The 72,089-nt window shown below is 35.6% G+C and overlaps 4 protein-coding genes and 1 long non-coding RNA gene across 5 annotated transcripts; 4 read left to right on the top strand and 1 right to left on the bottom strand.

Annotated features, from left to right (window-relative positions):
- The first annotated feature begins 41,908 nt into the window (after window positions 1-41,908).
- LOC139890611 (peroxidase 60-like) lies at window positions 41,909-44,585 on the top strand. The gene is made up of 4 exons (XM_071873499.1): window positions 41,909-42,127; window positions 43,363-43,542; window positions 43,646-43,808; window positions 44,137-44,585. Exons 1-4 carry the CDS (start codon window positions 41,909-41,911, stop codon window positions 44,583-44,585), a joined length of 1,011 nt encoding a protein of 336 aa, XP_071729600.1.
- Window positions 44,586-45,935: 1,350 nt separating this feature from the next.
- On the top strand, window positions 45,936-47,776 carry LOC139866543 (uncharacterized). The gene is made up of 4 exons (XR_011765490.1): window positions 45,936-45,971; window positions 46,046-46,124; window positions 46,499-46,580; window positions 47,720-47,776. It is a non-coding gene; the product is annotated as an uncharacterized lncRNA (long non-coding RNA).
- A 2,433-nt stretch (window positions 47,777-50,209) lies between these two features.
- LOC139890603 (uncharacterized) lies at window positions 50,210-54,916 on the bottom strand. Its single transcript, XM_071873491.1, has 4 exons — window positions 54,879-54,916; window positions 54,483-54,576; window positions 52,502-53,685; window positions 50,210-50,213 (listed from the first exon to the last, which is right to left on the bottom strand). The coding sequence occupies exons 1-4, from the start codon at window positions 54,914-54,916 to the stop codon at window positions 50,210-50,212; spliced, it is 1,320 nt and encodes a 439-aa protein (XP_071729592.1).
- A 676-nt stretch (window positions 54,917-55,592) lies between these two features.
- LOC139890594 (peroxidase 60-like) lies at window positions 55,593-58,284 on the top strand. The gene is made up of 4 exons (XM_071873484.1): window positions 55,593-55,811; window positions 57,058-57,237; window positions 57,341-57,503; window positions 57,836-58,284. The coding sequence occupies exons 1-4, from the start codon at window positions 55,593-55,595 to the stop codon at window positions 58,282-58,284; spliced, it is 1,011 nt and encodes a 336-aa protein (XP_071729585.1).
- A 10,716-nt stretch (window positions 58,285-69,000) lies between these two features.
- LOC139890584 (germin-like protein 9-3) lies at window positions 69,001-69,627 on the top strand. The gene has a single exon (XM_071873475.1). The coding sequence runs from the start codon at window positions 69,001-69,003 to the stop codon at window positions 69,625-69,627; it is 627 nt and encodes a 208-aa protein (XP_071729576.1).
- Window positions 69,628-72,089: the final 2,462 nt, after the last annotated feature.

Raw genomic sequence — 72,089 nt, 5'->3', positions numbered from 1 at the left:
ATTTTGAAAATTTTTACTAGAATTGGGTAGTCAGTATATAAGACTAGGGCTGTTCTTTATTATCAGAGAGCACTAGATTCTAATACAACTACTTCTTTACTAGTATTTTTAATAGTAACCAAGTGTATAAAGTAAAAATTTTAAAATCCGAAAGAATTTAACCCCTTCCCACACTTAAGATCTTGCAATGCCCTCATTTGCAAGAAATCAGTAACAATTTAAATTATTGAGGGTGATTTGTGTGAAAATGATTAAATTTTTACCAAAGTTTCCAAATATATTGGCGTTTGTTTGCTGAATGATAAATGGTGCACATCATTTGTTCATTCCGTCTTGTTGTTATTTCACATATATTTTGCATCTTGTCGTCAAAATTAGTTACTTTTGCTGAACTTAATGTCAGTCTTTGAAAATGCGTTGTTTTACCCTGTTGTGTACATAAGATAAACTGCAAACATATATACATATTTTTGAAGTTTGGTATATTACCCCACATTCAAAAATTATTAAAATCTAAGAATAAAAGTTAGAAAATTATAAAAACTATTACAATATTAACATAAGTATTAAACGTATCAATATTACAAATTACAAAATAAATAAAACTAAGTAGACTAGGGATGATACTGGTACCAATAGGGGTTCCAAGCATAACCATAGGTGCTATAGAATGCTTCGGCAGGGTTATACGTAGGATACGGTGGTTGCATCTCTATAGACCAGGGAGGGAATATGGGTTTTGGCGTAGGAATATAGTTTCTACCTATATGTTGGCAATGAGCTATGATTTGGTTTTGATGAACTTGCCAATCTTCAAATGCTCTCTGTCTAGCATTTTCGTACTCCTGTGAAGCTATAAACCTTTGCATTTCTTGCATTTCATTCCCCCCTCCTACATTACCTTGCTGTTGGTTTCTCTCAACCTGTGGATGTCTACCATGGTATTGTACTGCGGCGTTATTTCGCCTCTTCAAAACTTTTGCACCATGGTATACATTTAAACCTATTGTATCTCGGGGTTCTGGTTCTTCGACTAATAATCCCCCCCGACTAATATCCACACCGAGATATTCAGTAATCAAAGTAATAAAAATACCACCTCCTATTATGCTATGCGGTCTCATCCCCCTAACCATAGCTGATAAATAATAACCCACACAATAAGGTATACTTACAGCGCTTTGTGGGTCTCGAATACACATATGGTAAAACAAATCCTGTTCATTTACCTTTTCCTTGTTCTTACCTCTTTGTGTAACCGAATTAGCTAAAAACCTATGAATCACTCTTAATTCAGCTCTATCTATATCCAAATAAGAGTAATTTCCCCCTTTGAATCAGTGATGGCTTGTCATTTGACTCCATACACCATGTGTATCAAAATTTTCATCTATCTTTCTACCATTTAGTATCAACCCTCTACAATCGGCAGATGCTAACTCCTCAGGCGTATATATACGTAAAGCCTGAGCCATGTCTAGTAAAGACATGTGGCGCATCGAACCTCCTAACAAAAATCTAATAAAAGATCGATCGGTTAAACTAGCTACCCGATCATTTAATTCTATACTACACAACAATTCTTCACACCATACTTTATATACAGGTCTACGCATGGTGAATAAACGTACCCAGTCGTCAAAAGTAGAATTACCATACCTCTGTGCAAGTAATTCCCTAATTGGCCCGGCCAATTCTACAGCTTCTAATGGTCCCCATTCTATGACCCTCGGTACCTCAACAACTTTAGAATGAAGAGTATGCACACCCCTTTGGTATTTTGGATAATCTATCCAAAGTCTGTCAAATCTCAGGTTCGGGTGCAAATCTTCCAAGTGCATATCAGAAAATGTCATGACTGGATGAGGTATATCTTGCTTGTAGTAGTTATCCACCTCCTGTTGTTCCGCATTCTCAGCAGGAGCATTGCGAGCTTGGGATGAAGATTCACCCCTTTCAGTCTGCAAAACACATCAAACACAATTTTTGTGCATCCAAATATGCATTAGTTTCAGCAAAATCATCAATCAAAATAATGACATGATCAATTTATATCAAACTTAAGCTCATTTTCATATTTTCATCAAATCTACACTTTTTCAAATAAGCATATACGAAAATGTTCGCCAAGTTCATAAGCATTCAACTCAAATAACATGTCAAAATAATCATTACTAGCAATTAAACAAGTTTCAAATGGCATTATCTCTCAAAAATCAAGTTCATGAATTTTAGACTTGAAAAAGTCCACTTTAAGCGTTGCTTATGGAAACTTTGGGTCTCCGCGACTCGCGGCCCATTTTGCCTTCAAACTCCGCGAGTCGCGGAGTTTGTAAATACAGCTCACAAATGGGATACAAATTACACAAGTTTTAATTATTTATTTACAAATGGGATATACCTAAACCTTGCTACAACACTATAGGCATTGTACCTAATCGTAGAGTAGTGTAGTTTTTAGTAAGTCCGGTTCGTTCCACAGGGAGCTGGCTTATTTCACACTATATTTTAAACAATTATATTCGTACAAAATATATTATATTAATAATATATAAAAGGGGGTTTTACCGTTTAATGACCGGTTTGTCGATTTTATATTTTAAGCGAAGTGTAAAGTAAATGACGATATTTAACTAACAATATAAAATAAATAACAATAATTAAAATGACAATAAATAAAAGTACGAGGAAATATGAAATAAAATATATTATGCTTATTTAAACTTCCGTAACCATGATGGTTGACGTGTTGATTTTAGTTTTATGCCCATGGGTTAATTGTCCTTTATCCTGGATTATTTAATATGTCCGTCTGGTTTTTGTCCATAACAGTCCATCGGTCATAAATTTAAAGTGCGAGCGTCCTCGTCAATTTATTCTTATACCCGAAGTCAAATATTCCAACTAATTGGGGACTTAAACTGTAACAAGGTTTTAATACTTTGTTTAATAATTACACCAGGATATCGACTGCGTGTAACCCAAGGTTTTAATACTTTGTTATCAATTATGCCAAGTGTCCTTGTACATAATTTCACCCATGTTTTAATAATTCCATAGACTATTAATCCATTCCCGTGTCCGGTTAAATGAACGATCATTCGTACATATAAATACCCCGCCCATCGTGTCCGATCGAGTGTATATGGTTATTTATAGGTACATCCAATTATAAATCTTTATATTAAAATTAACAAACTATCATTAAGTTAAACAAATATAAAGCCCATTAATAGCCCATAGTCTAATTTCCACAAGTGTCGTTCTTTTGTCCAAACCCCAATTATGGTACAAAGCCCAATTACTCAATTTTAATATTTTTAGCCCAACATCATGATTACTTCATCTTAAATAAGCATAATAATAACTTAAGTACGAGACATTAATTTAAAAAGGAGAACATAGCTTACATTGATTATTTATCGCGTAGTGTTACACGGACAGAGCTCCGACTTTAAAACCCGTAAAATAACCTTTACATAACCCGAACTAATCTAATATAACACTAATCTATATTATATATATATATATATATATATATATATATATATATATATATATATATATATATATATATATATATATATATATTATATTATACTACGGAGTATTATTATTATTATGTTATTTTTACTCGCAGAATTCGTGACCTTTTATAGGCATTTTGGAATTTGGCAGCTCCGCGAGTCATGGAGTTTTTGGCCTTCAAACTCCGCGAGTCGTGGAGTTTGAAAATCCAGCTCACAAACTTTTGGCTCCTAGCTTGTCGACATAATAAATATATAAATATAAAATATAAATAATTAATATAATTATTTATATATTATATTATATTCTTGTGCATAACTGACTTGTAATTTTTGGTCCGTTGCGTCGGGCGTTGATAGTTGACTCATGTCCCGGTTCCGGATTTTCGAACGTCCTTGCGTACAATTTAATATCTTGTACTTTGCGTTCCGCAACTTGTACTTTTGTCATTTTTAGACGTTTCTTATCAATAAATTGAACCACTTGGATTGTATCTTGTACATTTAAGCTTTTTGGTCATTTGCGTCTTTAAATCGTCGTTTTCGCCTTTTGTCTTCGCACTTATTTAATATAAACGATTACAACTTAAAATAGGACAATTACAACTAAATAATTTACATGTTGGGAGGATATTGCTACTAAATATATGTTCATTTGGAGCACTATCAAATATCCCCACACTTGAACGTTGCTTGTCCTCAAGCAATACAGAACTTGAAATATAATACATCACACGAATCACTTCTTTATTCTTCACACTTTATACATTAGTGATTTTGAGATGGCGGTATGAACAATGGTAGTAACGATAGAACCATGGTTAAAGGTGGGTGTGTCATCCACAGTTGCCTCGGGTTTAGGTCAATGACACTTGCAATCAAATAGCCGATTTACTTTCGGTTTCCAAAGCAAAGTGCACTTTTGAAAGGCGGTTTACAGTCCCACATGACTATGAAAATTTAGATCTGTTAGGAAATTGGATCTTTATGAAAACATTTGATCTTTTGAAAATTCAAGCTAGATTTTACCCTAGACAATTTTTCCGGAATAACCCTTCACCGGTGTTTGCAAAATATTTTTGTGGGTTTTGTGGGTTTCAGATTTGAAAATTTTAGCTCAAAACTTATGGTTTTGTGTCACCCACTTGCTAACTGTAGTGACCCGAACTTTTCCATGTTTATATATATTAATTGAGATTGATATTTACATGATTAAATGTTTCCAACATGTTAAGCAATCAAACTTGTTAAGACTTGATTAATTGAAATATGTTTCATATAGACAATTGACCACCCAAGTTGACCGGTGATTCACGAACGTTAAAACTTGTAAAAACTATATGATGACATATATATGGATATATATATATATAGTTAACATGATACTATGATAAGTAAACATATCATTAAGTATATTAACAATGAACTACATATGTAAAAACAAGACTACTAACTTAATGATTTTTAAACGAGACATATATGTAACGATTATCGTTGTAAAGACATTTAATGTATATATATCATATTAAGAGATATTCATACATGATAATATCATGATAATATAATAATTTAAAATCTCATTTGATATTATAAACATTGGGTTAACAACATTTAACAAGATCGTTAACCTAAAGGTTTCAAAACAACACTTACATATAACGACTAACGATGACTTAACGACTCAGTTAAAATGTATATACATGTAGTGTTTTAATATGTATTTATACACTTTTGAAAGACTTCAATACACTTATCAAAATACTTCTACTTAACAAAAATGCTTACAATTACATCCTCGTTAAGTTTCATCAACAATTCTACTCGTATGCACCCGTATCCGTACTCGTACAATACACAACTTTTAGATGTATGTACTATTGGTATATACACTCCAATGATCAGCTCTTAGCAGCCCATGTGAGTCACCTAACACATGTGGGAACCATCATTTGGCAACTAGCATGAAATATCTCATAAAATTACAAAAATATGAGTAATCATTCATGACTTATTTACATGAAAACAAAATTACATATCCTTTATATCTAATCCATACACCAACGACTAAAAACACCTATAAATACTTTCATTCTTCAATTTTATTCATCTAATTGATCTCTCTCAAGTTCTATCTTCAAGTTCTAAGTGTTCTTCATATATTCTACAAGTTCTAGTTACATAAAATCAAGAATACTTTCAAGTTTGCTAGCTCACTTCCAATCTTGTAAGGTGATCATCCAACCTCAAGAAATCTTTGTTTCTTACAGTAGGTTATCATTCTAATACAAGGTAATAATCATATTCAAACTTTGGTTCAATTTCTATAACTATAACAATCTTATTTCAAGTGATGATCTTACTTGAACTTGTTTTCGTGTCATGATTCTGCTTCAAGAACTTCGAGCCATCCAAGGATCCGTTGAAGCTAGATCCATTTTTCTCTTTTCCAGTAGGTTTATCCAAGGAACTTAAGGTAGTAATGATGTTCATAACATCATTCGATTCATACATATAAAGCTATCTTATTCGAAGGTTTAAACTTGTAATCACTAGAACATAGTTTAGTTAATTCTAAACTTGTTCGCAAACAAAAGTTAATCCTTCTAACTTGACTTTTAAAATCAACTAAACACATGTTCTATATCTATATGATATGCTAACTTAATGATTTAAAACCTGGAAACACGAAAAACACCCTAAAACCGGATTTACGCCGTCGTAGTAACACCGCGGGCTGTTTTGGGTTAGTTAATTAAAAACTATGATAAACTTTGATTTAAAAGTTGTTATTCTGAGAAAATGATTTTTATTATGAACATTAAACTATATCCAAAAATTATGGTTAAACTCAAAGTGGAAGTATGTTTTCTAAAATGGTCATCTAGACGTCGTTCTTTCGACTGAAATGACTACCTTTACAAAAACGACTTGTAACTTATTTTCCCGACTATAAACCTATAATTTTTATGTTTAGATTCATAAAATAGAGTTCAATATGAAACCATAGCAATTTGATTCACTCAAAACGGATTTAAAATGAAGAAGTTATGGGTAAAATAAGATTGGATAATTTTTCTCATTTTAGCTACGTGAAAATTGGTAACAAATCTATTCCAACCATAAATTAATCAACTTGTATTGTATATTATGTAATCTTGAGATACCATAGACACGTATACAATGTTTCGACCTATCATGTCGACACATCTATATATATTTCGGAACAACCATAGACACTCTATATGTGAATGTTGGAGTGGCCAAGTCTTACTTCCCGACGAAGTAAAAATCTGTGAAAGTGAGTTATAGTCCCACTTTTAAAATCTAATATTTTTGGGATGAGAATACATGCAGGTTTTATAAATTATTTACAAAATAGACACAAGTACGTGAAACTACATTCTATGGTTGAACAATCGAAATCGAATATGCCCCTTTTTATTAAGTCTGGTAATCTAAGAATTAGGGAACAGACACCCTAATTGACGCGAATCCTAAAGATAGATCTATTGGGCTTAACAAACCCCATCCAAAGTACCGGATGCTTTAGTACTTCGAAATTTATATCATATCCGAAGGGTGTCCCGGAATGATGGGGATATTCTTATATATGCATCTTGTTAATGTCGGTTACCAGGTGTTCACCATATGAATGATTTTTATCTCTATGTATGGGATGTGTATTGAAATATGAAATCTTGTGGTCTATTATTATGATTTGATATATATAGGTTAAACCTATAACTCACCAACATTTTTGTTGACGTTTTAAGCATGTTTATTCTCAGGTGATTATTAAGAGCTTCCGCTGTCGCATACTTAAATAAGGACGAGATTTGGAGTCCATGCTTGTATGATATTGTGTAAAAACTGCATTCAAGAAACTTATTTTGTTGTAACATATTTGTATTGTAAACCATTATGTAATGGTCGTGTGTAAACAGGATATTTTAGATTATCATTATTTGATAATCTACGTAAAGCTTTTTAAACCTTTATTGATGAAATAAAGGTTATGGTTTGTTTTAAAATGAATGCAGTCTTTGAAAAACGTCTCATATAGAGGTCAAAACCTCGCAACGAAATCAATTAATATGGAACGTTTTTAATCAATAAGAACGGGACATTTCAGTTGGTATCAGAGCGTTGGTCTTAGAGAACTAGAATTTTGCATTAGTGTGTCTTATCGAGTTTGTTAGGATGCATTAGTGATTCTGGACTTCGACCGTGTTTACTTGAAAAATGATTTCTTAACAAATTTTGTTGGAAACTATATATTTTTAACATGTGAATATTATGTGATATATTAATCTCTTAACGCATTTGATATTATGTGATAGATGTCTACCTCTAGAACAAGTCCCATTGACTCACCTAATAATAATGAAGAGTCAAATGTAAATTGGAATGATTCGTGGACTGATTCACAAGTTCCCGAAGAGGAACCGGAAGAAGAGTCGGAACCAGAAGAAGAATCGGAACCGGAAGAAGAATCGGAACCGGATGAAGAAATAGAACCGATGGGGGAAATAATAAAACGGTTAAGTAAAAGAAAATCCTCAACTAACCGACCAAGGTTAATTATGGTCAATGGTGTTTCCGCCAAGGAAGCAAAATATTGGGAGGATTACCAATTCTCCGATGAATCGGATTCCGACGAGAATTCCGATGATGTTATAGAAATTACCCCAACTGAATTTAAAAAGGCAAAAGAAAATAATAAGGGAAATGGCATAAAAATAGAGAAATCTAATTCCAACCCCGATGAACTTTATATGTATCGTCAACCCCCGAAGTCCTTAAGTTGTAACAATGACCCGGGAACCTCTAAACCACCAGGTTTTTCTAAACCAATGTGGATAACGACGGCTCGTATTAGGGGAACATCATATATCCCTAGAAACTTGGCAAAACGAACCAAAACCGAAGAAGAAGAAACAAGCGAGTCGGAATAAGATAGCTGTATTCGTGTGGTGTAATATATGTAATATAGTGTGCTTATGCTTTATGATATATGTAAAAAATTGCTTGTATTAGTAAGTATTTTTTTTTATGAATCTAACTCTTATCTATTTTACAGTATAAAAACACAAAATGGATAGACAACCCAATATTTTAAGAGACCTACCCGGAGACATGATTGATGAAATCTTGTCTAGAGTCGGTCAGAATTCTTCGGCACAACTATTTAAGGCGAGATCAGTTTGTAAGACATTCGAAGAACGTTCCAAGAATGCCTTGGTTTATAAAAGGCTTTCGTTCGAAAGATGGGGGATATCACATTGGGAAATCCATAAGTTACGATGTGTTTACTTTGACGCATATATTGCGGGGAACCCAAATGCTATTTTACGCAATGGGTTAAGAAATTATTTTGACTCAATATATCCGAATATTGGACTTCGTGATTTAGAAAAAGCGGCTAACATGCAACATAAAGAAGCATGTTATGCTTACGGATTAGTAATGTTCGCTTCTCACCAAAGTGAGAACAAGAACATCGGGCTACAACTATTAAACAAAACGTTTCCACAAGTGACGGAGTCGGTAATTGGGGTAAGAAATGAGGTTTTTAGATTGTTACGGGACTGTTGGACATTACGTAACCCTCGTCCCTTTGACGACGTTACAACACGCTGTCTTATCAACGGCCATAACGGTTATGTTCCACAAGACCAAGGATGGGAAGTAATCCTAGTAAAACCAGAATACATGACTTGTTTCTGGACGTATGAATTACGTGTCTTTATTGCCTTTGCTGAACGACTTGTGTACTAGCTAGAATTATCTTCACAACCATCTTGTATCAAATTTATTGTGTGCTATATTTCATGCTATATGTAAAATAAGCGGTATTGTAAGTTTGTAAAATATTGTGTAAAAGTTTGAACGCGAAATATTATTATAATCAGTTTTTCATATAGAATTGTAGTAGTTGAATTGTATATTAGCTACTAAGTATGAACTTAACGGGTAGGTACTACCCGAATTTAAACTTATAAAACGCTAATATGAAGAAAAAGCTTTTATAAATGAGTTCATATTATGCTACGAAATACTATTAACTACTCTTAATATTCTGTATGATTAACTTGTTCCATTTGACTATTTTGAAGGAAATCGCACCGACTACTCGACACACCGTGAATATGAATGAAGAGAAATTCCGTACTTTTCTAGCTTCAAACATAGCCGCAGTACAGGCTGCGCTACATACCAACAATAACCTTGGATCTAGCAGTACAGGAAATCGTGTAAGATGCACCTACAAAGAATTCACTGCCTGCAAACCTTTAGAATTTGATGGAACCGAAGGACCGATCGGATTGAAACGGTGGACCGAGAAGGTCGAATCGGTATTTGCCATAAGTAAGTGTACTGAAGAGGATAAAGTGAAGTACGCTACGCATACCTTCACAGGTTCTGCGTTAACATGGTGGAATACCTATCTAGAGCAAGTGGGACAAGACGATGCGTACGCACTACCGTGGTCAGCATTCAAGCACTTGATGAACGAGAAGTACCGTCCCAGAACCGAGGTCAATAAGCTCAAGACAGAACTTAGAGGGTTACAAACCCAAGGATTTGATATTACCACGTATGAAAGACGATTCACGGAATTGTGCCTATTGTGTCCGGGAGCGTTCGAAGATGAGGAAGAGAAGATCGACGCGTTTGTGAAAGGATTACCGGAAAGAATCCAAGAAGATATAAGTTCACACGAGCCCGCCTCCATACAACAGGCATGTAGAATGGCTCACAAACTAGTGAACCAGATTGAAGAAAGAATTAAAGAACAGACTGCTGAAGAGGCCAATGTGAAGCAAGTCAAAAGAAAGTGGGAGGAAAACGGTGATAAGAATCACCAATATAACAACAACAATAATCGCAACAATTATCCCAACAATCGCAACATCAATCGCAACTACAACAAACGGCCCAACAATAACAACAACAACAACAACAACAGCAACTACAACAATCATCCCAACAACAATAATAACCGCAACAACAACAACAACAATCAGAAGCAGCTATGCCAAAGGTGTGAAAAGTATCACTCGGGGTTCTGCACCAAATTTTGCAACAAGTGTAAAAGAAATGGTCATAGCGCGGTGAAGTGTGAGGTCTATGGACCAGGGGTTAACAGAACGAAAGGAACAAATGGTGTCGGAACGAGTAATGGCGGAGCAAGTAGTGTCGGAGCAAGTTATGCCAATGTAGTTTGTTATAAATGTGGAAAACCGGGCCACATTATTAGAAATTGCCCGAACCAGGAGAACACGAATGGACAAGGCCGCGGAAGAGTTTTCAATATTAATGCGGCAGAGGCACAAGAAGACCCGGAGCTTGTTACGGGTACGTTTCTTATTGACAATAAATCTGCTTACGTTTTATTTGATTCGGGTGCGGATAGAAGCTATATGAGTAGAGATTTTTGTGCTAAATTAAGTTGTCCATTGACACCTTTGGATAGTAAATTTTTACTCGAATTAGCAAATGGTAAATTAATTTCAGCAGATAATATATGTCGGAATCGAGAAATTAAACTGGTTAGCGAAACATTTAATATTGATTTGATACCAGTAGAGTTAGGGAGTTTTGATGTGATAATCGGTATGGACTGGTTGAAAGAAGTGAAAGCAGAGTTGTTTGTTACAAAAATGCAATTCGCATTATACGAGAAAAAGGAAAACCCTTAATGGTGTACGGAGAAAAGGGCAACACGAAGCTACATCTTATTAGTAATTTGAAGGCACAAAAACTAATAAGAAAAGGTTGCTATGCTGTTCTAGCACACGTCGAGAAAGTACAAACTGAAGAAAAGAGCATCAATGATGTTCCCGTCGCAAAAGAATTTCCCGATGTATTTCCGAAAGAATTACCGGGATTACCCCCACATCGATCCGTTGAATTTCAAATAGATCTTGTACCAGGAGCTGCACCAATAGCTCGTGCTCCTTACAGACTCGCACCCAGCGAGATGAAAGAACTGCAAAGCCAATTACAAGAACTTTTAGAGCGTGGTTTCATTCGACCAAGCACATCACCGTGGGGAGCTCCTGTTTTGTTTGTCAAGAAGAAAGATGGTACATTCAGGTTGTGTATCGACTACCGAGAGTTGAACAAACTTACCATCAAGAACCGCTACCCACTACCGAGAATCGACGACTTATTTGATCAACTACAAGGCTCGTCTGTTTATTCAAAGATTGACTTACGTTCCGGGTATCATCAAATGCGGGTGAAAGAAGATGATATTCCAAAGACTTCTTTCAGAATACGTTACGGTCATTACGAGTTTATGGTCATGCCGTTTGGTTTAACTAATGCACCAGCTGTGTTCATGGACCTTATGAACCGAGTGTGTGGACCATACCTTGACAAGTTTGTCATTGTTTTCATTGATGACATACTTATTTACTCAAAGAATGACCAAGAACACGGTGAACATTTGAGAAAGGTGTTAGAAGTATTGAGGAAGGAAGAATTGTACGCTAAGTTTTCAAAGTGTGCATTTTGGTTGGAAGAAGTTCAATTCCTCGGTCACATAGTGAACAAAGAAGGTATTAAGGTGGATCCGGCAAAGATAGAAACTGTTAAAAAGTGGGAAACCCCGAAAACTCCGAAACACATACGCCAGTTTTTAGGACTAGCTGGTTACTACAGAAGGTTCATCCAAGACTTTTCCAGAATAGTAAAACCTTTGACTGCATTAACGCATAAAGGGAAGAAATTTGAATGGAAGGATGAACAAGAGAAATCGTTTCAGTTATTGAAGAAAAAGCTAACTACGGCACCTATATTGTCATTGCCTGAAGGGAATGATGATTTTGTGACTTATTGTGACGCATCAAAGCAAGGTCTCGGTTGTGTATTAATGCAACGAACGAAGGTGATTGCTTATGCGTCTAGACAATTGAAGATTCACGAGCAAAATTATACGACGCATGATTTGGAATTAGGTGCGGTTGTTTTTGCATTAAAGACTTGGAGGCACTACTTATATGGGGTCAAAAGTATTATATATACCGACCACAAAAGTCTTCAACACATATTTAATCAGAAACAACTGAATATGAGGCAGCGTAGGTGGATTGAATTATTGAATGATTACGACTTTGAGATTCGTTACCACCCGGGGAAGGCAAATGTGGTAGCCGATGCCTTGAGCAGGAAGGACAGAGAACCCATTCGAGTAAAATCTATGAATATAATGATTTATAATAACCTTACTACTCAAATAAAGGTGACGCAACAAGGAGTTTTAAAAAAGGGGAATTTAAAGGATGAAATACCCAAAGGATCGGAGAAGCATCTTAATATTCAGGAAGACGGAACCCGGTATAGGGCTGAAAGGATTTGGGTACCAAAATTTGGAGATATGAGAGAAATGGTACTTAGAGAAGCTCATAAAACCAGATACTCAATACATCCTGGAACGGGGAAGATGTACAAGGATCTCAAGAAACATTTTTGGTGGCGGGGTATGAAAGCTGATGTTGCTAAATACGTAGGAGAATATTTGACGTGTTCTAAGGTCAAAGCTGAGTATCAGAAACCATCAGGTCTACTTCAACAACCCGAAATCCCCGAATGGAAATGGGAAAACATTACCATGGATTTCATCACTAAATTGCCAAGGACTGCAAGTGGTTTTGATACTATTTGGGTAATAGTTGATCGTCTCACCAAATCAGCACACTTCCTGCCAATAAGAGAAGATGACAAGATGGAGAAGTTAGCACGGCTGTATTTGAAGGAAGTCATCTCCAGACATGGAATACCAATCTCTATTATCTCTGATAGGGATGGCAGATTTATTTCAAGATTCTGGCAGACATTACAGCAAGCATTAGGAACTCGTCTAGACATGAGTACTGCCTATCATCCACAAACTGATGGGCAGAGCGAAAGGACGATACAAACGCTTGAAGACATGCTACGAGCATGTGTTATTGATTTCGGAAACAGTTGGGATCGACATCTACCGTTAGCAGAATTTTCCTACAACAACAGCTACCATTCAAGCATTGAGATGGCGCCTTTTGAAGCACTTTATGGTAGAAAGTGCAGGTCTCCGATTTGTTGGAGTGAAGTGGGGGATAGACAGATTACGGGTCCAGAGATTATACAAGAAACTACCGAGAAGATCATCCAAATTCAACAACGGTTGAAAACCGCCCAAAGTCGACAAAAGAGCTACGCTGACATTAAAAGAAAAGATATAGAATTTGAAATTGGAGAGATGGTCATGCTTAAAGTTGCACCTTGGAAAGGCGTTGTTCGATTTGGTAAACGAGGGAAATTAAATCCAAGGTATATTGGACCATTCAAGATTATTGATCGTGTCGGACCAGTAGCTTACCGACTTGAGTTACCTCAACAACTCGCGGCTGTACATAACACTTTCCACGTCTCGAATGTGAAGAAATGTTTTGCTAAAGAAGATCTCACTATTCCGTTAGATGAAATCCAAATCAACGAAAAACTTCAATTCATCGAAGAACCCGTCGAAATAATGGATCGTGAGGTTAAAAGACTTAAGCAAAACAAGATACCAATTGTTAAGGTTCGATGGAATGCTCGTAGAGGACCCGAGTTCACCTGGGAGCGTGAAGATCAGATGAAGAAGAAATACCCGCATCTATTTCTAGAAGATTCGTCAACACCTTCAACTGTTTAAAATTTCGGGACGAAATTTATTTAACGGGTAGGTACTGTAGTGACCCGAACTTTTCCATGTTTATATATATTAATTGAGATTGATATTTACATGATTAAATGTTTCCAATATGTTAAGCAATCAAACTTGTTAAGACTTGATTAATTGAAATATGTTTCATATAGACAATTGACCACCCAAGTTGACCGGTGATTCACGAACGTTAAAACTTGTAAAAACTATATGATGACATATATATGGATATATATATAGTTAACATGATACTATAATAAGTAAACATATCATTAAGTATATTAACAATGAACTACATATGTAAAAACAAGACTACTAACTTAATGATTTTTAAACGAGACATATATGTAACGATTATCGTTGTAAAGACATTTAATGTATATATATCATATTAAGAGATATTCATACATGATAATATCATGATAATATAATAATTTAAAATATCATTTGATATTATAAACATTGGGTTAACAACATTTAACAAGATCGTTAACCTAAAGGTTTCAAAACAACACTTACATATAACGACTAACGATGACTTAACGACTCAGTTAAAATGTATATACATGTAGTGTTTTAATATGTATTTATACACTTTTGAAAGACTTCAATACACTTATCAAAATACTTCTACTTAACAAAAATGCTTACAATTACATCCTCGTTCAGTTTCATCAACAATTCTACTCGTATGCACCCGTATTCGTACTCGTACAATACACAGCTTTTAGATGTATGTACTATTGGTATATACACTAAAATTATTAGCTCTTAGCAGCCCATGTGAGTCACCTAACACATGTGGGAACCATCATTTGGCAACTAGCATGAAATATCTCATAAAATTACAAAAATATGAGTAATCATTCATGACTTATTTACATGAAAACAAAATTACATATCCTTTATATCTAATCCATACACCAACGACTAAAAACACCTACAAACACTTTCATTCTTCAATTTTATTCATCTAATTGATCTCTCTCAAGTTCTATCTTCAAGTTCTAAGTGTTCTTCATATATTCTACAAGTTCTAGTTACATAAAATCAAGAATACTTTCAAGTTTGCTAGCTCACTTCCAATCTTGTAAGGTGATCATCCAACCTCAAGAAATCTTTGTTTCTTACAGTAGGTTATCATTCTAATACAAGGTAATAATCATATTCAAACTTTGGTTCAATTTCTATAACTATAACAATCTTATTTCAAGTGATGATCTTACTTGAACTTGTTTTCGTGTCATGATTCTGCTTCAAGAACTTCGAGCCATCCAAGGATCCGTTGAAGCTAGATCCATTTTTCTCTTTTCCAGTAGGTTTATCCAAGGAACTTAAGGTAGTAATGATGTTCATAACATCATTCGATTCATACATATAAAGCTATCTTATTCGAAGGTTTAAACTTGTAATCACTAGAACATAGTTTAGTTAATTCTAAACTTGTTCGCAAACAAAAGTTAATCCTTCTAACTTGACTTTTAAAATCAACTAAACACATGTTCTATATCTATATGATATGCTAACTTAATGATTTAAAACCTGGAAACACGAAAAACACCCTAAAACCGGATTTACGCCGTCGTAGTAACACCGCGGGCTGTTTTGGGTTAGTTAATTAAAAACTATGATAAACTTTGATTTAAAAGTTGTTATTCTGAGAAAATGATTTTTATTATGAACATTAAACTATATCTAAAAATTATGGTTAAACTCAAAGTGGAAGTATGTTTTCTAAAATGGTCATCTAGACGTCGTTCTTTCGACTGAAATGACTACCTTTACAAAAACGACTTGTAACTTATTTTTCCGACTATAAACCTATAATTTTTATGTTTAGATTCATAAAATAGAGTTCAATATGAAACCATAGCAATTTGATTCACTCAAAACGGATTTAAAATGAAGAAGTTATGGGTAAAACAAGATTGGATAATTTTTCTCATTTTAGCTACGTGAAAATTGGTAACAAATCTATTCCAACCATAACTTAATCAACTTGTATTGTATATTATGTAATCTTGAGATACCATAGACACGTATACAATGTTTCGACCTATCATGTCGACACATCTATATATATTTCGGAACAACCATAGACACTCTATATGTGAATGTTGGAGTTAGCTATACAGGGTTGAGGTTGATTCCAAAATATATATAGTTTGAGTTATGATCAATACTGAGATATGTATACACTGGGTCGTGGATTGATTCAAGATAATATTTATCGATTTATTTTTGTACATCTAACTGTGGACAACTAGTTGTAGGTTACTAACGAGGACAGCTGACTTAATAAACTTAAAACACCAAAATATATTAAAAGTGTTGTAAATATATTTTGAACATACTTTGATATATATGTATATATTGTTATAGGTTTGTGAATCAACCAGTGGCCAAGTCTTACTTCCCGACGAAGTAAAAATCTGTGAAAGTGAGTTATAGTCCCACTTTTAAAATCTAATATTTTTGGGATGAGAATACATGCAGGTTTTATAAATGATTTACAAAATAGACACAAGTACGTGAAACTACATTCTATGGTTGAATTATCGAAATCGAATATGCCCCTTTTTATTAAGTCTGGTAATCTAAGAATTAGGGAACAGACACCCTAATTGACGCGAATCCTAAAGATAGATCTATTGGGCTTAACAAACCCCATCCAAAGTACCGGATGCTTTAGTACTTCGAAATTTATATCATATCCGAAGGGTGTCCCGGAATGATGGGGATATTCTTATATATGCATCTTGTTAATGTCGGTTACCAGGTGTTCACCATATGAATGATTTTTATCTCTATGTATGGGATGTGTATTGAAATATGAAATCTTGTGGTCTATTATTATGATTTGATATATATAGGTTAAACCTATAACTCACCAACATTTTTGTTGACGTTTTAAGCATGTTTATTCTCAGGTGATTATTAAGAGCTTCCGCTGTCGCATACTTAAATAAGGACGAGATTTGGAGTCCATGCTTGTATGATATTGTGTAAAAACTGCATTCAAGAAACTTATTTTGTTGTAACATATTTGTATTGTAAACCATTATGTAATGGTCGTGTGTAAACAGGATATTTTAGATTATCATTATTTGATAATCTACGTAAAGCTTTTTAAACCTTTATTGATGAAATAAAGGTTATGGTTTGTTTTAAAATGAATGCAGTCTTTGAAAAACGTCTCATATAGAGGTCAAAACCTCGCAACGAAATCAATTAATATGGAACGTTTTTAATCAATAAGAACGGGACATTTCACTAACCTTGTATTAGGAAAGCAACACGTCCAGTTTACTTGTCCCGTATATTACCTTTCGACAAACTACCGTCCGGTTGTAAAGGAAAGCGTTGAACAAGCAACTGTTAAGGCAATGTCTAATGACATGCTTTTGATTATGGTCTATAAACGTGTCGGATGCTAGTACTATCCTTTGTAGGAGCAATAGTAAAGCTCAACCTATAGTTTTTCGGTCTGGCACAAGGTCCTGTCTCCGACCATGCTATGCAACCACCGTTCTTACGGTTGACACCCGATTTGGTTCAGGTGACCTAATGAATTCCAGGTGAATTCCTAGGATTTTACGTTCAATGGTAATGAACGCATTGAAAATGGTTTTTTAGAAAACAAATCGGTTTATAATTTTGATCAAAATATTTTCTCGTTCAAGCTCGAATTTAGATATCATCGAATTCCATGAGTTTGTAATTCTCAATCTTTAAGGTCAATCTCAAGGATTGAGTAATATCAGTCTTAAAAGCTGATTTTTAATCTTTAAGGAGATTATCCTTTCTGGAGATCTGATTCATTAGTCTTATCAAGCTAATTTGCACGGCGCCCTCCCCATTTTACGAGACAGATCCTCTCATGGTTAGGATAAGTCTGACCACTTGGCGACCCTGTTTTATGCTGAGGTCCGTGGATTTCCTGCTGATTTTAGTGTTGACTTTTCTATATTTTTCGTCAACCTACAGCTGGTCTGGACGACAACTTCTTGACCTAAATCAAGAAGCGCGTTACTTTTTCGGAAGACTTTACTTCCTTTAAATGATGGAATTGATTCATCGTGTAGATCCATCTTTCATTACAGTAAATCGGGTAAAACAGTTAATTTAGTCCAAAACAAAAGCACCTGCAATAAACTTTACAGAAACATGTGATAGATAGTTTTTAATTGAATAACTTGGTACATTCTCCCCACACTTAGTTTCTTTCTTTGCCTTTTTATTCTCCTTTATTCCATTTTAAATGAATTCAAGCGTTTTAGGGTGTTTCTCAATTTATGTCCTTTCCCAGGTAACGATAATTTCGGTATTAACACCTAGTTTTCACCGTTCATAAATATATATAAACATGATTTTAAATTCATTTAGTTGAAAATTTTTCAAATTTTCATAAAATTTGGCAAATAAACCAAGTATAAACCCGAGAGAATTTATAACCCTTCCCCACACTTGAGATCATGCAATGCCCTCATTTGCATGAAATCAGACTATAATTATAAATTCATGAGGGTGATTAGTGTAGAAAAGTAATTAGAAATACCCAGTTTGTAATTACAAAGCTCGTCGAATGATAGATGGCGCGCCTCATCGTTCATTCTTTCTTTTGTTATTTCACACATGTTTTTCTTCAAAAACGGTTGCTTTTCTGAACTGTTTGCTAATATTTGAAAATGCGTCTTTTACCCTAATTGTGCATTTTTATTAACGAGTTATGCACTAACCCGAACCCCTAATTTAACGTTAAGTGGGGTTAGACTTCCCCACACTTAGCTGACGACATGTGAAGTCGGTAGAATGAGTTCCAAGAATTAGAGTAGTGAGCCAGTTATTTACATTTCGGGTGGTGTATAATATATCAATGGGTTTAAAGTTTAGACTCACCAGATCGTCACTACTTAATTTTTTTTTAAGTGTAGCTTTTAGTAAATGGATATGTCTCTTTTCTGGTTCTTGGTCAAATGGATCGATATACACCGACATACTTATTTCTATAGGGTGGACAATTCCTAATATTTCCTTCCTTTTATTCTCAGGATCAAAGTTTTCACCTCTATTACCCAATTGGGTGAAATTCGAGGTGTTATTATCTATTACAGCTCGTAGTTCATTTCCGGTGGATGACTCGTCTATTGAGAATATTGGGTTGGAAGGTTGTGGAATGGTGAAGTTCGGTTTGGCCTCGGGGGTAAAATTTTCAACGTTATCGTATTCCCAAGAGTACCAATTTGTCACCCTTACTTCTTCTTTATCCATTGATGGATCGATGATTTCGTCGGTAGAGGCTAATGTGTCGATATGTTGTGAAATTGGTAAGACTGAATAAAAAGTATCATCGGGATAATTGGTGATTTCGGAGCTCTCGAATTCATCAAAATTCGATGATATGAGATTTTCTTGCACAATACTCCTCAGATCAACAGGTGTGTAGTCTGATAGAGTTTCAGCTTGCCGGTTTACAAACTCTCTCATTTGTTCATTTTGAGCATTGAGTTCTTCGAGTTTGATTTTCATATTGTCTAATAAATTTTCAGACACGTAATTTTTCTCGTCTACTGGTTGTTGAGTTTGGAAATATTCTTGGGAATAATCCCAATTTGAATTGTATTCTTCATAATCATTCCATTCAGGTTCCGTGGGTGCGTAATTTTCCATAGGAACGTAATAATAACATTCCCATGTTGAGTGATAATCTCCACAGATTTCACAACCAGTTATTGTTTCGTCATTCGTGATCCAAGATTGACCGAACGAATTGTCATCAACACCCGTTTGAGAGTATTGATTTAATTGATTTTGGATATCAAAAAGAGTTTCCATAGCCTTGTTTTCAAAATTTTCCATTTTATTGCGATGGCCAAATTTTAGCTACAATGTGGTGTATTTACTAATTATCCTATTAGTTATATAAATAGAAAAACTTATATAAGTTGTTCAATTAATAGACTTTTCTGCTTTTGCCCACGTTTCGAATAGCCAAAAGATGCAGCAGGGAGCCAGAACCCTTTAAATCGGAAGCTCACAACTCAGCCACTAACAAATCCAACTATTACTACGAAGCAGAAAATTGTCAACGTTCATTAATTTAACCACTTAAATAATTTTTCTTTCCGTTTGAGATAGTAGATAAAAAATAGAGAAAATTTCTAAGTCCTAAAAACTAAAGCGTCGAGAAATAAGAAAGAAAAAGAATGCGCGTCGAAAAACGTCGAAAAATAAAAATAAGAAAGTAGCGAGTCGTGACTTAAAAGGCACTAAAATTTTAAAATCGTCGCAAAATTCTAAAGCACCTAAATCTTAGTCTAAAGAAATAGCACTTAAGGGATTTTACGGCAAAGCCTAAGAATCTATACATATGGTTGACGTGTTGATTTTAGTTTTATGCCCATGAGTTAATTGTCCTTTGTCCTGGATTATTTAATATGTCCGTCTGGTTTTTGTCCATAACAGTCCATCGGTCATAAATTTAAAGTGCGAGTGTCCTCGTCAATTTATTCTTATACCCGAAGTCAAATATTCCAACTAATTGGGGACTTAAACTGTAACAAGGTTTTAATACTTTGTTTAATAATTACACCAGGATATCGACTGCGTGTAACCCAAGGTTTTAATACTTTGTTATCAATTATGCCAAGTGTCCTTGTACATAATTTCACCCATGTTTTAATAATTCCATAGACTATTAATCCATTCCCGTGTCCGGTTAAATGAACGATCATTCGTACATATAAATACCCCGCCCATCGTGTCTGATTGAGTGTATATGCTTATTTATAGGTACATCCAATTGTAAATCTTTATATTAAAATTAACAAACTATCATTTAGTTAAATAAATATAAAGCCCATTAATAGCCCATAGTCTAATTTCCACAAGTGTCGTTCTTTTGTCCAAACCCCAATTATGGTACAAAGCCCAATTACCCAATTTTAATATTTTTAGCCCAACATCATGATTACTTCGTCTTAAATAAGCATAATAATAACTTAAGTACGAGACATTAATTTAAAAAGGAGAACATAGCTTACATTGATTATTTATCGCGTAGTGTTACACGGACAGAGCTCCGACTTTAAAACCCGTAAAATAACCTTTACATAACCCGAACTAATCTAATATAACACTAATCTATATTATATATATATATATATATATATATATATATATATATATATATATATATATATATATATATATATATATATATATATATATATATATATATATATATTTATATTATACTACGGAGTATTATTATTATTATGTTATTTTTACTCGCAGAATTCGTGACCTTTTATAGGCATTTTGGAATTTGGCAGCTCCGCGAGTCATGGAGTTTTTGGCCTTCAAACTCCGCGAGTCGTGGAGTTTGAAAATCCAGCTCACAAACTTTTGGCTCCTAGCTTGTCGACATAATAAATATATAAATATAAAATATAAATAATTAATATAATTATTTATATATTATATTATATTCTTGTGCATAACTGACTTGTAATTTTTGGTCCGTTGCGTCGGGCGTTGATAGTTGACTCATGTCCCGGTTCCGGATTTTCGAACGTCCTTGCGTACAATTTAATATCTTGTACTTTGCGTTCCGCAACTTGTACTTTTGTCATTTTTAGACGTTTCTTATCAATAAATTGAACCACTTGGATTGTATCTTGTACATTTGAGCTTTTTGGTCATTTGCGTCTTCAAATCGTCGTTTTCGCCTTTTGTCTTCGCACTTATTTAATATAAACGATTACAACTTAAAATAGGACAATTACAACTAAATAATTTACATGTTGGGAGGATATTGCTACTAAATATATGTTCATTTGGAGCACTATCATAATACGTCACCCAACTGAGTCGCTCAATTAGATGAGCCGTCTGAATGTGTATGCCTGTAGTCAGACTGTACGGGCGTCGGGGGTAAGGGACGTTGCTGTCTATTCAGAATCTTCAAGCCTAATGCAGTACCAAGTGACATGTCTTATGACAGGGGTGTTTAGGACCAGTGTAATGAGTACAAGGCCTCTGCCTATTCATGAGCCAGCATTCCATAATCTCGGCAGAATAACTGATAAAATCATAGTATGCGCTTACTTTAACCTTATCTGAATTACAAATTTTATCGCATTTACTTTATCTATCTTATAAATTAGAAAATCCCAAAATAAATATTCACTACTCCCTAACTATCTTAGGCTAAAATATATGTTCGATGTTACTGATATCTCAAAAATACGACTCTAGGTCATACTTCCCTTACTCATAAGGAGTAGTAAGATTTAGGCCCCGCTAAATATAAATTTAAAACTGTACCCTCTCCCACGAGTGGCTGATCCTGGTGAACCTCGGCCTAACGACACCGCGCAAATAAATCCGTTTCGGCCATATCACTCCCATTGCTAAAACTCCTTATCGTTTAGCGCCGACGGAAATGCAAGAATTGTTAAATCAAACCCAAGAGTTGCTTGAAAAGGGTTTCATTCGACCGAGTGCTTCGCCATGGGGTGCTCCGGTTTTATTTGTGAAAAAGTAAGATGGTAGTATGCGGATGTGCATCGATTATCGGGAGTTGAACAAAGTGACGATCAAGAATCGTTATCCATTGCCTCGGATTGACGATTTGTTTGACCAACTCCAAGGTACAACGTATTTTTCTAAGATTGACTTACGGTCCGACTATCATCAAGTACGGGTCCGTGAGGAAGACATAGAGAAAATGGCTTTCTGAACTCGTTACGGGCATTTTGAGTTTGTAGTTACGCCTTTTGGTCTTACGAATGCACCGACGACATTCATGGATCTTATGAACCGAGTGTGCCAACCTATTTTGGACAAGTCGGTAATTGTGTTCATTGACGATATACTTGTTTATTCTAAGAGTATGAAGGAACATGAACACCATTTGCGTGAAGTGTTGAAGACATTGCGGAAGGAGAAGTTGTATGCTAAATTCTCTAAATGTGAATTTTGGCTAAGGGAAGTTCAATTCCTTGGCCATATTGTGAATAAAGAAGGTATTCAAGTAGACCCGGGAAAGATAGAGACGGTGAAGAATTGGGGAAAACCGACTACGCCCACGGAAATTCAAAGTTTTCTCGGATTGGCCGGTTATTATCGTAGGTTTATCCAAGACTTTTCCAAAATTGCTTCTCCTTTGACGAAGTTGACGAGGAAGAACGTGAGGTTTAATTGGTAAAACGAGCAATAAATTGCTTTCCAATTATTAAAGGAGAAATTGTGTCAAGCTCCGGTGTTGGTATTACTGGAAGGGATTGAAGATATGACGGTTTATTGTGATGCCTCATTAAATGGAATCGGGTGTGTTCTAATGCAAAGAGGTAAAGTCATCGCTTACGCCTCTCGACAATTAAAGGAACACGAAAGGAGATACCCGACTCATGATCTTGAATTGGCGGCGGTGGTTCATGCGTTAAAAATTTGGCGCCACTTGTATGGTGTCAAGTGTACGATTTATTCGGATCATAAGAGTTTGAAACATCTCTTTAATCAACAAGATTTGAATTATCTTCAACGTAGGTAGATGGATGTGGTAAAGGACTATGATTGTGAGATACTTTATCATCCGGGTAAGGCGAATGTGGTCGCGGATGCGTTAAGTAGAAAGAGTCAACATCCGGCAGTACGAGTAGGGTCGTTACGCATGATTATTACTAACGATTTTCTTGTGAAGCTCGGTGAGATTCAAATTGAAGCTTTTCTTAATAAAAAACATGAGGAACGAATCGTGGGGCAAACGGAGTCCATTACCTTAGGCCCGCACGGTTTGTTTTCTTTTCAAGGAAGAGTGTGGGTGCCTAAGATGGGTGGCTATCGACAAGTGCTACTTGATGAAGCACATAAGTCAAAGTATTCCATTCATTCGGGTGCAACGAAGATGTACTATGATTTGAAGAAAGAGTATTGGTGGCCCGGTATGAAGCGTGATGTTGTTAAGTATGTTGAACAATGCGTCACGTGTTTGCAAGTCAAAGCCGAACACCAAAAGCCGTACGGTAAGTTACAACCATTGGAAGTCCCGAAATGGAAATGGGAGCACATTACCATGGACTTTATTACCAAGTTACCAAAGACGGCGAGGACCCAATATGATACGATTTGGGTGATAGTTGATCGATTGACGAAGAGTGCTTTGTTTCTTCCCATTCGGGAAATGATATCGTCAGAGACTTTGTCCAAGTTATTTATCAAGGAGGTGATATCGAGACATGGGGTTCCTATATCTATTGTTTCGGATCGAGATACTCGTTTCATGTCTCGGTTTTGGAATAACTTTCAAGAAGATATGGGTACTCAATTGAAAATGAGCACGGCGTATCATCCTCAAACGGACGGTCAAACCGAGCGTACGAATCAAACGTTGGAGGATATGTTAAGGGCGTCTGTTATTGATTTCGGTGGTAGTTGGGATGAGCATTTACCATTGGTGGAATTCTCGTGCAATAATAGTTACCACACTAGTATTGGAATGCCACCTTATGAGATGCTTTATGGGCGTATGTGTCGAACTCCTATTTGTTGGGGTGAAGTGGGTCAACGAGAAATCGGGAGTACCGATTTGGTTTTAGAGACGAATAGTAAGATTGAGATGATTCGGGCTCGACTTAAAGGGCCCAAGATAGACAAAAATCATATGCCGATAAAGGTTGGATACCGATCGAGTTTCAAGAAGGTGACATGGTGATGCTTAAGGTTTCGCTGTGGAAAGGTGTTATTTAGTTTCGGCACGTGTTAGTGAGGTTGCTTATAGACTAGAGTTACCCGAAGAGCTTGTGGGAATCCATAACACGTTTCATGTTTCCCATCTTCGTAAGTGTCTTGCGGATGACTCGACTTGGGTGCCATTAGATGAGATTACCTTGAACAACAAGCTAGAGTACGTTGAAGAACCGATAGCTATTCTTGATGAGAAGGTTAAGATATTGCGGAACAAGGAAGTTAGAACCTTCAAAGTGCAATGGCGACATCGGAAGGCATCCGAGTTTACGTGGGAATCCGAAGAGTTTGTTTTGGTTTATCTTCCGGTTAGTCATGCGACTTGGATCGCGAGGACGCGCTCTGATTTAAGTGGGGGAGAGTTGTAACATCCCATTTTCCCGTACATGTCTAAAGGTACATATTTAATCGTTAGTTCGCTTATAACTCGTTCGTTTATATGATAAATAAATTAAAGTGTTAGTTGTTGTGTAAACGTATATATATATATATATACATATATATACATATATATATATATATATATATATATATATATATATATATATATATATATATATATATATATATATATATTTATTTGAGAATGCATGCATGTATGAGTATATGCATGGGTTTTGGTTGATGTTAAGTCATGTGAGGCTTAAAGACGAAGTTTAGACGTTTATAGGAAGCGTGAACAAGGTGTACAAGTTGTTTAAATCATAGTTGGATTAAAGTTGTCAAACTGTAGGCATTCACCGCGCCGCGGTGGTCCTAGTCGTGCCGCGACATTTAACACGAACCAGATTCAGGAGGGGATCAAAACAACTCGATAAATCTGTGAAATGCCGCGCCGCGGTAAAGTGGGTCGCGCCGCGACCATACGGGCGAACTGGTTCCTGTTTCAGTTTTTAAAATAAGTGGTCCAAGGGCAATTTTGTCCTTTTGCGTGTAGATCTGATTGGGGCATTTAATCTCCACCACTTATCCATTTATTTCATTTCTTTTCCATTTTCTTCTCTATTTTCCTCTCAAAACACAAAACCCACTTAGATCTAAATTAAGAATTGAAGGTGAAGATTTGTGAATCAATCTTTGGAGCAACAATTAAAGTTGTTCTCCTCGTTCGTAGCTACGAGTGGATAGTATTGGTAAGTCTTAATTTCGTGTTTTGAGTTTTAGCTAATTTATGACTAGGGTTTGGTCTTTTGAGGTTTGTAAGACCCATTTGGGTAGTTAATGGGTGAATTTGATGTAAGGAAACCCAAATGGTGTTGACCTAGGGTTTGGTCTTGTAAAATGGGGTTGTAAGTGTTATTTGTGTTGTTAAGCACTAATACACTTGTTAAATGATGAAAGAATTGTAAGTGGGTTAAGTTGACCAAATTGGTAAGTCTAAGTGTTAAAATGGGTCAAATGGACAACGTTGACCTAGTTTGGGCAAGGTGGGTATGAAAATACCCTAGATGATGTTAGTTGTTGATATTGGACTATAATCACTAGCTTTTAGTGATTTATAGCGAGCATTGGCCATTAATGGGCGGTTTTGATATAAGTGAGTCATTTAATGCAATCGGGTCATTAAATGCTCAAGTGTTAATGTTGGTGTCTAGTCCAACTAGTTTGTGTATTGAAAGTATACTTAATGTATTAGGTACTTTGCCCTGAAGCTTTTGGAAGTGCATAATCATCATCTTGGTGTTAAGGTGAGTGGGATAAGTATACATGTATGTATATGATGTATGTATTTGTGTGAATGGATATGTGTTGTCCAAGTTGGTGGTATATGTCGTTGTACCCTAACGGTTTTTATGAATGGATATGCGTTGTCCGAGTTGGTGGTATATGTCGTTGTACACTAACGGTTTATTGAACGGATATGTGTTGTCCAAGGCTTAGTGATATATGTTGTTGTACACTAACGGTTGTTATGAACACTGATGGAAAATTCGAGTACCATTCCTTTGTATGATTGGTTAACCATGGTTGTGTGTTGTAGTGTAGCATATTATATTGTTCGCGTTATATGCTATTGTTATGCTAGCTTGTGTGATCGGGGATTTGTAGCATTATACTTGAGATTGGTATGCTAATTAAATTGCTAGCTTGTATGCGGTGTTGTGTAAGTGAATGCAAGTAGATAGATTATATATGCATATGTATAATTATTGCACTCACTAAGCGTTAGCTTACCCCTCTCGTTGTTTATCTTTTTAGATGCAGGTGCGGACAAGGGAAAGGGGGTTGTTGGATACTAATTCCTTATGTTGGATTATTTGTTGAAGCTTTTGAAGTCGACCTAGCGTTTTGGGTAGTTTAGGCTCAAACCATGCTCGGGTGTAGTTTGGATTAAAACTATCATATTAAGTGGGTCGAACTTGTATTACATTTGATTAATGGCCTTCGTGCCTTTTGTAAACATTAAACTTGTGATATTGTTAACTGGGTTATATGTAACCGTTTAATTGGGCGCTAATGGTTTATTATTTTAAAAAAAAAATTACTCGTATTTAATACGAGTTGGGTTGTTTCAAGAATACTCTCATTCACATCGAAAACGTCTCCAGAAGCTTAGAGTGAGAAAGAAGTGGCGATTTGGGAGTTTTAGAGAAGGAGCTCATTTGTGAAGAGATTGAAACCAAACAAAAAAATATTACTCCCTCCGTCCCAAGTCTATAAGACTCGTTTAGGATTGCTTACCCACGATTGTACTAGCCGGAATCTCATTTGTGAAGAGATTGAAACCAAACAAAAAAATATTACTCCCTCCGTCCCAAGTCTATAAGACTCGTTTAGGATTGCTTACCCATGATTGTATTGTTGTTTTCTGCTGGAATTAGCCGACTGATCCTAAGTGGCGAGCTGAAACCAAACTGAAGAATCTAACAGCTAAAATCAATTCGTACACCCCTGCTGATAAACCACATGATTTTTGGACTTGGAAGTATCAAAATGATGGCAAATACTCTTCAAAATCCCTTACAAATGTCTTACACGAACTTGTTGTTGCCTCACGCAACACCCCTGAACCTACATGCATCAATTCCTTGTTACCACAAAAAGTAGGAATTTTCATTTGGCGAGCTACCAAAAACAAACTACATGTCCGTACCGAACTTGATAAGCGGGACATCGATCTCCACTTAACTAGATGTCCGGTTTGTGACGAGGACATCGAAACTTTACATCATACAATCCTTAAGTGCAAAGTAGCTTCGGAAGTTTGGGAAAAGGTTCGTAAATGGTGGAAGTTAGATATATTAAGTGGGTGGGATCGATTCGCTTTATAGTCGTTTCGGCACTGTTGTTTCGCATTAAACGAAAGTGGGTGGGATCGATTCGCTTTGTAGTCGTTTCGGCACCTTGTAGGTTTTTTGCTCGCCCCTCTTTGATCCCTTGACCAAGGAACTAAGTGGGTGGGATCGATTCGCTTTGTAGTCGTTTCGGCACTGTTGTTTCGCATCCTTACCCGGCTTGAATATAGTGGTACGATTATTTTCCTACACCTTTTACACTTTCGAGTTTAGTAGCTTAGATATAGTTATAGTATATAGTCATTACACATATCTCGTATATTTATTATCGGGTTTGTATTTAGCTAGGCTCTACCGTATCCTTATGTACGTTTTTTGTTGATTTCAATAAAGTTTGGCTTTTCAAAAAAAAAAAAAAAAATAAATAAATAAATAAAATTCAAAGATTTATAAATTAAGGTTCGATTGATAAGTTTCCTAATACTCCGATATGGCGATATTCTTATTGGTAGAATGCATCTAAATAGATTAGAGGATAACAAAGATATAAATTATGTGCTTGGAACAGGTAGAGGTCATCAGGGGCGGAGCCAGAATTTCTAGCCACTGGTGGCACAAAATCTGAGACATATGATAACGTGTTTAAAATTGGTACCAAGGCATACGATAAGTGTACAAAAACATGAACAATCAAGTCTATTATACATTGTACGAATGTAATGAAACTTGTAATATTTTTATTTTCAATTCTTAACTCTCATGTTAAACTGTTTAAACTACTGTTCCATAGCTCATGTCCTTAATTTCTGAAAATAAAGAAAATTTTAATGATTGTTACCTTTAACATTCTAGTTGATACATTTTGGAAGATGCAATTTTTATTCAATACATTTTTTTTCATTATGTATTTATTATATTATATATAAATTATATTATTATTATTATCATGAAAAAAGCAATCTAATATCCAGATTGCCAAAAAAGGATAGATGTTTTGTGGGTGCATGAATAATTAGGAGTTAGAAAAAAGAATATTTTTGATTCATCACTGACGTGTGGATTATTGTATCGAATTAATCATCAAATTCTTCTAAACCGACCCAACTCATGCGATTAGTAATAATACAACACCATTTACTTTTTTATAATTTCAAAATATTTTAGATATGACTGCAAATTAAATCTGATGATAGTGGAGTTAAACTTAAAAGTTTACATGGGGGCACATGATATTAAATTAATGGATAGTGGAGTTAAACTTATAAAGTGGCACTAATTATTGGACATATCTATCTATCTATCTATATTCTATATGTTTGGTCCCGTAACTATATGGGCAATTTGAATGGCTAAAACGACATTGTGTTCAATGGTAAATTCATGTGCCGGTCAATATTGGTTCGCAACATCAATCTTAAAGTCTTTCTTCGGGGCTCGAATCTCTAGTTTGTCCATGCCATTCAATCTCATGTTTGGAAGATTACTCCCTTACTTTTTTTCAATAGGCTTGTATGTTTTAAGCTTTACGTTTCAATTTTTGTATCAATTTATGACCGACCTAGTTCCGTCATTGTAATGGTTTCCGTTTTCTTTCATCTTTTTGATGAAGTTAACGCTTGTTTTAATATATTTTACATCTTTTTCGCAAAAAAAAAAAAAAAAAAAAAAAAAAAATTCTATATTGTTCTTATAAAGCTCAAATTGAATGATGTCATTAAAATTCAATTATCCTTCATTAAAAAAAAAAAAAAAGAAAAAGAAAATTTTATAGAACACTTAGGTGATGTCATAATTTAGATTAATTTAAAATTAATAAAAAAAATTGATTAGAGCCCATTTTAAAACACGCATGCTTTAAAAAATCTGCTTTTTATTTTACCAAGGCCTCACAAAATTAAGCCTGCTCAACAAAACTGGTACCATCATTTTTTCCAAAGAGCTTGCAGAGATTAAATATGCTTCTTCACAATCAAAAATTACATCTTTCAAATATCTAATTCAAATTTAAGCTACTCAGATCTTTGCCTATTCAATAGTTGCCTGAAGTAGGGAAGAAAAAGATTTTCAAAACCCTATTCAATCTGAATCTGAGATTCTTTCCGGTGTACATGTTCATCTTTCTCAACCTCCGTAGATCATTTCTTTTTACAGGTTACTTATTTCATTTCACTTACATTGTGTTAGTTTATTGTTTATGTATATAATTGGGTATTTTTCTCTTATCTTTCATTCTTGAATTTATATACTAATTAGGTATTCATCTTCCTTCTTTTAATCTATAGATTATCAAAGTTTGTTAGTATAATCACTGGTGAGGTTCTCACTGGTGAGGTTCTGTTAGTGGATTACTTGCTGCAAGTTGTTTCATGAGCGCAAACTGTTTGATAAAATGTCTAAAAGAAAAGAAATATTATAAATCTAGAATTTTCAGGTCGTTGTAATCATTGGTTGATTTGGGCCTTGAATAATATACATAGATTCTTGAACTAATTGTTTTTACATATTTTTGGTGTTCGCTAAAGATAGAAAAGGCACTCAAAAGTGTTCTTTTAGTAAATGAAAATATGTTGAGCACAAAAGTGTTTATGATAATTTGTATTGTTCATTATTAAGGTTTAGATCTCTGTGAGGTGGCCACTTGGGTCATTGATATCATTTTTCTTCACATTGTGCTATTTGCTTGATATTGTCGATTTTGATAAGTAAAACCCAAGACATTGGCTAATACAAAAGGTTGTACTCTAATTTCATACGATGGAAAAATTCATGTGTGTATGTTATATTAATGTTATGTTTACTAACCTATCACTGTTACACTCATTCAATATTTGTAACCTATTACAAAATATATCCTCCAATTACTGACTTGTGGTTTTTATTTCCATAGTTGCAGGCCCTTAAAACGTTTCGGATGAACTTGGGAGATTTTGTCCAAAAGAGAAGGAAACTTTTGAAAAAACATTGATTATGTAGCTAAGGTAAGGAACATAATTGCTTTGTTCTAATTTTGTCTTATTAGCATTTTGTGTTAAGGCTAAATTATAATTAGTGATACATTAATATAAATAATCAATCGTAATTGTATATACTGTAAAAGCTTATTGACATACGAGGCTTACGAATATCTAAATATTTAAATTAGCGTATTTTTAGTGTTAACTAGAGCTTGAGGTGCTAATTTTGACCCATCTACCTTCGAGTGAATGTTAATGTCTATGTGTAACCCAAAACGATAACTACATGGGTATTAAGAACACCTCTTTTATCCTATTCTCTTTTAAGAAACTTAGTGTGCTAATTTGATTGCACATGTTATATAAGATCATGGATAAGCAAACAAAATGTCACATGCGATTATAATATGAGAGCGACTACATTGATTATTTTTTTATCGTTACCTTTCGAGTTCAGTTTGTGCCCAGTATATTTAAAGCCTTTAATCTGTAAAATATGTCATCAAACATGGTATATTATCTTTGTGGCTTAAATTCAGCTAGTAGTATTGGCAAATAGTTTGGTACTTCATTTTAAAGATTTAAATGATTCATTTAAATGGGTTGAGGAATGAGTTTGGCATGCTCTAGGTTATAGAAGAAATTTTTTATACAATGGCATGTTACCAGGTACATTTTTATGCATATCTTTGAAAGTGGTAGGTAAATGCTTAGAAATTTATAATGCATATCTAATGTTACCAGGATGCGACCAAGGTCATACATGGTGCAGAAAGTTTGGCAGGACAAAGTACAACCGTGTAAATTTTTTATGCATGTCTTATGTAGCGACCCCGACAAATCGTCAAATGACGGCGTCATCTACGTATGGTCCCATTACATGGTCGTAAGTCTTTATAACAAAGTTTGACCGAAAAATATGTCGCATTCATTTCATAAATAAGGATGTTTCAAAGTTTACAAAAGTAGTTTCCATAACAAGTACATAACAATGTTTAAAGTTTGTATGAAACACGTGCGACACAATTAAAAGTAGTCAAAAAAGACGCTCCATGTATGCAAGTATACTCGACATCCAATGCAAGTATCAAAAAGTATGAGCGGAAGCATGTATCACCTAAGTTCAAGGACCTGAGAAAAACATAGAGAATCTGTCAACGAAAACGTTGGTGAAATCATAGGTTTAAATAAGTAAGTGAGTAAAAGTAAGTTGAACCACAAGATTTGCAACATCGATAAAGTCATAGTACATTCTAAAAGTTAATATTCACGAGCACTCAATTATCAAAGCTTAACATTCCGTCCGTTGAACCCCGTAATAATAGTGTTAGAACATACACTGTTTCCCGAAAATATATTTCACCCGTAGACGGTAGCGAACCGTCCGAAGTGAGGGTTTGTCAAACCCATATGGCCATATAACATAAGTTCTCGCTTACACCATCTGATGTAACTAATGATAATCGAATTGAGGATTTGTGTTCAAACTCGTATGTAGAATGTTTGTTTTCCCTGTACTTGTGTTCACGTAGTTTAAAAGAACGTTTATGTTTTCTCATCCCAAAAGTAAGTTCAAAAAGAGTAAAAGTGGGACTATGATCTCACCTTGTATGCACGAACCAAAAAGTACTTCGACAAGTAAAGTGTGCAAAGAACAATGCTAGTCTTGACCTAAACAAATAGGTTGTATCAATAACGATAGTCACGAAGGGTCAAAGATGTTCAATTAGTCCTATGGCTCAATACGACTCGATTAATATAGCATGTGAATCAAATCATCAAGTTTCATGCAAGACACAAGTATAAAAGCATGTTAGAAAGATTGCATAATTAATTGATTAAGTTTGACAAAAAGTCAAACTTGGTCGGGTCAAAGTCAACGAAAAAGTCAACATGTTCGGGTCGGGTCCTGAACTATTTTTCTGAGGTTTTTAATCATATATGAGCATGTTAGAACAAGTTTCATGTGAATCGGAGGTCCGTAGTATGCCAAACATTTTTCGTATTTTGGACATGGAGGTCAGAACCTGACCCCCTTATATGTCGCGCCGCGACAGGAAAGGCCGCGCCGCGGCAAAGGCCGGGTGCTGGTGCCTGGCCAGTCCCAAATGTTCAAGTCTCAATCCAAAACCTTTTTTTGCATAAAACACAAACCGCTAACACTTAGGACTCGCACCTTATATCGTTGGAAAGCTCTTTTGACGTAGAATGCAACTAAACACAATTCATCAATCAAAAACCTCATTTGTAACAACCGAGTTTTCAAACCAAGTGATCATTCAATGCACACATTAATGCTTCAAACTCACCAATGCACATTTAATGATTTAGGCATTCAATGCATACATATGACATGCCATTTTGTAGGTAATCGAGCATACAATACAACTAACTACTTACTAACAATAATTCATGGCATTCATTGTATCATCTATTCATTTCAAGCTTATCAACCCTAACCCAAATTCACCAAAAATCACTAATCAAGTTTATGGAGTTTTCTCAAGCAACCTACACCTCAAATTGAAGCTAGTGATACTAGGAACACAATTAAAACATGAACTTTCATCATCAAACAACATATGAACACCTAAAACTCAAGATTATGCAAGTGTTCTTTCATAATGAACTAGTTACATCAAAATTGCAAGAATAAGCATACAAATCACATAATCATACTAGACTTGAGCCATAGACACTAATTAACAACTTTATAACTCAAAAATCTCAAGAACACATAAAATTAGTGATTTTAGAAAGTTACCCAAAATTGATGAAATCGGTATGTAATCGAAGAGGAGATCGCGAGGAGTTCAAATATGTAATTTGTTTTGATTGAATCCTTCTTGAACGAATTTGGATGATGATTTCCTTTTGATGAAATTAGAGAAAAATATGGAAGTATTTTAGAAAAAGAGAAATGAATGGATAATGGTGGGGAGGTGGTTGACTTAGTCAAAAGCTAGTCACCACTTTGGTGTTTTGGCGGAACTAGTCCCTCGAGTTCGATTGCGGGTGCGTTAAATTACCTAAACATGATAATTTAAAACGCGTATTAACGAGATGTGTTATAAACATATAACGGAACTTAAATAGTTAAACGGAAAATTGACGGAAAAAGGCGGGATGTTACATTACCTACACCTTAAAAGAAATTTCGTCCCGAAATTTAAGCAGGCGTAGTAATCGTAGTTTCTTCCTCAGAATCTGACGTTTCCGGAACCGGGAATAGATGAGGGTGTTTCTTTCGCATTTGATCTTCCCTTTCCCAAGTAAACTCGGGTCCTCTTTTGGCGTTCCATCGGACCTTAACAATCGGGATCCGGCTTTGTTTTAATTCCTTCTCGACGTAGTCCACAATTTCAACCGGTTCCTCCACAAAATGGAGTTTGTCATTAATAGTAAGTTCCTCGAGAGGGACGACGATATCGGGCTCGGCGAGACACTTCTTCAAGTTAGATACATGAAAAGTAGGATGGACGGAGCTTAGTTGAGGCGGAAGGTTTAAACGATAAGCAACGGTTCCAACACGCTCTAAGATTTCGAAAGGACCAACATACCGCGGATTTAGTTTCCCACGTTTCCCAAAACGGATGACACCTTTCCAAGGTGCGACTTTTAACATGACGCGGTCACCGACTTGAAATTCGAGGTCTTTGCGTCTTTTGTCGGTGTAGCATTTTTGACGACTCCGGGCCGTCCGAAGCCTATCTCGGATTTGAAGAATCTTTTCGGTTGTTTCGTGAATGAGTTCGGGCCCGGAAATTTGCACGTCACCCACTTCGGCCCAACAAAGAGGAGAGCGACATTTTCGACCATATAACGCTTCAAAAGGTGCGGCCTTAATACTCGCGTGATAACTATTGTTGTAAGAGAATTCGGCGAGAGGTAAGTGATTGTCCCAAGCTTTTCCAAAATCAACCACGCAGGCTCGTAACATATCCTCTAAGGTTTGTATTGTACGTTCACTTTGCCCATCGGTTTGGGGATGATATGCGGTGCTCATGTCCAAACGCGTTTCCAACGCTTCTTGTAACGTACGCCAAAATCTAGAAACGAAACGACCATCTCGGTCGGAGATAATCGATAACGGTACTCCGTGTCGGGCTACAATCTCTTTAATGTAAAGTCGTGCAAGTTTCTCCATTTTGTCGGTTTCTTTCATGGCGAGAAAGTGCGCGGATTTGGTGAGACGGTCAACAATGACCCAAATTGTATCATAACCGCCCGACGTTTTCGGTAGTTTGGTGATAAAATCCATCGTGATCCTTTCCCACTTCCATTGCGGGATCTCGGGTTGTTGAAGTAACCCGGACGGTCTTTGGTGTTCGGCTTTGACTTTAGCGCAAGTCAAACAATTGGCGACGTATCTAGCAACCTCCTTTTTGATGTTCGGCCACCAATATTGTTCTTTAAGGTCATGGTACATCTTATTGGCGCCGGGATGAATCGAGTATCGTGATTTGTGGGCTTCGTCTAGGATGAGGTTTCGTAGATCGCCATATCTAGGCACCCAAATTTTTCCGGCGTAATATCGAAGTCCGGTCTCCTTAACTTCGAATCGGGAGACGAGAATGTTTAAAAGTTCGCGTGCGATGTTGTTGTCCTTAAGAGCTTCATCTTGGGCTACCCGAATTTGGCTATTAAGGTTGGAGTGGATGGTGATATTCAAAGCTCGGACACGAAGAGGCACCGCTCTTTCCTTTCGACTTAAGGCATCGGCCACTACATTTGCCTTCCCGGGGTGGTAACGAAGCTCGCAATTATAATCGTTCAAGGTCTCAATCCACCTTCGTTGTCTCATGTTTAGTTGCTTTTGATCGAAGATATGTTGGAGACTTTTGTGATCGGTAAAGATGGTACTTTTGGTACCAAGAAGATGATGTCTCCATAACTTAAGTGCAAAAATGACGGCACCGAGTTCAAGATCATGTGTCGTGTAGTTTCGTTCGTGGACTTTGAGTTGTCGAGAGGCATAAGCAATGACTTTCTTTCGTTGCATTAATACGCATCCATAACCGTTTTTCGAGGCATCACAATATACAACAAAATCATCATTGCCTTCGGGAAGTGACAAGATAGGAGCGGTGGTTAGCTTAGTTTTCAAGATTTGGAAAGCGGTTTCTTGTTCGGATGTCCAAACGAATTTTCGTTCCTTGTGAGTTAACGCGGTTAAAGGACGAGCGATTAGGGAGAAATCCTTGATGAATTTACGATAGTATCCGGCGAGACCCAAGAATTGACGAATTTGAGTAGGAGTAGTAGGAGTCTCCCATTTACTAATGGCTTCGATTTTTGCGGGATCGACTTTAATGCCTTGATCACTTACAACGTGACCGAGGAATTGAACTTCCTTCAACCAAAATTCACACTTGGAGAACTTGGCATAGAGTTGTTCTTTTCTCAAGAGTTCAAGCACGAGTCGGAGATGTTCTTTATGTTCCTCTTCGCTTTTTGAATAGACCAAAATATCGTCGATGAACACGATAACGAATTTGTCGAGGTACGGTTTGCACACGCGGTTCATGAGATCCATGAACACCGCCGGTGCATTTGTGAGACCAAAAGGCATGACAAGGAATTCATAACTACCATAACGAGTCCGGAAGGCGGTTTTGGAGACATCTTCTCCCTTAACACTTAGTTGATGATAACCCGAACGGAGATCGATTTTTGAATATACACGAGAACCTTGTAGTTGATCAAAGAGATCATCGATGCGAGGAAGAGGATATCGGTTCTTAACCGTCAATTTGTTTAGTTCACGATAATCAATGCACATTCGTAGGGATCCGTCTTTCTTCTTGACGAACAAAATCGGAGCGCCCCATGGTGAATGGCTAGGTTGAATGAAACCACGGTCAAGTAACTCTTGGATTTGACTTTGCAATTCTTGCAATTCGGATGGAGCGAGTCTATATGGTGCACGCACTACGGGTGCGGCTCCTGGAATAAGATCGATTTGAAATTCAACCGGTCGATGAGGTGGAAGACCCGGTAATTCGTCGGGAAATACATCGGAAAAGTCACTAACAATCGGCACATCATCGATGCGCTTTTCATCGGCTTCGACTTTCTTAACGTGAGCAAGAATTGCGAAACAACCCTTACGTAGTAGTTTTCGAACTTTAAGGCACGAAACGAGATTGAGTCCGGTGCAATTTTTGTCGCCATAGACAATCAATGGTTCACCATTCTCGATAGGAATTCGGATTGCGTGAAGATCGCAAAGAATGTGAGATTTATTTTTGACCATCCAATTCATACCGATTATTACATCAAAACTCCCTAATTCCATGGGTATCAAGTCAATTTCAAATTCCTTACCCAAAATGTTCAAAGTACACCCCCGGTAATATGTGTCGGCACTTAAGAGTTTTCCGTCGGCCACTTCGATGGAATAAGTAGTATCTAAAGGGTGTGGTGGAGTGCAAAGGGTAGGAGCCAAAGTCTTAGACACAAAACATTTATCGGCACCCGAATCGAATAAGCAAGTAACATAAGAGTTGTTGAGAAGAAACGTACCCGTGACTAGTTCATTGTCATCTCGGGCTTCCTCGGTGTTGATGTTAAAGGCTCGGCCTCGGTTGTTGGGGTTGGCTTTCTTTTTCGGGCATTCGTTCTTATAATGGCCCGTTTGGCCACATTCGTAACAAGTGACCGTTTTTGGAGGATTGGGCCCCTTTCGAGCAACGGGGGCGGCGTTTGTACAATTGTTGGCCCTATGACCAACTCCTTGGCAACGGTGACAAATTAGCTTGTTACATTCGCCGTGATGATGCTTGTGGCATTTGTTGCAAAAAGGTAGGTTCCTGACATAACCCTTCTTGCCGTCGTTGTTGAAAGGCTTTTTGGTGAAGGTGTTGTTGTTGTAGTTGGTTGATGGAGTGGCTTCCCATTTCCTTTTGTTGCCACCCGACTTGTCCTCGGCCTTAGGAGCCGGCACTACGATTTCGTCAACCGTTTCGATTAATTGGCGGGCCATGTTCATAGCGGCTTGATGAGTAGCGGGTTTGGATGACATCACCCCTTGTTTGATGCTTTTTGGAAGACCGAGCATGTAGAGCTCAATCCTTTGAGATTCGGGGTTAACAAGATTAGGACACATCAAGGATAGTTCGGCGAAGCGTTGATTATAAGCTTTAAGATCGTTTCCGACCGCTTTCAAAGCTCTTAGTTCTTCCTCAAGCTTTCGGGTTTCTTCGCGCGAAAAATATTCAACAATCATCTTTTCCCTTAGATCGGCCCAAGAGAGGGCATGAGCTTCATCGGTACCCACCGATTGAACATAGGTGTTCCACCATGTTAGAGCAATTCCGGAGAAAGTGTGGGTGGAGTATTTGACCTTGTCTTGATCCCGACAACCGCTTATGCTAAAGACGGCCTCCGTTTGTTCAAACCAACGAGTAAGCACAACCGGTCCCCCGGTTCCATCATAAGTGTGAGGTTTGCACCCCATGAAAGCTTTGTAGGAGCACCCTTCGCTAGAGTTACTGGCTCCTTGGTTATTGTTGTTGTGGTTGGTGTTATTGTTGTTGTTAGACGAGTGACCGGCCATGGCCGCATCCACGGCGGTGGCTATCATACGTTGCAAAGCTTGTTCGAGAGTTTCATTTCGTCGTACACGGCGAGGAGCCATTGTTCCTTCAAGACACAAGAATATCATTGATTAGTATTTTCAATAATACTAACCGTGATATAGAATAAAGACAAAGAGAAGTTTTTTTTTTTTTTTTTTTTTTTTTTCCTCGACTCGCCTTAAATTCTTTATGTCATAATGTCGGTATGTTCATATGAGTCACCGTAATATAATTTCCGGGAATTATATTACCCTAATTCATATGTGCATTCGACATTACATCATATAGTCAAGGTGGCGTGTCAATTAAATTATACAACGCAAGATTTAGATAGAATAAGAGTAGATATGAGTAGAAGAGTTAGAGTATAAATGCACAATTTGTCAAGTAATTCCTATGTCAAGTCTATATGCCGGTTGTAGTCTAGACTCACCAATGTACCCTATGACTCGGGGTCGACACCAATGAACTCTAAATCCCTACAACCAAGGCTCTGATACCACTTGTAGCGACCCCGACAAATCGTCAAATGACGGCGTCATCTACGTATGGTCCCATTACATGGTCGTAAGTCTTTATAACAAAGTTTGACCGAAAAATATGTCGCATTCATTTCATAAATAAGGATGTTTCAAAGTTTACAAAAGTAGTTTCCATAACAAGTACATAACAATGTTTAAAGTTTGTATGAAACACGTGCGACACAATTAAAAGTAGTCAAAAAAGACGCTCCACGTATGCAAGTATACTCGACATCCAATGCAAGTATCAAAAAGTATGAGCGGAAGCATGTATCACCTAAGTTCAAGGACCTGAGAAAAACATAGAGAATCTGTCAACGAAAACGTTGGTGAAATCATAGGTTTAAATAAGTAAGTGAGTAAAAGTAAGTTGAACCACAAGATTTGCAACATCGATAAAGTCATAGTACATTCTAAAAGTTAATATTCACGAGCACTCAATTATCAAAGCTTAACATTCCGTCCGTTGAACCCCGTAATAATAGTGTTAGAACATACACTGTTTCCCGAAAATATATTTCACCCGTAGACGGTAGCGAACCGTCCGAAGTGAGGGTTTGTCAAACCCATATGGCCATATAACATAAGTTCTCGCTTACACCATCTGATGTAACTAATGATAATCGAATTGAGGATTTGTGTTCAAACTCGTATGTAGAATGTTTGTTTTCCCTGTACTTGTGTTCACGTAGTTTAAAAGAACGTTTATGTTTTCTCATCCCAAAAGTAAGTTCAAAAAGAGTAAAAGTGGGACTATGATCTCACCTTGTATGCACGAACCAAAAAGTACTTCGACAAGTAACGTGTGCAAAGAACAATGCTAGTCTTGACCTAAACAAATAGGTTGTATCAATAACGATAGTCACGAAGGGTCAAAGATGTTCAATTAGTCCTATGGCTCAATACGACTCGATTAATATAGCATGTGAATCAAATCATCAAGTTTCATGCAAGACACAAGTATAAAAGCATGTTAGAAAGATTGCATAATTAATTGATTAAGTTTGACAAAAAGTCAAACTTGGTCGGGTCAAAGTCAACGAAAAAGTCAACATGTTCGGGTCGGGTCCCGAACTATTTTTCTGAGGTTTTTAATCATATATGAGCATGTTAGAACAAGTTTCATGTGAATCGGAGGTCCGTAGTATGCCAAACATTTTTCGTATTTTGGACATGGAGGTCAGAACCTGACCCCCTTATATGTCGCGCCGCGACAGGAAAGGCCGCGCCGCGGCAAAGGCCGGGTGCTGGTGCCTGGCCAGTCCCAAATGTTCAAGTCTCAATCCAAAACCTTTTTGTGCATAAAACACAAACCGCTAACACTTAGGACTCGCACCTTATATCGTTGGAAAGCTCTTTTGACGTAGAATGCAACTAAACACAATTCATCAATCAAAAACCTCATTTGTAACAACCGGGTTTTCAAACCAAGTGATCATTCAATGCACACATTAATGCTTCAAACTCACCAATGCACATTTAATGATTTAGGCATTCAATGCATACATATGACATGCCATTTTGTAGGTAATCGAGCATACAATACAACTAACTACTTACTAACAATAATTCATGGCATTCATTGTATCATCTATTCATTTCAAGCTTATCAACCCTAACCCAAATTCACCAAAAATCACTAATCAAGTTTATGGAGTTTTCTCAAGCAACCTACACCTCAAATTGAAGCTAGTGATACTAGGAACACAATTAAAACATGAACTTTCATCATCAAACAACATATGAACACCTAAAACTCAAGATTATGCAAGTGTTCTTTCATAATGAACTAGTTACATCAAAATTGCAAGAATAAGCATACAAATCACATAATCATACTAGACTTGAGCCATAGACACTAATTAACAACTTTATAACTCAAAAATCTCAAGAACACATAAAATTAGTGATTTTAGAAAGTTACCCAAAATTGATGAAATCGGTATGGAATCGAAGAGGAGATCGCGAGGAGTTCAAATATGTAATTTGTTTTGATTGAATCCTTCTTGAACGAATTTGGATGATGATTTCCTTTTGATGAAATTAGAGAAAAATATGGAAGTATTTTAGAAAAAGAGAAATGAATGGATAATGGTGGGGAGGTGGTTGACTTAGTCAAAAGCTAGTCACCACTTTGGTGTTTTGGCGGAACTAGTCCCTCGAGTTCGGTTGCGGGTGCGTTAAATTACCTAAACATGATAATTTAAAACGCGTATTAACGAGATGTGTTATAAACATATAACGGAACTTAAATAGTTAAACGGAAAATTGACGGAAAAAGGCGGGATGTTACATTACCTACACCTTAAAAGAAATTTCGTTAACAGTCTCTCTTTAAATTAGTTTTGTTTATTATCCAATAAAGCAAAAATTATTGCAAAAGTATTATATTTATACATTGAAATTTAATTTACAAAATGAAAACCTTCTGTACAACAAAACAATCATGTCTACACGTCTCTTTCCCCCAATATAGAACTAATATTAGCACAACGTGAAGACCATTCTAGCTAGCAATAATCTGCTGCTCATAGTATCACTCAATCCTATAAATACCATATATTAATCAATTCTTCTTCATCATCCCAATTCAATAAAGAATACTTGAACACAATAATACGAAAAGTTAATTAATTAATCCCATGGCAAACTGTAAAGCAGCTGCATTTGCAATTGCTTTCATCTTTTTAAACCTTACGGGTCATTGCTATGGTGCTCTCCAATTTGGATTCTACAAAAACAAGTGTAAAACTTCAGACGTTGAGGATATCGTACGAAAATCAGTTACTGCCAAGTTTTTGAGTGACCGAACAATTGCCCCTGCTCTTATTCGCCTCCAGTTTCATGATTGCTTTGTTAATGTAAGTTAATCAACTTTTAACATTTTTACGCATGCAAGTACTACATACTCTACATGAAATATATAGCTTAATGCAAATTGGAGTTTGTTAATGTAAGTTAACCACCAAACAGTTTAGAATTACCTTAATGAATCCCTCAATTTATCGAGTTTGTTCGCCAATCTCACGCCCTTGGAGTTTGTTAACAATGTCAGAACATTTGTTATCAATACAATACAAAAAATTTCATCGAATAATAATAATGTTTGTAACAACATAAGTGCGGAATAATAAGAACGGGTCCAATGAATTATATGATGTACATTATATACTTTTGAATACGCAACTACAATCACTAATAGTTCACGTATATAATTAAGGGGCAACAAAATAGACCGTATGTCTTTCTCTAGCTATACTAAAATGATTAGTGTTAATGGAATGAATAATTTCAATCATGATCACTCATTTCGGAGATCATGCCAATTAGATAACTCTACTTTTAGCTTTAGGAAATCAAAATACACGTAGTCTTGTATGTCTTGCAAATGGGTCAGGTTGGACCGATTTAGGTAATGTGTCTAAATGGTTTTGGGTTGAAATAGATCATGAGTCAAACGGGTCAAATTATTAAATGAGTCCAAACGGGTAGGTTGGAGAACGGGTCAAATGGGTCATGGGTCAAAAGAAATTATTTTAGATATTAATTAATAAATGTTTTTTAAATACGGAGTATATATATATATATATATATATATATATATATATATATATACATATATGAGAAAATATTAATTGATATACATAATAAATGATATAACCATGAGTATTTTCACAAATATTTGACAGATGAAACTTAGTATAATCTTTATTCCAGACATTAGCAGAATTTTTTTTTTTTTGGGTAAGCGAGGAAACCCTCCTATGAACGAGCACATTGGCTTCCCCATAGAAGGTAAAACCTCGGGTAATCAAGCCCCCCGAGCGCGAGACCTGGTACTGGGTGAATTGCGCATTATGCGCACCCTCTAGTCACACTCCCTTTTTGAATAATTTGGCATAGCCAGGAATTGAACCTGGGTGGTGTGCTTCATTGGGCAACTCGGTGGCCACTCAGGCAAGCCTGAATGGTTATTAGCAGAATTCACTTAACTAAAGTTTTTACTCATCTTATTGAAGTTAGGTCCGACTGTTGTTTTTCTCAATAAATGTAAGCGAACCTTAATTGATGATTTATATTTTACATGAATTTTAAGGGTTGTGATGCGTCCATTCTACTAGACGGAAGCAACTCTGAGAAAACAGGAGGACCAAATCAAAGCGTTAGGGGGTTTGAAGTGATTGACGCTGCAAAAGCCGCAGTTGAGAAGATTTGTCCAGGAATCGTTTCTTGTGCTGATATTATCATCATGGCTACAAGAGATGTCGTTTCACTGGTAAGATGTTTCTACATTAATTATTCACAAGATCCTATTAGGAATTTACACTTGATTTATTCTATTATGTCTTCTTATTTCTAAAACTCATTTGTATATATAGAGTGGTGGAGGTAGATACAATGTCCAAACAGGAAGAAGGGATGGAACTATCTCTCTTGCACAGAATACAGCATTCCTCCCTGGCCCTTCTACATCCGTAACAAATGCCATTGCTGCTTTTAAAGCCAAAAATCTCAACGCCACCGACATGATCTATCTTCTTGGTAATTCATCAAGTTCCTACTCCAAAGATCACAAATTGTCATGTTCATATATACATATAAGGGTTGATTAAAGCAAATTAAAGTTAATTTTACCAAATCGTCATAAGATAACCTAGTGATCTGGGTCTGTCTTGATAATCTAACAAGAGGTCTGAAGTTCAGACCTCACTAGTTACATATATTGGGGTGGTCAGGGTTAAGGGGTGAAAACTGTCACAAAATAACCGGTTAGGTTGCGTAAATATGAGTAAAAATACTTACATTCCTCAGATAGCTTGAATGGAAAAACCTTTAATTTTTTTTTTTTAACATTTTTGGTTTTGTGTAGGTGGTCACACTATCGGAATCACTCATTGTTCTTTCTTTCTTGATCGTCTTTACAACTTCCAGAATACCGGGAAACCCGACCCCACCATGGATTTGAAGTTGTTAGCGTCCCTAAGACGCACATGTCCTCAAGATGGATCGGTTGATAGTGCAGTGAACTTGGATCAAAACAGCACTAGTTCTGAAGTGATGGACAAATCTTTCTACAATCAAATTATACTACACAAGGGAATTCTTCAGATAGATCAAGAGTTGGCATTGGATCGTTTGAGCAGGTCAACGGTTGCAGCCATTGCCAAGTCATCTGATTATAATACCAAATTTGGTCAAGCCATGGTTAAGATGGGTACCATCCAAGTTCTCACTGGAACACAGGGACAAATTAGGAAGTCATGCAGAGCAGTTAACAACAAGCTAACTATATTACCTACTAATCCTTTAATTGGCTGATTATAAAATCTAATTTAATTATGTATTTTTATCTCTGATGGTTTGAGGTTATCATTTTGCTTCATTATATATATTGTCATTTTCAATAAAGCTTTACGCTTTCATGGCTAGCTTCTTGTTTGACTAGGAATTTTTTTACCTTATATTTTTCTTTCAACTGCGCCATATATAATTTATATTTTACAGTTCTGATTATTTAAAAGCCGGCCATTTGGTAAATAAAATTTTTCGATTTTAACTATATATATATATATATATATATATATATATATATATATATATATATATATATATATATATATATATATATATAGTGGTAGGATCAAGAGGGAAGTAACCATTCGGGGGAAGCAAAAACTTTTTTTTTTTTTTTTTGAAAAAACTTTGTTCACGGACATTATAGATGAGATGAAAATATGAACATTTAGTAGAGACACTTTGTGATAAATGTTTTTATTTTGGCGGGAAAACGCTCGAAGAAGTAATATATAACAATTATCGTGTTTTTCGAGCGTATTTTGAGGTTTTAGCTATTGGGGTTTAGATATTAGGGTTTAGAAATTTAGGGTTTAGGGTTTAGATTTAGGATTTAGATTGAGTTTTTAACACGAACGGTTTAGAGTTTAGGGTTTAGGGTTTAGGGTTTGGTGTTTTGGGTTTATGAAACCCTAAACTCTAAATCGGGCTAAATTTTACTTCACAAAACATGAAAAAAAAACGTTCATATTCTTCACGAACAATATTATCTTGAATGTTATTTTTGTCGATCGTTTTCCCGCCTAAATAATTACATTCATCACGAAGTGTCTCTTTTAAATGTTCATATTTTTGTGTGATCTTGATGCCGGGAAAAAAAAAATTCAAAAAAAATGAATTTTTTTTTTTTTGCTTCTCCCGCTTCCCCCGATTGGTTACTTCTCCATTGATGCTGCCCCTATATATATATATATATATATATATATATATATATATATATATATATATATAACCACTCAGGCTTGCTTGAGTAGCCACCGAGTAGCTCAATGAAGCACACCACTCGAGTTCAATGCTTGGCTCTGTCAAATTGTACAAAAAGGGAGTGTGACAAGAGGGAGTGCATAAAGCTCAATTCACCCGGTACCCGTCTCGTGCTCGGGGCTTGATTACCCGAGTTTTTAGGAGCCAATGTGCTGTTCATTGGAGCGTTTACTTGCTTACCCAAATTAGGGTTTCAATTTGTTTCGTCAATTTCAGCCCTTTGCTATGTTGAAGGTCTGTTACTTTTACTCGGTTTCCTTGAATTGGTTGAATATTTATAGTTCAAATGTCTCTTTCAGGCTAATCACGTCAAATCTTCATCTTTAATGGTGTTGTTGCTTAAGATTTCATAATTGACACCTGAATGTAAGTGATCGTTTCGTTCTATATTCTTAAACTTCAATTTCTTATTTTTAATTGTTTTGTTTACTTCTATTTAGGTATTGTAGTCGATTGTATACAGGTGTCTCTTTCTTATCGTTTTATGCAGGCTGTTTAAGGTTTCCATAATCGACGTCTGTAGGTGATTTTTTAATTCTTTGTTCTTAATTTCCAATTTCATTTTTTTTTTTATTGTTTTGTTTACTTCTGTTTATGTTTTGTAATCGATTATATGCAGGTGCTTTGTTGTTTTTGTTTACCTTTTAAAACTAGGGTGACTTTGTACAGGAATGGATCAAATGATTTTATTGAGTTTTGCATAATATAACTTAATGCATAATATTTATGACTGTGAATTGTGCTTACATTAATCGGTTTTTAGTGGTAGATAACAAATGTCGCTTCTGATTGTCTTATTTATTTTTCAAACAGCAAAAATGCATAATCAAACACTAATCGCACAGTCATTTTTGTTAAGGTTGATAATCTGATGCTGATAGAATGTTATTTAGGCAACGGATCAACAAAGTGGGGGCGTTGCGGAATCTGCGGTTCAAAAGGCGGAATCTCAGACAGCCTTTATTTGCTTCTCAGGTATGTTCCCTTTCTTTTTTCTCTCTCTTTTTTTTTTTTCTCTTTTGTGCAATGTTGCTTTCGAATCATTTGTATTGTTTATTTTTTGACCCTTTATCATTGTCTTATTTAGTATGCATCATTATGTTTCAAATGTATTATTATTCTATATATTACACAATTTTTTGTTGTTATGTTTTGTTTGTGTTTTTTGGCTGCTAATGTTAGTTGTATTTAAGCGTTCTATTATGATTCTTTTCTTAAGTGCATATGAATCCGAAGTGTTTGTTGATTACATTTTTTTATACGTTTTGCCTTTGTTGACCAGTGGGCAGGAAATATTGTAATTTAGCTTTTGTTGAAATTGTGTTCATACAATTGTGTGTGTGCTGTTTGATATAAATAATTAAAATGCCAACTAAGAAACGTCAAAGGAAACCTGCTGATCAGAGCACTCGAAGTCGGGCTGCTAATGACCATGGTTTTCTGGCAAACACGTCAGGGTTTTCTTCTAGACAAATAGGCGTTAGAAATATGTTGCGGGGACGTAATTGTACGGCCGGATTACCTTCTGATCAATCATCTTTCTTTATCGTTTCTGATGAAGTTTCTGGTAGTACCTCAAATTATGATGATCTTCATGCTGCAACTTCATTTAATCACACTAATGAATTGACTTCAGGTAATATATATTCGTTTATGTTTACTTATTTTGTATTTTGCGACAATACTTTTTGAAAACATGTTTTTCATTGTTGCGTTGTGTTTCTTTTCCTTTTACAATTGCAGATCCAATCTGTCCATCATTAGCTCAAACGTCTTTTGAAAATGAAAGAGTGTGCAGATCACCTGGTTGTTATGATGTTGGGTTGTTTAATTCCGTTGGTATGATATCGTATACGTATTGTAACTTACACTTCTTTTTTTATTTTACTTATAAATTGAATCGTCGCTTTTAATTTAGGTATTTTAGATTATTATTTTTCTCTATTTGGTTCATTGAACATGTGTCTGTTTCTGTACAAGAATTTGGGTGATTGTAATAACGTTTGCACTAAATGTAATGCTAACGTTTGGTACGAAGAACGAGCTAACTGGCAGTCTCGAGTTAACGATATACTTATTTATTATAACTTCAATGTCTTATTATCCTTTTGCAGAATCAACGAAATAATAACCCCACTCGCTGAGCTGAAGCCACACGATATAGGGAAAACAATCAAAGTAAAAGTTTATCGTATATGGGTAGCTAAAAACCCACCAGATGAAACTTCACTTGGATATGACTAGACAAATAGGTATGTATTGATATAATAATATATATCTTTCTATTAGTAAAAGTATTTAATATTTTGTACTAAAACTATAATTTAAATAATTAGAAGTTGTTTTGATGACTATTAGGGCATTCAGCCACTTTGAGATAAATAGTGTCAAAATGGGTGATTGCTAGCGCAAACATGTTCATTCTATCAAGTTATGTAAGTTTCCAAGTTTTGGTGCTTTATAAATCGATATTTATCATATTCCAGATGAACTGTAAATAGCTCCAACAACAACTTTTATAAATAATTTTAGTTGCTACTACCATTATACTTTTATGAAGATGCTGTATCACAAAACCATTTACCTTCATATCCAGGAAATATAATTGTTAAAACCTACATAAGAACAAACATAATAGACTTTTGGATCATTCATTTCGGGTTTGTTCGCTTCTATAAAGATATTGTATAGCTGGAGGTATTAAGAAATTTTTTGATTATTGATGTTTGCTATTTGTGGTTTATAAATATTTGTGTACTATTTTTTGAGCTTTACTAACATTTTTATATTTATAATTTACCTTATGCTTGCTGTTGTTCAAGGGTGATCTAATGTTTTCAAAGCAATTTTAAACCATAATGTATCCTCCACGCCTGACTTATGCTCTTTGCTCTCTTCCTATTTGTAAACCATGCCCATCTGTATTCCATTTTCTTCTCCAGTTAATTTGACACCATCAGAAGATGATCATCGTCGTTGCTGCAACTATCATCGGTGTCGCCTCTATACCACAACCACCACCACTGCCGCCGCTGCTAACGTCTCCTCCTCCACCGTCGCAGTTGCTATTACCTTCGAGGGTTCTAGATTTTGTAAGTTACGTTTATACTACTTTGATTTACCCGCTTTGTCCTTTTTTTAATTGATGATCTTGATGGAAAAATTAGGTTTCGTTGTTGTGGTTTGCTCCTGGTCATTGGATGTGTAACGCAGGTTTGTTTGCTTTGTTCTTTTTTTTTTTTGCTTGCTTAAACCCTTAATTTGGTGTTTTTTTTTTGTGAATTTTAGGGTCTGACTGATTTGTTTGCAGAAATATGAAATGTCAAAAGCTTCACATTTGGAAGCTGAGGTAAATTATTGACTTTGTTTGTGTATAATATAATGCAGTACACTTTAGGATGCTATGATTGTTGGGTGCATTTAAATGGACTTAACAGGTTTTTGAGAAGCTTGGACCAAGCTTATATGATCTTCTACGCAAAAACAATTATCGCTCATTTCCAATTGACCTAGTGCGCGAGATTGGCAGACAACTATTGGAATGTATAGCATGTGTGTAGTAATCGCTTAAGCTAGTCTCTTCCATATTTACTGTTTTGATTTACGGTCCTTGATGCATCTGTTCATAATTAGTTATTTCTGTTATTCTACTACACAACAACAACAACAACAATAATATCCAATCCCGCGCCTGCGAGGTATGGGGGAGGTAAGGTGTAGACAATCCTTCCTCTACCCTAAACTAGAAGAGAAGTCGTTTCTGTTACCACGAGTCGAGAGAATTCTCCACCCACGGTAAAGGAAATTCATCCCCCTCTCTACTCCAGGGTAGAGAGATTGCTTCCGTGAGGACCTCCGGCTAAAAAAAGACTTTTTTTTTTTTTTAAATTTAAAACTAGAAAATAGAAATTAAAAAATAAATTAAAACATACAAAGATAAATAAAAAATAATAATAAAAATAATAATAATAATAATAAAATATAGGGGGGACGCCATGAAAATGGTAGAATCAGATTTTCATGGGGTTTAAAGCATGCCTAAGAATCAATTTAGGCTCTGAGCGGCAGTCAAGACGCCACTAAAACGACGCTTGTCGTTGCCTCAATAAATAGAGCCAAAAGACCTTGTGGACAGCAACTCGAGGGCATGCCGGGTGGAAGTTGTTGCGCAAGCAAAGAGCCAACCACCCTTAGCAAACCAAAAATCACTCATGCACCTTTACGGTAGACACCCCCGAAACCACCCAACTAAAAGGAACCAACCAAGCTCTAGAGCAAGGGAAGTCGTCCTCAGCCATAATGGTCCCAAGATGCACCGAGCGATGCGAATCACTTGATCATACATACATGCATACATACGTACATACATACACACATACCTAAACCTACATACACACCAGACATACCTACGTATATACATGAGACATACCTACGTACAAGTATGAAACATACCTACGTACATACATACATGCATAAAGCCACACATACAACCATACATACATAGCATAAACACCCAGTCCTACATAAACCTATTAGCAAAACATACATACATGAGTGAATATACCACACCTGCAGACAAGTAAAAAACAAGCATACATACATACCTACCTACAAATATACATACATAAAAAACAAACTCACATACAAAAACATGTGTAACTGCATCACACCTTCATTACAAAACCTACATGCATGCATACATACATACAAACATACAAGAACCTACGTGCATACGTACAAACAACCAAGCAAGCATGCATACATCCAAAACCAAAGATACCAAAAACATACTCATTTAATAATATTAGTAACAGTACATAAAACTAATAAAAACGATAGTAATAGTAATACAAATAATAGTAATAATAATAGTTCATATAAATATTAATAGTAATAAATATTTGTAATACAAATACTAATACACTAATAATTAATAATAGTGATACAAAAAATAATAATAATAACAATAACAATACTAATAATTGTAATAGTAAGAATAATAACAGTAATAGCAGTAATAGCAGTAATAACAGTAATAACAATAACAATAACAATAACAATAACAATAACAATAACAATAATAATAATAAAAGTAGCCCTACTCAACTATTCTTATTCTAGCCCTCCACGCATCCCTATCAGAAGTCATGTCCTCGGTCAACGAAAGCTCCCTCATGTCGAGTCTTAGTCTATCCATCCACCTACGAGTAGGTCTACCCCTTCTCCTTACACCATCTACCGTGAGTGCCTCAACTCTCCTAACCGGGGCAATACGTGGTCGTCTCATCACATGCCCAAACCAACGAAGTCGTTCTTCTCTTAGCTTGTCGATGATGCTACTGACTCCAAGTTTTTCCCTAAACACACCATTTGGGATCATATCTAGCATGGTTTTACCACACGTCCACCTAAGCATCCTCATTTCTGCCACCTCCATCCTTCTCTCTTGGGCCTTCGTCATTGGCCAACATTCTGATCCGTACAACATGGCAGGTCTGATTGCCACCTTGAGGAATTTTCCTTTCAATTTGAGTGGTATCTTCTTGTCGCACAAGACCCCTTTCGCTGCTCTCCACTTCAACCAACCTACCTTAATACGATGAGTCACGTCCTCATCTATCCTCCCTGATTTGTGGAGGACCGAGCCTAGATATCTAAACGACTCTTGTGGGTGCAAGATCTGGTCCCCAATGCTGATGTTCCCTCCAACATTAAGTTCATCATCAGTCCAACCGAATTCGCAACTAAGATATTCCGTCTTTTGTCTACTGATCCGTAGCCCATTTTGTTCTAAGGCTTCCCTCAATTGTTCCAGCCTTCTATTAAGCTCATCCTTTGTTTCCGATACAAGCACGATATCATCGGCAAAAATCAGACACCAAGGGATGTTCTCTTGTATTCCTCGATACAGCTCGTCGAGGATCAAAACAAAAAGGAAAGGACTAAGGGCCGATCCCTGGTGCAACCCTACTTCTATCGGGAAATACTCTGTGTTTCCCACAGGCGTCCGAACGCAGGCCTTCGCCCCATCGTACATATCCATAATAGCTCTAATATATCTACTTGGGATACCCCTAACGTTAAGGGTCTTCCAAATCAACTTTCGCGGTACGCAATCATAGGCCTTTTCCAAGTCTAAGAAGACCATCTCTAGACCCTTTTGTTTCTCCCTATACTTCTCCATAACGCTTCTTAAAATATGAATTGCCTCCATCGAAGAGCGCCCTGGCATGAAACCAAATTGGTTTTCGGAAACCGTAGTTTCGCGTCGGAGTCTAGTCTCAATCACTCTCTCCCAAAGCTTCATAGTATGACTAAGCAATTTTATGCCTCTATAATTACCACAGATTTGGGCATCCCCTTTATTTTTGTAAATGGGGATAATCTCGCTGAGTCTCCATTCCATAGGCATTTTATAACTTCTAAGCGTCTTATTGTAAAGACACGTCAACCACCTGACACCATCCTCGCCTAGGCACCGCCACGCCTCTATTGGGATCTGGTCTGGTCCAACAGCTTTGTTTCTACCCATCTTTCGTAGTGCCGATCTTACTTCTTCCTGACTGATTCTCCTACAGAAATTGTTGTTCTGGAAATGTCCTATTCCCAAGTCCTGCGGGTCCTCTTGGCGCCCGGGTCCTTCACCCACGAAAAGAGATTGGAAATACCCTTCCCATCTTTTCCTAATTTCGTCTTCCTTTACTATGGTTTGACCGGCTTCATCCTTGATGAACTTGATGTTATCTATATCCCTCCTCCTACGCTCCCTAGCTTTAGCAATCCTGTAAATATCATTTGCTCCTTCTTTGGAGTCTAGTTTCCTATACAAAACTTCATACGCTTTATCTTTTGCACGGGCAACGGCCTTCTTAGCTTCTCTTTTAGCTTCTTTATACCTTTCTTCTGCCCTAGTTCTGTCATCACGTGTCCCGTCCCGACATGTAACGAGCTCCCTAAACCTCAGTTGCTTAAGTGCGACTTTGGTTTGAACCTCATCACTAATCCACCATGATTCTCTACAAGACTTGTGTCCTCTCGATGTCCCTACTGCCACACCTAAGGTTTCCTTGGCGACATCTCTAATAGTTGATGCGAAACTATTCCACATCTGATCTGCATCCCCATGAGTAACAGTATCCATTACTGCCTCTACTCTTTCCAAAACAGATGCTTTGAAAGTTTCGGCTTTCTCTTCATTCAGATTCTTCCAAAGGATCCTAGGTTGGGCGGGTCTCCCTCTCCTAGTAACCCGTCTCTGCGGAACCAAGTCCATGACCAAAAGTCTGTGTTGAGTGGAACAGGTCCAGGTAGTCAGGGCTTTACAGTCTCTGCAGGTCCTAAGGTCCCCTTTGCGAAGCAGCAAATAATCAATCTGAGTACTATGACCTCCACTGTGGAAGGTTGCTAGCTGAGCTTCCGTCTTCCTAAAGAAAGAGTTTGCAACAACCAAATCGTGGGCAACAGCGAATTCGAGAATGGAGCGTCCTTCTTCATTTCGAACTCCGTACCCAAAGCCCCCATGGACACCCGCATATCCGTCTGAAATCGTTCCTATATGTCCATTAAGGTCTCCCCCAATAAGTAATCGATGATCAGCGGGGCAACTCCTCACAACTTCATCTAACGATTCCCAAAAGCGACTTTTTTCTTCTTCGCCTAAACCAGCATGAGGTGCGTAAGCGCAAATAACCATGTAAGACTCCTCCTGGATAACTAACCTAACCGACATAATCTTATCGCTACACCTACCCACACCCACAATATTATCCTTATGACGGGGCCCTATAAAGATCCCTACCCCGTTTCTAGCTACTCTGGAACCCGAAAACCACAACTTGTAGTCACCAATGTCAACCGCCTCTTCACCCTTCCATCTGGTCTCTTGAACACACAATATGTCCACTTTACTCTTAAGTAACGTCTCTACAAGTTCACGGGATTTGCTCGTCAAACTTCCTACATTCCAACTACCTACTCTAATCCTAACACGAAAATCTCTACCCCTTCTAGACCTAGCCGCCCCTAAGCTCGAAGGACATGACCTCACGTGACCATCACTACGACTAGAGTCTATCTTACCCTATATAATAAACAAAAGGGAAAAGGCAGAAGTGGCAATATAATATAAAAATAAAAATATAATATAATAATAACAATAACAATAACAATAATAATAATAATAATAATAATAATAATAATAATAATAATAATAATCACTAATATAATAGTATAATAATAATAGTCAAGGATATAATTAATAAACACAACTTTGAAAACCTCTAAGGATATGAATACGCAAATACAGCGAAAAAGTAAAGCAGAAATATCACAGAGTATGGACTTAAGGAAAAGGGATCAGAGAGCCAAACACAGCCTTGTAAAGACAAGGAGTTTCCGGCAGGGGAGATTTCCGGCAGCAGTGATTTCCGGCAGCTCCAAGGCAGCAGACGGCGAAAATGGCGAGGTTTCTCGTTTACTACAAACCCTCGCTAGTAGATCCGTTATGTTACCTTCAGATCTGAGAATTTTGTGCCCTAATTGAAAAGGTATTGACAAGTAATTGATCGGATCCAAATTGATAAGTGGTGAAATTGTGGGTGCGTAGATCAGACGTTATTGGGGTTGTGTTCATAAATTTGTTGGAATTGTGTTATTGGGGTTCCACCTGACAAAGCTCGAGATCATGCTTGTTTGGTTTGTGGGTCCTTTTTAATTTACTAAATAATAATTAATTAATCACGATTATCTCATTGACTCCGGTGATCGGACGGAGGCGCTACGGAGGACAAAAAGTCCCTGTTATTCTACTATTGTTTTGAAATATGAACTACACTGCTTTTGCAGTTAACTTATAATAAAGTTTCCAATTTTTTGCACTTGACTGTAGAAGTTTCCCAATGGTATTGCAATATTGGAGATTGTAATTGTGTGTGTGAACGCTGCAATGCTATCTTTAAATGGTAACAACTGGCTAAATATTCAATAATGATATAAGACTTCGTTCTTCATAACTAGATTATTTTCAGGTACATGGTAATGTTGTACAAGCACAAATGAGTTATGTGGAAAAGGAATACTTGAATAAAATACCGCAACTAAATTTTTGCAACACATCATCTTTTCAAGTTCTCAAATTCTTGGCACATTCTATCCTAGGTATTTTGTTTTATTCAAATTCGTGGCAACAAACCTCCTATTCATCATATTTCAATCTCCATAATCTCCGAAACAACAGAAATATTGAGATTTCAACGAAGATTTGGACAAATATACTCTGTTTCATCATGATTTGCACTGTACTTATCAGTCATATTATTGTTGTGGAAAAACACATATGATATTATATCTTTGTGTTTATTTGAGCTTATAGTTCGACATGTGTTTTAAAACTGAATTATACACATTGATAGATACATGAAGTAAAATGTGCCGTCTAAATCGATAGCTTGCGTTAAAATCGCATAAACCTTAGAGCAGCAACGCTTCGTACCCTCAATTCTTGTTATATTAATTGAATGAGTTTTAATGTATATTTCATTGATATAACTTTTATGAAGTATTTATAATACATATTATATAATTGAGAGTTAAAGTTGAAGGAGAAAAACTTTAAAAAATAAAGTGTTACAGTTTAAGGGAGTAACAATTTGATACCAATTTTGTTTATAACAGTCTCTCTTTAAATTAGTTTTGTTTATTATCCAATAAAGCAAAAATTATTGCAAAAGTATTATATTTATACATTGAAATTTAATTTACAAAATGAAAACCTTCTGTACAACAAAACAATCATGTCTACACGTCTCTTTCCCCCAATATAGAACTAATATTAGCACAACGTGAAGACCATTCTAGCTAGCAATAATCTGCTGCTCATAGTATCACTCAATCCTATAAATACCATATATTAATCAATTCTTCTTCATCATCCCAATTCAATAAAGAATACTTGAACACAATAATACGAAAAGTTAATTAATTAATCCCATGGCAAACTGTAAAGCAGCTGCATTTGCAATTGCTTTCATCTTTTTAAACCTTACGGGTCATTGCTATGGTGCTCTCCAATTTGGATTCTACAAAAACAAGTGTAAAACTTCAGACGTTGAGGATATCGTACGAAAATCAGTTACTGCCAAGTTTTTGAGTGACCGAACAATTGCCCCTGCTCTTATTCGCCTCCAGTTTCATGATTGCTTTGTTAATGTAAGTTAATCAACTTTTAACATTTTTACGCATGCAAGTACTACATACTCTACATGAAATATATAGCTTAATGCAAATTGGAGTTTGTTAATGTAAGTTAACCACCAAACCGTTTGGAATTTACCTTAATGAATCTCTCAATTTATCGAGTTTGTTCGCCAATCTCACGCCCTTGGAGTTTGTTAACAATGTCAGAACATTTGTTATCAATACAATACAAAAAATTTCATCGAATAATAATGATGTTTGTAACAACATAAGTGCGGAATAATAAGAACGGGTCCAATGAATTATATGATGTACATTATATACTTTTGAATACGCAACTACAATCACTAATAGTTCACGTATATAATTAAGGGGCAACAAAGTAGACCGTATGTCTTTCTCTAGCTATACTAAAATGATTAGTGTTAATGGAATGAATAATTCCAATCATGATCACTCCCTTCAGAGATCATGCCAATTAGATAACTCTACTTTTAGCTTTAGGAAATCAAAATACACGTAGTCTCTGTATGTCTTGCAAATGGGTCAGGTTGGGCCGATTTAGGTAACGAGTCTAAATGGTTTTGGGTTGAAATAGATCATGAGTCAAACGGGTCAAATTTTTAAACGAGTCCAAACGGGTAGGTTGGCGAACGGGTCAAATGGGTCATGGGTCAAAAGAAATTATTTTAGTTATTAATTAATAAATGTTATTTACTACGGAGGGTATATATATTTGTATATATGAGAAAATATTAATTGATATACATAATAAATGATATAACCATGAGTATTTTCACAAGTATTTGACAGATGAAACTTAGTATAATCTTTATATATGCTCACCAATTCACAAGACTCATTAGACCAATTCACAAGACCAATTCGACCAATTCATAAGACCTATTAGGCCTATCTTTATTTATTGAGCTTTAGGAATTAATACTCATTAGACTTGTTTCTACATGTTGAACCTAATAGGTTGGATGGAAACCCATTAGATCTTTTTTAAGACTTGGTGTCTACATTGCTAGCATTTTTTCAAGGCCCATTTGACCTAAAAGGTTGACCTAATTGACCCAAATTTGAGAGTATGAATCTCAATTGCCTAGTATAAATATGTTTCATTCAAGACATTAGCAGAATTCACTTAACTAAAGTTTTTACTCATCTTATTGAAGTTAGGTCCGACTGTTGTTTTTCTCAATAAATGTAAGCGAACCTTAATTGATGATTTATATTTTACATGAATTTTAAGGGTTGTGATGCGTCCATTCTACTAGACGGAAGCAACTCTGAGAAAACAGGAGGACCAAATCAAAGCGTTAGGGGGTTTGAAGTGATTGATGCTGCAAAAGCCGCAGTTGAGAAGATTTGTCCAGGAGTCGTTTCTTGTGCTGATATTATCATCATGGCTACAAGAGATGTCGTTTCACTGGTAAGATGTTTCTACATTAATTATTCACAAGATCCTATTAGGAATTTACACTTGATTTATTCTATTATGTCTTCTTATTTCTAAAACTCATTTGTATATATAGAGTGGTGGAGGTAGATACAATGTCCAAACAGGAAGAAGGGATGGAACTATCTCTCTTGCACAGAATACAGCATTCCTCCCTGGCCCTTCTACATCCGTAACAAATGCCATTGCTGCTTTTAAAGCCAAAAATCTCAACGCCACCGACATGATCTATCTTCTTGGTAATTCATCAAGTTCCTACTCCAAAGATCACAAATTGTCATGTTCATATATACATATAAGGGTTGATTAAAGCAAATTAAAGTTAATTTTACCAAATCGTCATAAGATAACCTAGTGATCTGGGTCTGTCTTGATAATCTAACAAGAGGTCTGAAGTTCAAACCTCACTAGTTACATATATTGGGGTGGTCAGGGTTAAGGGGTGAAAACTGTCACAAAATAACCGGTTAGGTTGCGTAAATATGAGTAAAAATACTTACATTCCTCAGGTAGCTTGAATGGAAAAACCTTTATTTTTTTTTTTTTTTTTAACATTTTTGGTTTTGTGTAGGTGGTCACACTATCGGAATCACTCATTGTTCTTTCTTTCTTGATCGTCTTTACAACTTCCAGAATACCGGGAAACCCGACCCCACCATGGATTTAAAGTTGTTAGCGTCCCTAAGACGCACATGTCCTCAAGATGGATCGGTTGATAGTGCAGTGAACTTGGATCAAAACAGCATTAGTTCTGCAGTGATGGATAAATCTTTCTACAATCAAATTATACTACACAAGGAAATTCTTCAGATAGATCAAGAGTTGGCATTGGATCGTTTGAGCAGGTCAACGGTTGCAGCCATTGCCAAGTCATTTGATTTTAATAGCAAATTTGGTCAAGCCATGGTTAAGATGGGTACCATCCAAGTTCTCACTGGAACACAGGGACAAATTAGGAAGTCATGCAGAGCAGTTAACAACAAGCTAACTATATTACATACTAATCCTTTAATTGGATGATTATAAAATCTAATTTAATTTTGTATTTTTATCTCTGATGGTTTTGTTGGAAATTTAGTGTAATTGAGGGATTTAATCTACACTTGTAAACGGGTTAGGAGGTACGGAGTGTACACCCATTAAGTGATAGATTGCCCGGACCCGAAAGTGGTTTTCCATTATCACAAATTTGAGTGATTACGGAAGTATTATTCCTGCACTAGGTGAAACATCTCCATCGTGGAAATAAAACAAACAACTTTATGTAAAGGATTTGTTTTAGATTTGAAAACGATTTCCTAGATTTGGTTGTTGGAAATAAAACAAACAACTTTATGTAAAGGATTTGTTTTAGATTTGAAAACGAAATTAGTTAGTGAAACATCTCCATCGTGGAATAATACTTATTTTTGGGTGTCTATAAATAAGGACTATCATTTATGAGAATAAGATATACGAAAAACACCTTAATACTCTTATGCAAAAGAGTTCTTGTTTACTGCCAATAACAAGAACTAATCTCTGTCTTATCCCAAAGTGATATTCGTGTAACCCAGGCAATAAGGGTCGAATAATTACTTTCGGAAAGTGATACCACGATTCAGTGATTTATCCGGCTATCGATTATTTTACCCTACACGAAATTTCAATAAAACCTCCAACAATCGAAAGTAATTATTCGTTATAATCGATGGCGGCTACGATGAAACACATGATGGCGAATTTCTCCAAACTTGATAAGTTTGAGGGAATTGATTTTAGGAGATGGCAAAAGAAGATGCACTTCTTTCTGAGCAGCATGAGTGTGGTGTACGTACTCAGCACACCAATTCCTGAGGATCATGGTGATGATGCCACTATTGAACAAATTCGGAAAAGGTGCAAGTGGGAGAACGATGACTACATCGCTAGAGGTTTAATCCTCAATGGTATGGCTGATTCCCTTTTTGATATTTACCTAAATGTTGAATCTTCTAAAGAACTATGGAACTGTTTAGAAACCAAGTATATGTCTGAGGATGCTTCTAGTAAAAAGTTCCTTGTGAGTAATTTTAATAATTACAAGATGGTCGATTCTAGACCGATCTTGGAACAATACAATGAGCTCATTCGTATACTTGGTCAATTGACACAACATAAGATGAACATAGATGAGTCTATTCAAGTCTCAAGCATAATTGATAAACTACCTCCATCTTGGAAAGAATTTAAACATTCTTTGAAACATAAGAAGGAGGAGTTAACTCTTGTTGAGTTGGGTAGTCATCTGCGTATTGAGGAATCCCTCAGGTTGCAGGATAATGACAAGCCAAAGAGCAACGAAGTTGCTGGTACATCTGTTGTCAATATGGTGGAACATAAAAAGTTCACTAGTAATAATGACAAAAAGGGCAAACGTAAACATCAAGGTTATAACAAGGCTAATCCGAACAAGAAGTCTAAATTGACTTGTTGAAAGTGTGGTAAAACTGGACACATGAAAAAGGATTGCAAGGTTATTTTTGGTAATAATAATGCCAAAGGATCTAGCACAAGCGGTTCGGGAAATGGTTTAAATAACCACAACTCGAAAGGTCAGAATATATTTAATAATTCAAATGAGAGTTATTATGTTTCATATATATCTGAGGCTTATTTTGTGCAGGATGATGATGTCGCGTGGTGGGTTGACTCGGGAGCCACCACCCATGTATGCAAGGATAGATTTTGGTTCAAGGCTTACGAGTCCGTGACTGATGGATCAATTCTTCATATGGGAAATGAGTCAACAGCCTCTGTTCATGGACGTGGAAGTGTGGATTTGTGTTTTAGTTCTGGAAAAACTATTTGTTTGTTTGATGTTTTGCATGTACCACAAATAAGAAAAAATTTAGTTTCCAGTAGTGTGTTAAATTGTTGTGGTTATAAACAAGTGATTGAATCTGATAAGTTTGTTTTGTCAAAACATGGTATGTTTGTTGGTTTTGGTTATTTATGCAATAGAATGTTTAGACTTAACATTAATCACTTGAATGTTAATTTTGCTTTTATATCTACTTCTAGCATAAATAATTCTACACTTTGGCATGCTAGACTAGGACATATACACTTTAAAAGAATGCAAGATATGTCTAAAGATGGATTAATACCGGTTTTTGACATGAACAATGAAAAGTGTAAAACGTGTATGTTAACAAAGATCACTAAGAAACCATTTCAAAATGTACATCGTGATACTGAAATTTTGGAATTAATACATAGTGATTTATGTGATTTGCATGCTACTCCTACTTTAGAGAACAAGAAATATTTTGTGACTTTTATTGATGATGCTTCTAGATTTTGCTATGTTTATTTGTTACATACTAAGGATGAAGCATTAGATAAATTTAAAATATTTAAAACTGAAGTAGAATTACAACAAAAGGCTTTGATTAAAAGACTTAGAACAGATAGGGGAGGTGAATACATTGACCAATCGTTTTTCCAATCCGTTGGTATTATCCATGAGACCACAGCTCCTTATACTCCACAACAAAATGGTATATCTGAAAGGAAGAATAGGGTCCTTAAGGAAATGGTTAATTCCATGTTATCTTATTCGGGTTTAAGTGAAGGATTTTGGGGGGAAGCTATGTTAACAGCTTGTTATTTGCTTAATAGAGTTCCTAACAAAAGAAACAAGATTACACCTTATGAACTTTGGAATAAAAGGAAACCTAACTTGAATTATCTTCGGGTATGAGGCTGTAGGGCGGTTGTAAGACTACCTGATCCCAAGAAGAAAAGTTTAGGTGAAAGAGGTATAGATTGCATATTTGTTGGATATGTTGAACATTCCAAGGCATATAGGTTCTATGTAATAGAGCCTAATGAGTTTGTCTCAATCAATTATGTGATTGATTCAAGGGATGCAATCTTTGATGAAAATCGATTTTCATCTATACCTAGACCAAAGGATATGATTCCAAGTAACAATGGAATCAATAAGGATTGTAATGATGAAGTCTCTGAAAAGGCTGTTGATCAGTCACTTGAGCTTCGAAAAAGCAAAAGAAAAAGGAAACCTAAATCATTTGGACCAGATTTTCAACTATACTTAGTTGAAGGTTCTAGGGATGATGTTTCTACCAAATATTCGTATTGTTTCAATGTTGATGATGATCCTAAAACATATGATGAAGCAATGAGGTCTCAGGATGTTGCATTCTGGAAAGAGGCAATTAATGATGAGATAGATTCTATCATGGGCAATAACACTTGGGTGTTAGCTGATCTACCTCCTGGTTGCAAACCATTGGGTTGCAAATGGATTTTCAAAAAGAAGATGAAGGTGGATGGAACTATTGAAAAGTTCAAGGCAAGGTTAGTCATTCAAGGCTTTAGACAAAAGTCTGTAATTGACTATTTTGATACTTATGCTCCCGTGGCAAGTATCACTACCATTAGACTGCTGATTGCTTTGGCTACGATTCACAATCTAGTTATTCACTAGATGGATGTGAAGACAGCATTCTTGAATGGTGAATTGGATGAGGAGGTTTATATGAACAAACCTCAGGGCTTTGTCATGCCAGGAAATGAAGGCAAGGTGTGCAAACTTGTGAAATCCTTATATGGTTTGAAACAAGCACCTAAGCAATGGCATCAAAAGTTTGATGAAGTGATTTTATCTAGTGGTTTTAAATTAAACCAAGCAGATAAATGTGTATATAGTAAATTTGATGATTCTGGTAAAGGAGTTATAATTTGTCTATATGTTGATGACATGTTAATCTTTGGGACTGACCAAAGTCAGGTTGATTTAACAAAAGAATTTTTGTCATCAAAATTCTCCATGAAAGATATGGGGGAGGCTGACGTTATCCTTGGCATTAGGATCAAACGTGAAAGCAAAGGAATTTCGATTTGTCAATCTCATTATATTGAGAAGGTGTTGAAAAAGTTCAATTGCTTTGAATGTAATCCTGTGAGTACCCCTGTTGATCCAAGTGAGAAGCTTATGCCTAATCAAGGTGAAGCTGTATCACAACTTGAGTATTCTCAGGTGATTGGCTGTTTGATGTACGCCATGACTTGTACAAGGTCGGATATTGCTTTTGCTGTGGGAAAACTGAGTAGATATACTAGTAATCCTAGTACTCATCACTGGCAAGCAATTAGGCGGGTACTGAAGTACTTGAAGAAAACTATGGACTATAGTTTATCTTATAATGGGTTTCCTTCGGTAATAGAAGGATATTCTGATGCGAGTTGGATAACCAATATTGAAGATCATTCTTCAACGAGTGGTTGGGTGTTCTTGCTTGGGGGAGGTGCTATTTCATGGGCTTCTAAGAAGCAGACATGTATTACCAACTCAACGATGGAATCTGAGTTTGTTTCTTTAGCTGCTGCTGGTAAAGAAGCAGAATGGCTTAGAAACTTGATCCATGAGATACCATTATGGCCTAAACCTATAGCACCCATGTCTATCCATTGTGATAGTGCTGCGACATTGGCAAAGGCTTATAGCCAGATGTACAATGGAAAGTCTAGACACTTAGGTGTCAGACATAGCATGATTCGTGAACTCATCATGAATGGGGTGATTTCTATAGTGTTCGTGAGGTCACAACAGAATTTAGCTGATCACTTGACGAAGGGATTGGCAAGAGACTTGGTGAACAAGTCTGCTGTGGGGATGGATTTAAAGTCCACATAAATTTCTAATTATAAGATACCCAATTCCCTTCTGATGAAAATTAGAAGTTGAATTCAATGTGGAAGGCTTATACTTAGAAATTTGGAGTACAAAATTTTGTATCATCCCAAAGTAAGGTATGTACTCGGACCTGTTGAAGGTGAGGATGAAGTTTAGCTTCTTAATGGTTTATTTGAAAAAGTGCAATAGCAGGTGCATGACTGAAATGAACTACCTATGTGAATGTGAAGTTTTGCCGCTTCAACAAAGCTTGGACTTTTGCTTTAGATATATTAATGAATGGATATGGACACATGACTTGTAAAGTGTCAGGATAGCTTTAGAGTATTTGAAAACTTATGTGTATGTTATTTTCAGTTATTCAAATGGGTTGAAGGGTTCAATTCTTAGAACACCCCGATTCTCGAATATTTGGAATGTGTAATGTACTAAGGTGAAAATTCAATCTTCAAGATATTTTCATTTATGCATAAGTTTTTGTTTTAATTTGTTTAATTCTCATGAAACGAATTGCACTAAATTGGGGAGGATTGTTGGAAATTTAGTGTAATTGAGGGATTTAATCTACACTTGTAAACGGGTTAGGAGGTACGGAGTGTACACCCATTAAGTGATAGATTGCCCGGACCCGAAAGTGGTTTTCCATTATCACAAATTTGAGTGATTACGGAAGTATTATTCCTGCACTAGGTGAAACATCTCCATCGTGGAAATAAAACAAACAACTTTATGTAAATGATTTGTTTTAGATTTGAAAACGATTTTCTAGATTTGGTTGTTGGAAATAAAACAAACAACTTTATGTAAAGGATTTGTTTTAGATTTGAAAACGATTTCCTTGATTTAGTTGTTGGAAATAAAACAAACAACTTTATGTAAAGGATTTGTTTAGATTTGAAAACGATTTCCTTGATTTGGTTGTTGGAAATAAAACAAACAACTTTATGTAAAGGATTTGTTTTAGATTTGAAAACGAAATTAGTTAGTGAAACATCTCCATCGTGGAATAATACTTATTTTTGGGTGCCTATAAATAAGGACTATCATTTATGAGAATAAGATATACGAAAAACACCTTAATACTCTTATGCAAAAGAGTTCTTGTTTACTGCCAATAACAAGAACTAATCTCTGTCTTATCCCAAAGTGATATTCGTGTAACCCAGGCAATAAGGGTCGAATAATTACTTTCGGAAAGTGATACCACGATTCAGTGATTTATCCGGCTATCGATTATTTTACCCTACACGAAATTTCAATAAAACCTCTAACAGGTTTGAGGTTATCATTTTGCTTCATTATATATATTGTCATTTTCAATAAAGCTTTACGCTTTCATGGCTAGCTTCTTGTTTGACGTACTAGGAATTTTTTTACCTTATATTTTCTTTCAACTGCGCCACATATAATTTATATTTTACAGTTCTGATTATTTAAAAGCCGGCCATTTGGTAAATAAATTTTTTCGATTTTAACTATATATATATATATATATATATATATATATATATATATATATATATATATATATATATGGAACAGAGGTGGCATAGGGTAGTTAAGTTATTTTCATAACTCTAATATATTAAACCAGAACTAGTGTGGATATAATGACGATTCAGTAGTACATGTTTGAATAATATGATATGAATGTTATTTTTGAACGGAAGCACTGAAGCAAGATTCTTAAACAAAAAAAAAAAATATAGATACACAACAGAGAGAAATAATGAAGTAGCTTTAGTTTCAAACGAGGTGAGTTATGTCCGCGGCTCCGCGCGTTGCCGTAAATATCGTTTAGTAGAACTTTTTTTATAAGTAAGCATGACGATTTTTTTGATAATGTCAATGTCAATATATCTATATCCTACTAAGCATGACGATTATTAACAAAAATTTATTAATAAAAATAGTACGAGGAAGTAATATTTAAAAAATATTGTCATGCTTGTCAACACAAAAAAATTTTTTGCATGACTTCATGCCGACATCATTAAAAAAATCAATAAGATATATGCATGACGTCATGCAAACGTTAGAAAAAACAGAAACTGCTTACGCTGCCAAAATCTTTCAACAAAACTTCTCCATGCCCACGGATTTTAGTATATTCGATAATTCCAATATTTATTAACTTAACTAGCCCTGATAAGATGTATAATGATTTAACCATCTCCATTTAGCTGAGTGTTACTGCCCTTTTAGGTGTTCGTGAGGTTTCGAGTTCGAGTCTCACATGAGAATTTCATAATACAATTTGTTTTGTAGTTGGTTATAGAGTCGTCTAGAGGCATCGCTGTCTGAGTCTGTCCTATAACAATTGTTCAGGGGGTCTTTCACAAAGGTTACTACACGCAGTGGCGGAACTTGAACTCAAAGACAGGTGGGGCGGATGTGAAAATTTAATAAATTTTTCATTTCCAGCGGGGATAAACACTAATAAAAACCTTATTTTTTAGTAAATTTTTTTTTTTAGTGTAAACTTTTTTTATCCGTAAAATTCAGGTGGGGCGAATACCCCCTTTGGGTTCCACTAAGATCCGCCCCTGACTACACGCAAAGCCTATCATATAGCAGTTGTTTGGTGGAACATTCTTTACACGTGGAACGACTATGATCAAGTGGTGAAAACTCCTTTGATGATCCACCGATAGTGACTCCAAACAGTCGTTAAAAAGAAAAGATGTAGGGTGATTTAGTTATCTGCTTCAATTCTATTATACTCAAAATGGGTAACAAGCTCAGGGTGTGTTTGATTCTTTTTTAACTAAATGTTTCAATACTAAATGTTAAATTGATTACAAGTTAGTGCATTTTTGTTGGTAATATCTTAATGATAGTGAAGTGATACTCGATTATTCAGTAGTTTATATGTTGAATCTTACAATATATATTAAATTATTTAGAGTTGAAATTTTTTATTAACTATTCAATCCTCTATGTTTCCTTTAATCTCCTCATTAAATTATATTTAAAACACTAATCAAATAATTATATTTATATCTATTTATTTAAAAAGATAATATATTCATTTTATGTTATTTAAAAATTCATTCAAAATAATTATTAAACATGTTATTTTTTGTCAGGACAAAGTACAAATAGAATCTTTGAATCATTCAGATTTTAAATCATTCGGACTTAATTATTCTTTTTATAAAAAAGTACCATCTAGCTTTAGCAACGAATTTTGAGATGACCAGTGAAATGGTAAGAATTGATGACGGGATAACTATAATACATTGCTGTTGGGAAATTACGGTCTCAGTAATTCTCAACACACGCCCAATGAAAAACAGTATAGAAATAAGAACAATCCAAAACACAAGAATTTAACGTGGAAACTCCAAAACATGAGAAGAACCACGGCCCTCCAAAGAGAGAAATACACTATATCACAAATTGTTACAATGATATAGACGACTCTCTTAAGTCAACTACACTCTCCAAAGTATTTAACTAATACAACTTTCAAACAAAGGTAAAAAAAAAAGAAATAATCAAATACTTAAAGTGTATTGATTGGTGCAAGTTGGAAGTATGCCCATGACCACATTTTTTAACTAAGTCATCCACCTCCAACTTCTTCCTCTAATCGATGTGGGACAATATCATTTTATATTCAAAGATGTTACTCCTCTTTTCTTCCATCCACCAATGTGGGACAAGTAACCATACCATTTTTCTATCAAAAATAAACCAACAGATCTCTACCTTTTTGATAGAAATAGATAACTATACTTCCACATTGCAAAGATAACCGACGTAGACGCTTCCTCGACGACAGCTTCAAGATACTCATCTTCATGCCGTTGACATTATCTCCCAAGAGACAAAACTTACATCCACATCGAACATTGTCAAAACCCGACAATCATTGTCATAATAGACAATCATAACTCTAAACAGAATTATCATATTCCACCATAAAGAGTATCACACTTAGAATATCACATTCCAAGCATTTCACCTCGGCACATGTTATATAACCAGCTGAACAATTATGGTACAACTTCCTGTTTGACTTTCCCTAGAAGTTTCATCAGCTACAACATCTATTTCCACCACACAACCTGCATCAACGCCAAACCAATGCCCATGTGCAATTTGTGGAACCACTAACGAACATCCCTTTCCATGGTGGTGCGGACACACCATGAGGATGACGTGACTTCAGAGGAATTCATCACTCTCCGTAACAACGGAGGCATCATTAGCTCCTTTGGAGCCATTTGCCGAATTAGCTCCACATGGACAATTAACCCTTACATGTCCAGTCTTCCCGCACTTCTAGCATACCAGATTCTCCTCGAAGTTTCTCTTCCGCCTATCCGAACACAACAGTACCATACTTTATGATGACAAGACCCCGTTACCTTCCAGTCTTTTCTCCTCAGATAGGTGTTTGCTAGTAACGTCTTCAAACTTTAAAGTTTCCTTCTCATACATCAAAATAGGTTTCATGTGCTCATAGGACGATGACAAAGATAATATCAACCTCAAAGCTTTATCTTCATCTTTCACTTTAACTCCAATAGCCTCTAGTTTCGAAACAATACCATTCAGAATGCTCAGATAATCTGAAATCTTTAAACCCCCATCCATACACAAAGTATGAAACTGTTCCTTAAGACACAATCGGTTTGAGATGCCCTTGCCCCTGGTACAACTGCTCCAACTTATCCCTAAGTTCCTTAGCCGTTGATAACCCGTGCACATTTGCAAGTACGTTCTTTGCAAGACACAAGCGAATCGCACTTGCCGCCCTCAAATTCATATCATCACATTCTTCTTCATCGAACTTACAGCTAGAATCACTACCGGAAACATAGGTGGGTTTACCTTTCAATGCCTTGTGTAAACCAGACCTAATCAACACATCCTTGACTTGAACCTGCCACAAGCCAAGCTTGATCCTCCCATCAAATTTCTCTACATCAAAACTCATTGGACTGAATTTCGACATCGTGTCCGTATCCTATAAACAATACTTTCTCTGATTTTTCCAAAGTTTCGACTGGCGACAGATGTAGTGGAGTGGCGCACATGATCCGTTAAATTGGAAAATCCAACACCCGGTCCACTACAAATTCTTGACACCACTTACTCCGAATCAGAAAAAATATTGTCTAACCAGATACTCTATACGATCAATAGAACTCGTTTCTGATGTGGATGATCCACTCCCGTGGCAACCACAGAGCATACTCGATCCACAACACAAGAATTTAACGTGAAAACTTCAAAACAGGAGAAAAACCATGGGTCTCCAAAGAGAGAAAGACACTATATCACAAATTATTTCAATGATATAGACGACTCTCTTAAACCAACTACACTCTCCAAAGTATTTAACTACTACAACTCTCAATCAAGGGTAAGAAAGAAAGAAATAATCAAATACTTAAAGCGTATTGATTGGTGCAAGTTGAAAGTATGCCCATGACCTCCTTTTTTAACCAAGTCATCCACCTCCAACTTATTCCTCCCACCGATGTGGGACAACATCATTTTATATTCAAAGATGTTACTTATCTTTTCTTCCATCCACTAATGTGGAACAAATAACCATACCATTTTTTTTAATCAAAAATAAACCAAAAATTGCATACATCTAACTAAAAAGTTTGCCCTCCTTAAATAACATGAAAAGATAAAACTTTTTCCATTTGGTCATTTGCTAACTTAACTAAGTGTTATATATTGATAAACATATTTCTATTTGTTAAACATATTTTGCAGGCATTTCATTTTGTTATTATTCATCAAACACTTTCCAATTAATACAACAAAAGTAGGGCCAAAATAGACCATCTTAGAAACCATGCTGGACGTTAATCCCATGTTTGTATCCTATTCTTGTTAACAACTCTTCCATTGTTCGATTACTTTTAGTGCCTACAATTGTTGTAGTATCAATTAAGAGAAGTTTAAAAATATAAAAGAGTCAACTCTCCTTTTCCATAAATATTGAAAGAAGTAAACCAAAGATTATTCAAACTTTTGATTTTAACAATAAATAAAAGTCATAATATCACATCACATTTAAGTTCATGACTATATTCTTGGCAAAACAAGTTTCGTTTTCCATTTGTATCATCTTAGCCATTATGAGGCTCGTTCAAGCTGGCGATCCTGATATTTTATTCAACTACATCGTTCCATCCAACGTAACAACTGTAGATGGAAATTTCTTCACTTACACCAATATCCGCGGATTCTTGGATGGGCCAAATCAAACCGACACTAAATCAATGACATGTAGCTTGATTGAGTTCCCGGCATTGAACGGTCAAAGTGTTTCTCTTTCAGTGCTACGGTTAGCCCCCGGTGGAGCGAGTCCACCACACATACGGCCCCATGCAACGGGCCTATTTTTTGTGTTAGCGGGTCAATTTGAGGTTGGTTTTGTGGACACGACTAATAAACTCTACACGCAAACCCTAGAAACAGGAGATATGTTTATTTTTCCTAAAGGGCTTATTCATTATCAGTATAATCCTGATGTCATGAAACCGGCGGTGGCTGTTGCCGGATTTGGTAGTGCGAGTGCTAGTACGGTTTCGATTCCGGTAACTTTGTTTGGAGGGAAAATTGATGATGATATTCTTGCCAAGTCTTTTAAAACGGACGTGGCCACAATTCAAAAGCTCAAAAATGGTTTTGGAGGCAAGGTTTAGACTTTAGATCATAAATTGACACGGGTGACTACTTTTTCTGTTTTTTTTTTCTTTTCTTTTTCTTTTCTTTTTATCTTTTCTTTTGTTAAATAAAATCAGTTGTTAATAAATTGATCTTTAAACTTTTATGAAATGGTTGGAAGATGATCACGCGTATTTTATATTGTTATTTTCTGCATATTGAGTAGGGTTTATAGTTGATTAGTCCTGTAATATTTTCAATGTACGTGTAAATCCGATTTTAGATTAACTTAAATCAAAGTAGTTAACAAATTAATAAAAAAAAAAAAAGTATACATAGAGATATTCTCTATTGGTTATGCAAATAGCACCTGTGACAAATATGTGGGGGTGATATAATAGTTGCCCATTAAAAAAATTTTGTATTATATCCTAGCAAAGTGTGTTTCTATCATATGTTAATGAAATCGTTTTTTTTAGCGGCGATATCGACATCGAATGCTCTCATTTGACATCCACACACGCGTTAGGAGGAAACTTGAAAGGACCCGTTCATATACATTATAAACGATTCACAATAGTTGATTACATCGCGAGGTATTTGACCTCTATATGATACATTTTACAAATATTGCATTCGTTTTTAAAAGACAAACTTTCTTTACAACGAAAGTTGACGGCATGCACACCATTTCATAATACATCCAACTATAATTGGCTTAATAATAATCTTGATGAACTCAATGACTCGAATGTAACGTCTTTCAAAATATGCCATGAATGACTCCAAGTAATATCCTTAAAATGAGCTAATGCACAGCGGAAGATTTCTTTAATGCCTGAGAATAAACATGCTTTAAAGTGTCAACCAAAAGGTTGGTGAGTTCATAAGTTTATCATAACAATCATTTCAATATATTAATAGACCACAAGATTTCCGTTTATAAATATATGTACACTCGCAAGTGTATAAAAGTATTCTATAAGTTGTAGGCACCCGGTAACAAGCCTTAACGTTCATGTTTTACCCTCTGAAGTACACCAGATCAGGTGTGTTTAAAATAACCTCGAAGTACTAAAGCATCCCATAGTCAGGATGTGGTTTGTCAGGCCCAATAGATCTATCTTTAGGATTCGCTAGACAAGTAGTTTAATGTTACCAAGCTAAGGGTATATTTCTGGTTTAAACCCACGTAGAATTAGTTTTAGTACTTGTGCCTATTTCGTAAAACATTTATAAAACAGCGCATGTAATCTCAGCCCAAAAATATATATTGCAAAAGCAATTAAAAAGGGAGCAAATGAAACTCACAATACTGTATTTCGTAGTAAAAATACATATAACGTCATTTAACAAGTGCAAGGTTGGCCTCGGATTCATGAACGTATCAATATTGAGATTCAATATTGCAGGAAAGTACGTAGAAGCAACGGAGATGATAAACACTAGATTGACCTCACGAGCATACCCATGAACCATACCCATCACATCCATAGCTATAACCCATAATTTCCTTAGCTTCGACTCATTAAAAAAAAACTATTTTGAAATCACTCGGACAACACTCCGTCGTAATATTTTATGTATACTAATATCTTGAAATAATACAAAGAAAATATATATGTGTAATTCGATTGAGAGAGTTTAGAGAAATATATTTTCAAATTTCTATGAAATAATAAAACCTATTGAATTCTATTTATAATAGATTTTTGAATTATTAAAGTGAATTATTAAAGTATGAATTATTAAAGTGAATTATTAAAGTATGAATTATTAAAGTGAATTATTAAAGTGAATTATTAAAGTATGAATTATTAAAGTGAATTATTAAAGTATGAATTATTAAAGTGAATTATTAAAGTATGAATTATTAAAGTTAAAGTAAAGTAAAAGTAAAGTAAAGGTAAAGTTAAAGTATAGTAAAAGTATAAAACTATGTACATATAATACGCGTATAAATATATAGATATAATATTAATTTAAATCGTTATATATATTTGATAAAATAAAATATAAATATCGTTATTTTATCATACTAGTTAAGTAATGAGTGGTCAAAAAGAATAGATTTCTTAAATCACAGTGGACCTCATAACATAGGCCCGTAATCATATCATAATGTATCTGATAATTCAATCATTTGATATTATCTCTTAATTCTGTCAATAAATATATCGAAACAAATACGTTCATGTAAAGTATCATATATCTAATACTTTGTTAATGTTTTCAGTTAATATTATATATTATATATATACATATCTATATACACATAATTGTTCGTGAATCGTCGAACACGGTCAAAGGATAATTGATTACATGAATGTAGTTCCAAACTTTTTGAGATTCAACATTACAAATTCTGCTTATCGTGTCGGAAACATATAAAGGTTAAGTTTAAATTTGGTCGGAAATTTTCGGGTCGTCACAGTACCTACCCGTTAAAGAAATTTCGTCCCGAAATTTGATCGAGGTCGTCATGGCTAACTATTAAAAT

The sequence above is a fragment of the Rutidosis leptorrhynchoides genome, chromosome 1 (assembly GCF_046630445.1).
Source record: "Rutidosis leptorrhynchoides isolate AG116_Rl617_1_P2 chromosome 1, CSIRO_AGI_Rlap_v1, whole genome shotgun sequence".
NCBI classification, from domain to species: Eukaryota; Viridiplantae; Streptophyta; class Magnoliopsida; order Asterales; family Asteraceae; genus Rutidosis; species Rutidosis leptorrhynchoides.
This window is presented reverse-complemented; position numbering and strand designations above follow the sequence as displayed.

Coding starts and splice junctions, on each gene's coding strand:
- LOC139890611 (XM_071873499.1), top strand. CDS start 41,909: ATGGCAAACTGTAAAGCAGCTGCATTTGCAATTGCTTTCATCTTTTTA. Junction 42,128..43,362: donor TTCATGATTGCTTTGTTAAT/GTAAGTTAATCA, acceptor ATGAATTTTAAG/GGTTGTGATGCGTCCATTCT. Junction 43,543..43,645: donor CAAGAGATGTCGTTTCACTG/GTAAGATGTTTC, acceptor TTGTATATATAG/AGTGGTGGAGGTAGATACAA.
- LOC139890603 (XM_071873491.1), bottom strand. CDS start 54,916: ATGACTGATAAGTACAGTGCAAATCATGATGAAACAGA. Junction 54,577..54,878: donor GCAAATCATGATGAAACAGA/GTATATTTGTCC, acceptor TTGAATATTTAG/CCAGTTGTTACCATTTAAAG. Junction 53,686..54,482: donor TGGGAAACTTCTACAGTCAA/GTGCAAAAAATT, acceptor TTTATTATATAG/GGTAAGATAGACTCTAGTCG.
- LOC139890594 (XM_071873484.1), top strand. CDS start 55,593: ATGGCAAACTGTAAAGCAGCTGCATTTGCAATTGCTTTCATCTTTTTA. Junction 57,238..57,340: donor CAAGAGATGTCGTTTCACTG/GTAAGATGTTTC, acceptor TTGTATATATAG/AGTGGTGGAGGTAGATACAA. Junction 57,504..57,835: donor CGACATGATCTATCTTCTTG/GTAATTCATCAA, acceptor GGTTTTGTGTAG/GTGGTCACACTATCGGAATC.
- LOC139890584 (XM_071873475.1), top strand. CDS start 69,001: ATGACTATATTCTTGGCAAAACAAGTTTCGTTTTCCATTTGTATCATC.